The sequence below is a fragment of the Solanum stenotomum genome, chromosome 5 (assembly GCF_019186545.1).
Source record: "Solanum stenotomum isolate F172 chromosome 5, ASM1918654v1, whole genome shotgun sequence".
NCBI lineage: Eukaryota > Viridiplantae > Streptophyta > Magnoliopsida > Solanales > Solanaceae > Solanum > Solanum stenotomum.
In genome coordinates this window covers 60,835,157-60,907,245 of record NC_064286.1, presented here as the reverse complement: position 1 = coordinate 60,907,245, position 72,089 = coordinate 60,835,157, and the positions used below count along the sequence as shown (strand labels likewise).

The following is a 72,089-nucleotide window of genomic DNA, read 5'->3' as shown; positions in this document are numbered from 1 at the left end:
TAAAAGTATAATAAAAACCAACTCTTGGATGCAATATAATATATCATCAACTTAAAAATAATAATAATTATGTTGCTCATAGTTGTTTTCAGTGTAGTTTTTTCGACGTAATATGTTTTATTTAAGCTAATAGTATATTATAAATAACTTTTCTATATTTACAATAAAGTTGTGTACGCACTATTTCTTTTCAAACCCATCTATGAAATTACATTGTTATTATTGTGTATATCCACGTGAGGCAGATTCAAAAATTAAGTGTAATGAGTTTATATGCTTGATTTTTTTAAAATATAGTTTTAAAACTCATAATATTTATACTACTAAACTTTTTCATATTATCTATGATTGGTGCTGAAAATGAAGGATCAATGACAAATGCTAGTCAAACAAGTATGTATAATCGTTTGAAAAATAGTTGCATTTAGTTTTTTGTAATAAGTGAAATCAGTAACCTAAAAAATAAGACAAGTAATATGCTATAACATGTTAATTATAATTAAATGATATATCGACATTTCAAAGAAAAAAAATAATTCATAGTCATTTTATATAAGTTAGTTAGGTTCAATGATCATAATACTATTATTCAAGATATATAATAATAGCTAAAAAAAGTTAGCTTTTATTTCAAGCCAAAGGTGAATATAAAAGATACTAAAACTTTTTTCCTTATTGATATGTCTAAATCGTCCCCCTTTAAGGATATACAACTTAGAGTTTAACTCCTTTACACTTACAATGTAAACAAACTTTTGCATTATCAGATTACCTAAAAATTAACTATAGATCATCGTTGGTATAATCATAAAATGATCATTAAAAAAGTGTAAGTCATTACGAAAACATTATAAAGTAGATGAGTTTTTTCAAGAATTTGATCGCCCAATCAAGCTAATTCCATACGAATCAATACTGAGAAGCACATCCATTATAAAAATTCTTTATAATATCAGTATGTAATCTAATTGAGTCTTGTTACACAAAGAATTAATAGTCAAATAAAAAATGTATCACGTCAGCCAAAGAATATCTACATGCATGAAGATTTGTAATCTTGAAAATAAGTTTATTTATTACTAGCTATCGACATATATGATCAGAATGTATATAACTTAAACTCGATCGTATAATACTAGCTACCGACAGATATGATCAGAATGTATATAACTTGAACTCGATCGTATAATAATGTATGCATAGTACCTTTGCTCATTAGCATAACCTCTAGCATTGGTTTGATCAGAAGTAGTCCTATAATTAGGCAAAGGGACTTGATCATTTTCAATTTGAGTAATATCTTTTATCAAAAGATCATAATGCCTTCTAACTTCTTCAACAGATTTTCCACCAACATATCTAGCTATATTATGCCATTTTTCACCATTATTGTCTTTGTCATACATAACAATTGCCTCTTCAAACTTCTTGTTTTGTTTTGTTGTCCAATTTGTGGCCATTTTAGTAATGAATTGAACAAGAAGAACAAGAAGGGAGAATATAATATATGGTTTTTGTTTGTGTGTTAAAAAGAGAGTATTTTGAGCTCCTTATATGCTGGAGGATGAAGGTATTATTTTGAGTTGGAGCAAGCTGTCGAATATATCTTTTTATTTTTATTTCTTTTTCATTCTTTTACAAGTAGATGTGATACTCATATACTTAGAAAGAGTCTAAATAGTAAAAAAGAATTAAAAAAAATATGATATGTAATACTTCGGAACCTGTCTTTCTAACTTCACAAGATAGGGATAAGGTTGCGTACAAATCCCCCCTCCTTAAATTTCCCTCAGTCTCAAATCTCAATATGTGATGTTATTTGACTTAACACGAAGTTTAAGAAAGTAAATAAAGTTTTTTAATTTTGTTTTCTTACACTTATAAAGATATCTAGCTAGAATGTATCAAATTGTCTTTTAATCTTGTGGTTTTGAAGCATGTCATATGGGAAGTTAGAATTAAAAAATTGTCAACAAATGAAACAAACATCCTTTTTTAAAACAGACTAAGAAAAAGTATGCTAAATAAATAAATTGAAACGAAGAGAGTAACAACGATGGTAGAGATGCACCAACATAGGAAAATAGTTCATATAGCTATACTTAGCCCTAGCTATGATATTCATCGCTAAATAGCTCTTAACTAATTTGGTTTTTTGATGATTCATCCCCAATTTCTCGTTAAATAGGATTAGTAGGATAAAAGTTGTCCGTCGCTAATTTTTATATTTATTTTTTGGTAGTGACCTTCTTGACCACTGTTCAAACTTAAAATAGTTGAAAAAGAAATATAAATACTGTAGCACTTCAAAAAAAAGAAAAGGAATCTGCCTAAAGAAGAATTTTTTTCTTTTCGCCCATATATAGTTAAAACATTGTTCTGCATATATCTTAATTAAAGATAAATTATTCCACTTGTTTGGAATCTGTCAAATTTATCATACATCCTTTTCTTTGAGTTCTTCATATGCTAATTTGACTATATATTTTGATTCAAATACTCTTTTAATTATATTTTGTTAGGAAGATTTAATTAAGTAAACTCTAGTTTATCCAGTAGGAATTAGATTAATTGTATAGTTTCACAAACTTTTTGTGTTCAGAGGCGGTTTCAGAATTTAAATTTGAGCTAAAATTTGGCGGATTCTACAAAAACTCATTTAATATGGTCAAAGTCAATTATTTGTACTTGTTTAGTAAATTTTTCCATACAAAAGAAATGGATCGCTAGACCTAACTCAACCATAAAAGCTAGTTTTTAAAGTTAAAATAATCCAAAATCATATACAGAGATTATCTCATTTTAGATGATCCGATATGGAACTCAAACACGCTCCAAATATTGGACCGACTAATTGAAGCACGAACAATATACTTTCTTCGTTTAAAAAAAAAAAAGACATTTTTTTTTAGTTTGTTTAAAAAAGAATGACCTCTTTCTTTTTTTGATAACATTTTACTTTCAATTTTCCACGTGGCATGTTTAAGGCCACAAGATTAAAGGGCAATTTTATACATTTGCATAACTTTAATTTAGGACCACACAATTCAAAAATCTTCTTTATTTTCTTAAACTTCGTGTCAAGTCAAACTAGGTCACGCTTTTTAAAACGAAAGGAGTAATATATATGATATGAGACCCCAACATATATCATATGGTGTAAACTAAGAATAATGATGGATCTCACATTGATATCATGGTAAAACTGAACCTCTGGTCGAACTCAATCTCAAAAGTTAGGTTATGAAGTGATAAATACATGTCTAAAATCATATAAACTTATAAAGAGACCATCTCATCCTTAAAAAGCCGATGTGCTAGGAGGTAAATGAAAATCATTGCATAACAATACAATGATTATATATATATTGTGATCAAATCCTTATCTGCATCTGTGAATAACGAAAACTTAATACACCAGACTAATATCTCGACTTTTTTTCTTTTCTTCTTTTAAGTGTAACTTAGCAACGAAGTTAGAAGTTTTCCTAAAAGATACAACTTTTAAAAGGAAAGTTACTTTTAAGACATTAGATATCCTCAAAGTAATCAAAAGCTAAAAATCTTGTCTTGAGTCTTGACCTAGCTACTTTGTTTTTTCTTGATGATGAAATAATTAATCCAATTTATTGAATATATTTACTAATTTGTAAATTTGACCCTTAGATTATATTTTTTTTATCTCAATTTATATGTTTTACGAAATAATTAATCTCTTAACTATGTAAAAAAATAGAGAATTATTAATTTCCCCTTTAAATTTAGACAAGTTGCTTAGGGTTTTTGATATTCGAGGTGCTGCCTTTCATATTCTGATATATTCATGGAATATTTTAGTTGGAACCAATAATATATGTTGATGATATACAGCAAAGCTTTGTGATAAATGGAATCTGTGCTATGTCTGAAATTCCTTCATCAACATGACAGAATATATATCAAATCTTGTATATTAATTACTTTCCCACTTGTAATTGTAATGTTTGTTAATTATGGTTAGAAGTTAGGTTTCCATGCATGTACATGAATATAATATCTGATTTTAATTGTATGTTCATGCACATGGAATGTATGTGCATGTGAAAACATTATTCGTATCAAAGGCGTAGCGAGGGTTCCGGAATGATGGATCTAATCGGTTTGACATTTAGGTTAGTATCATTAAAAACGGTTAAAATTTTAAATCTATAGGTCCAAAATTGAAATGATTAATTAATTAAAACGCCAAAAGTGCTACCAATAACCACTTAGAGAGGTGTTACTTAATTAGTTTCAGAAAGAAAAATAATACAAGATAGATATAAAATTCGAATTTCTAATCTCAGTGAGAAGTGAACCCAATCATCATTGCATTATATGATAATTTGATTGTGGGTTCACACATTTATATTTAACAAAAAATTTAAAAATATAATACTACTATATATGATTTCAGGAGGGAAGCATGGATTCACGTGAACCCGGTGACCCCCTCCTGCATATGCCTCTGCTTGTATGTATGACCAACTAGATCTAATGTATGTGTTTCAAATTTTATGTGCATGTGATCGAGACGTATGTGAAGGGTATGTAAGTGAAACATTCCAAGGGAACCAACACCCAAAAATATATATCGTGTCTGTATGTCAGATATTTATTTATCATCTCTTTTAAGGAAGTGCTCACTACTAGTGTTTTCAGAGATGTGTATCTTATATATCTACTATAAAGATACATAATGTCGTAATATATGTTTTATTTTTTAGCTATAAAAATAAAAAGGGGACTAAAGCCACTAAATCTGGTAATTTTCTCAATAAATAAGGCAAGTGATCTTCTATACTTTGATTTGTATTAAGTGTAAAAACATATTTATATCATAAGTAAATATACAATAAATTTTATCGATAAAAAAATAGTCGATTAATTCTGATATCATATTTGTCACATACTTTTAAGTCTGTATACACAATTGCATATACTATTTCAAATCAAACGTGACCAATCCATCTAACTGGTAAAAGCTAGTACTAATTAATTAAGTTGCAACTAGGGTGTAGAATTTGTGAATAGTAACTATATATTATAAAGTAAAGGGAGATACATTTTCGAAAAGATCAATATTCTAGTGGTGGAGGATCTTTTATTGGTCATGATATGTTCCAAAAGATAAGGAGATAGATAGATTCATAAGGTCTATCGATACATTTGACATATGCTTTACTAGATACCATTTCAATGAAATTAATTTCTATATAGACAGACAATAGTCTGTATGGTGGACAAAATTCGGTTGACGAGTTTGACAATATAGTTTGGACATGTAAAAAGGAGATGCATATATGTTTCAATGAAGAAGTGTGAGAGGTTTACTATGGTGGTTGTATGAGTAGAGGTAGATGTAGGCCGAACAATTATCGAAGAGAGGTGATTAGACAGGATAAGAAACACATGCAGCTTACTGAAGACATGACCCTAGATAGAAAGATATATAAAAGACGAGGATTAGAATAGAAAGTAGATAAGCGAGCATTGTCTAGTATACTATATTTACTATCTTATTCTTCGATTTAGTTAGTATACTACCTATTGTTTTCTTTGCTTCAGTTATCATATTATTTGTTATTAAAACTGTTCTCTTCTTCCTTGTTTTCGACATTGACTTCACCTCTTTTGTTTTTGCCTCACCTGATTTTTGTTGTGCTTTAGTATTAAAGTCGAGAGTCTATCAAAAACAGTCTAGCTACCTTCACAAGGTAGGGTTAAAGATACATACGGACCATCCTCTTCAAATTTCACTTTTAAAATTACACTGAATATATTATTATTGTTGTTATAACATAGTGCACACGAGTGGTTGCATAGGTTTTTAATATATATATATATATATATATATATATAACAATGTTCTCAAATTCTTCACTTAAGCATTATATTTTTTTATTAGAATGAGTGAAATTATTTTCTTTTTCTAATTAAGGAAATGGCCGGCAAAAAGGCAAATGGTTAATGGAGAGGGAAAAAAAAAGATATATAGAGATAATGTTGTCAAGTGGTCAATGATACTTGAAGGTAAAATGATTCCTTTATGACGTACAAAGACAGTTCTTTAGAACATAATCTTGGATAAGATATAACTACTTTTTTATTCTAATATAATTTCTATGTATAAAGTAGATTTTTGTGTGTAAAGAAATGGTCATGAACCAAATACTAAAAGTCACATGCTTGAAGATTCTAATTAAACTATTTTACAAAGTGAAATGTGATGCTTATTGAATTTTGATTTATTGTCATTAATTAGTGGTATGTTTGGTAATCCGATGTTCGATATTAGCATTGGAGTCCGACTATTATGACTTTGCACTGCTTAGGGCCCATTGGGAAGGAAACACTCTCTACCAAAGATTTTTTCATATCAGAGCTCGTACCTGAGACCTCTGATTAAGTAAGGAGCAACTACATCCGTTGCATCATATCCTTTTATAGTAGTAAATATCAAATATTGTTCCAAGAGAATTTATAAATTCAGGCAAATATTACGAGGGTGGTCGATGATGAAGGGAATGGGAGTGGTGTGGGAGGGGGGATGAGATAGTCGGTATGAATGCGACTTATATGGAACTTGTTTTCGATCACATCAAGTAATTAGTTATTTTCTTAATTTTTAAGAAACTTGTCTTTGAGAGAAAATGTTCTCCAAAATATTTTGATCAACCAAAATATGAAAAAATTGAAAACGTTTTCCTCCATTTACCAAGCACACCTTTTAAGTCTTTCAATTTTCAAATCTTTTCACAGTTAAAGTCATATACTTATATATAGCTTTCAATGGCCTAACTAACCAAGAAATTAAAGCAATATTTTGACTCATGGTTGCAATTTCATAAAAGTATTTTGGATAATGTACTTCCACCAACCCAAAAAAAAAGTTAAAGAAACAATACCTAAGTGCAATCCGTCTCCTCTTCAACATTATGTTTATAATGTGACTTAGACATTTGACTTTTATGGCCAATTTATCCATGATTAATAACTACATGGAATAGAATTCATGGATACTTAAAAAGTTAGACCATCTATTGTCAACTTAAAGAACCACATACTTTACTACTTTGCCCTTTTTCGAAACGTTACGATTCATGCATAGAAAAATTTAAAACAAAGTTGGTGTGTGCGATCCATATCGATGGAATAAACTTTATTTAATCTTGAAACCATAATCTGCTACGAAAAAAATAAAGATAGCATGATAGTGTAAATATTATACCGTATATATCTGGCATTTATTCTAATTGAATTTCAGATATTAAACTCGAAATCCAAATTTTAGATGAAAAATCTATTCTTTAAATGTCTGAAATTTGAACCAAGGTTTCCTTCTTGTCCTTTCTTTACATAGTTATAAGGGAAAATTACGCGTATAAGCAAACATATACTAGTTATTTAATTAATATAGCTATAGTTTGCCTTAATTACAATTCGCGACCTAGTTTAAGCTATAATTATGTGGCTTACCTTTTTAGTTTTGTATAATTTACACGTTTGTATAATTCGGAATTTGTATAACTTTTGTATAATCCGGAATTTGTATAATATAATTTGTATAATTGTTTACAATTATGATGTTTATAACAATTCGTTATTTTGAGTTTATACAAAAATAACTCAATTATACAAATGTACCCGCAAATTATACTAACAAGTCAGTTTAAACTGTAGCTACAACCCGTAAATATGCAAACTATAGCTATGGAGCATAATTAAGTTTATTATAGTTGCGAAAGTTCCCCTAGTTATAAATACTTTCCAATACTGGTTATGACTTAAATACTTAAAATTGGAGTTGAAAATTGGCTAGTTGATTAAATCTTTATGATGAAAATGCATTATAGCCCATCAAAGTTTCGAAGTTTGAGCTTCTGGTAGGAAGCCCATCTTTATATACTGGGCTCATCTTAAGGCCCAACAAATCAATTTTATACAAAATTGCACGTGTGCTAAAGTGCTAGTGTTTGATATTTAGCAATTTAACTTTTATTTAGTCGATATAATCTCTTAAGAAATTAAAGTCATGTCCAAACATAACTTGTCAGATACTACGATATAAAAATATAAAATTTATGTCTCGCAAAAAAATTATTCGTTATATAAGGTAAAAAATAAATTTCAACACAAAATAGGGACAAATGCGCAAATGATAAATTTTTGAAGTACCTTCTAAAATGTAATGCGAAATTTTCACTATCAAAAAGTGATGAAATAATTTGGATTTTTCCATCCTTAATTAGAATCATGTACTTGGTGCGGATTCTGATATTGAATTATTATTTAATTAATTTAAATTCATATTGAATAGAACCCGAATTAATAAGAATTCTATCTACCTAAATTTGTGTCCACTTATTATAGTTTGAATTAGAGATCTTTGATACATGGTAAAGGATACTATTATTCCATTATTATAACATATTAAAAAATTATAAGTTTAGTCGTTTTAAAACCAACTTCATGAATAATAGAATATTTGTGAATATTCGAAAAGGGAGTCGCTAATAATGTTGTACTCTAAATTATTGAGAAATTTATGGAGAAACTTCTTTTTTGTTTCTTTTAGGAGGACAGTTCGTTTTCTTAGCTGGTTCTTGTTATTATGGAGATAAGTTGATAAAGACATTTTGGATTGTGATGACCTGGAAGGTCATTTTTTGGAAATTTTGAACTATTCGTTTAACTTGAGTTAATTAATCGATAATTAGTGGGCTAAAGTGATAATTTATTTAAGACCCCATACCATTAGGACCATGTGTTAAAAATAAGTTAGTGGATTTTATCAGTTTTAATAAATAATTAATTTAGAAATAAAGAAGATTCAGAAAACACAGAAGAAAAGGGAAGAGGAATAACCTAACCTAGCCGCAACATCGATCAGAGAGGAAAAAGAGTTGCAGATACACGTTTTGGCCATCTTCAATTCTTGGTAGGCATACATTAATTACTTTATATATAAAAATAAGGATAGTTGCTGGCATATTACATTATAATAATGTTGGTTTGGTACAGTGCTAGCCGTGTTATTATTATTAATTGTTATCAAATTGTTGGTTATTAAGAGGTGATGATTGGCAATGATTGCCATTGAAATTATTATAGATCATTTTAGAGGGTTACTGAGTTTAAGACGTTAGGGATTTTTATATGTATATATATATGCGTATTCAATACATACATGTGAAGATAAATTTCTTTCTATTCTGGTACAGAGATAGGCATAATATATTTACGTATGTTTATGGACTAGAGGGTATTAATTAAATTATTATGGTTGACGGATGAACAGTACTAGGATGTAAGATATGTTTATATGTGGGTTAATATTATATGTATAGTACTAAGTGAATATCATTTGAATTATGATATTGGAAAGGAAATAATTGGAATTTAATCCTAGACTTGAAACTTGGAAAACTATGATAGTGAAATGTTAATTGGCATCAAGAGTTACGAACTTAATTATAAAGTCTAGCGAGTTTTTAGGTCAAGGCTAACCACATAATAATGTGAGTGTTGTTAGTTTCGAAATCTTATTGTGAATATGTACTTGAATAGATTGCATTGATTTGGAAGCTCACCGAAAAGGGAAGGCTCAAGTCTTGGAGTGATTGTTCGGTTATTTGAGGCAAGTGGATTTCTAAACCCTTGTTAAGCGTATGAAATTTGTGTATTTCCTTGTGGTATATGTTTGGGAGTAATGTGATCAATTGTGTTGTTGTGAATTGTGCAATGTTATGAAAATGGTCATCTCCTAATTATTTGTGTGAACATGTCATTTGCATTGTTCTGAGATATGGTTGTGGCAAGTGTTATGTGCATTGAGAAAGAATAAGAAATTAAAGAGGATGTACCATTTCGAGGGACGTATCGCGCGCTGCGATGGATACTATATTTCGAGGGACGTGTCGCGCTCCGCGACGGATATTATATTTCGAGGGACGTATCGCGCGCCGCGATGGATGCATGGACAGATATGTCCCCCATGGGTCCCGGACTGAGAGACAGCGGGTGTGTATCATTAGGTCAGACATGCGTCACAATACTTGACATTGCATTTATTGCATTGCATTATTTTTATTATTGATGAACTTGATCTTGTGTGTTGCTGATCTTGTGAGTGTCTTTTTGTGAAACTTGTTATCAATGAATATTGAGTTGTTATTGAGAATATATAATCTGTTAGAGTGTTGTTGTTGAGCTGTATGATTTGTAAACTGTGAATTGTTAGGTTGGGCTGGTTTTATGCAGGTTGTAGCTATGGAGGTTAGGATGGGGTGTAAGGAGTACCCGTATTCTATACCCTTAGCTTGTGTTTAGAGGTTTGCTTGTTGAGTACCGTGTGGTTTGGTACTCACCCCTTGCTTCTACAATCTTTTGTAGGTTACGAGCCCGGATCTTCGTGATACCTTCCATTCTCTTCGTTTCCGAGGTTTTCTGTGGAAATCTGAGAGGTAGCTGTTTGTCATCTCAGCGAACCTTCTTACTCCTGTTTATGATTTTGTTTTTACTTGAAAGACAACGTCATTTGAGACTTGCGTATTTCATTTCAATTCTAGTATTTACATTAGAGGCTTATGCACGTGACAACCAGGTTTTGGGGATTGAATTAAGTTGACTTGTTTTCGTAATAGTAATTGTTATTGAACTTTGTTTTATTTTCGCACTTTATAGAAATGATTGGGTTTTAGGCTGACTTGTCTTGGTGGGATACGACGAGTGCCATCACATCCATTTTTGGGTCGTGACATGGATAGTTCTTGGTTATTTCTATTATATTATTAATATTAATATATATCTTTTAAAAATAAAAAATTAAAAAGATGGAGGTGGCTAATATTTTATTTAGATATTTTTTCTTTTGATACAGGGGAGGACTTGTAGGAAGTCTCCTTAAGTTATTTGATACTAATAACAAACAAAAATGTTTGATTGAACACTCTTTTCTTCTTATTAAAATCTATTCTTTTATCAATAAGTATTCTTCGTTTTAATTTGTTTGTCTTACTTTTATTATTAGTCTATATAAAAAAGAATGTGTCTAGACAAATCTTTAATTCTGATCCAATACATGTTTAAGACCACATGATTAAAGAACATTTTTATAACGTTTGATATATCTTTAATTCGAAAACTACAAAATTCAAAAGTTCTTTACTTTTATAAACTTTGTGCCAAGTTAAAATTGGGGAAATAAATTTATACAAAGAGAGTATAATTTTAGTTTATCTCTATAGCTTTTTTTTTTAGAACATCAGAGTGCATGGAGTGTTTTTCACAAAACATCAAGATACCGGCTACCTCCCACCAGCATAGACATTGACTAACTCTGCTTAACTAATTTAATAACCATGTTTGAATACCGTAAAAAAGGTGTATGAGCTATGATAGTAAATAAAACATTTGCTGCTCAAACTCTTCAAATATATAGATGAGTGTGTATCAGATACTCCAAATACATTTTTAAAAAGTCCGAGCATCATAGGATAAAACCATTGGCTATCTTTATCTAAGCAAGTAAAAGGGGTGAAAATATTGGTTACCTTGTTTCCATCCTCCAATTTTTTGGTACTTTTCTTGATTACTTTTCATTTCTTAATATATTAGGGATACTAGGATAAAGCGATTTCTTCTTAAGTCTTTGTTCTCCCATTGGCCACCCAATGTTTGGTACTTGTTAGAGGAACTGTCATGGTAAAGCCAGGATTTTCATTAAGAGGATTTAAAATATGAAAAAAAAAAAATAAGCACGCAAAGAAGCTATAGAGGATTCAACATCATAACCATGTACAAACATTATAGTTGTCACAGCTTGAGAAACTCAGAATCTCCAATTGCCAAATGATGGAAGAAGTATTCTCAGAGGATGAAATCGCGAATGACAAGGCTGAGTTCTTCAGATTAAAGATCTTAAGGTACTATATCTTCTTGTCCTCCACGTTAAATTTTATTAGTTGAGTGTTGTCTGGCTTATCGTTCAGTACTATTAGTTGCTTCTTGTCCTTTGAGTTTGGTTACTATACGTTGTTTCTTGTACTTCAATTATCGTTTCAAGTGACTCTACTATGGTGTAAATTACTTCACATATACTCAACCATGAATGATGTTGAATTTATTACTTTGTAACACTTGTTATGTAATAATAGTACATTAGTATATATGACTATACAACTTATTATCATCATAGAGGTGTTACTGAATCACTCAATGGTTTTATTCTTCTTGCTCTCCCTAACAGGTAAAAGCGATGTCACTAGTCAAAGTTATAAGGGAGTAAGTCCACCGTAATACAAGCATTATTACCTGATTGCATGACTCGAACCTATGACATATAAGACAATATTCTACTGTTGCTCCAACGCTCTCCTTCTTAGGCTGTTTGTTTGAAATGCCAAATATAGAGGTGTAAAGATCAATGTGATAATGTGTAGCAATGAGTACTTGTGCTTTGTAATTATATCTACAAATATTGGAAATTGTTATTGTAGTTAATGATTACTGTGTTAAGAAAGTTCTTATTTCAATATTGTTTTGTGTTGGTAGAGAGTAATAGACTTTTGTGGTCCGGCCCTTAGCGTATGAAGTTTGCCAAAACTAGCTAAACTTTAAACAGATTCTAATTGGTGGTTATATTTTAAATAACATCTCCCACAAGTGACTATTGATGATGGTCACTTTATCTGGCCCAGTCCGGCCCATAGTTAAAACCTACTAAGGCCATATTTACATTAGCATATTTATAGGTATTATAGCATATGAATTTCATCTATTTGTAAGAAAAATAAGGATCCATATATCGTCTGATCGTCAAGTTATACTTTACTCGATTGCATTTTATTGAAATTGAGATAATATCCCAGAGAAAATTCACTTTACTTTTTTGTTTCCAAAGTAACTCTCATCAACTAGCACTAGTTTGAGGTGAACTAGCACTAGTTTGATGTCAGCTTCCAGGAGTAATTCATCAAATTGATTAAATCTAAAATAATAACATATTCTTTATTTAATACAATCTCACTATACATATTGATAGACCTATAGATTCACCGACTATATTTCAGCCATTCAGAGATCCTGATCTATTTGAAAATTGCTAGAATTGATATATCCATATATCATGTTTCTGCGGGCATAAGAATTTTTTAATTCCTTTATGTTCGGCCGAATTACATGTTATACTATACCGTTCGCTGGTCATTTTTTGATAATGTCTTAGACATTTGCAGTAATATTATCACGAAGATTAATCTTTGACATTTGAAACTTTATACATATACTATTTTTTAACTATACGAACTGAAAAATAATTATTTGTGAATTTCACATGATATATTTGTCGCACCTGAATTGGACATTATACACGAGGTATTTGATGATCGTGGTGTTCAGGCAAACTTTTGCTCACCTCAACTTATTCCACGGAATATCTGTCACCTATTATTAGTAATATGTATCAGGTAACTCTGTCTAACAATGTACTATGACCTCTAACCTTTTGTACCACGCACGCTCCTCTAACATCTATATGATGTTTGCATTTCAAAAATATCAAAATTAAAAGTGAAGAGTAGAACATACAATAAATTAAAGGGAAAAGAGTTTGAGAAATATTCCAATTTTTGCCGAAATTGTTGTTACGATACCAAATTTTATGGAGGACCTTTTATCCCATGCACTATTTTAAAGGTATATATGCGCCCACGTGGACACGTTACTATTTATAATGATGAAATATTTATGATGTCCACGTAGACACATATATACCTTTAAAATACATTATTAAATAGTGCATGTGGTAAAAAGTCCTTTCCAAAGTTCGGTATTGTTACAGCAATTTCGGTCAAAGTTCAAAATATTTCAGATCTTTTTCCCTAAATTAAATGAAGTCAAATGAGTGACATGTGGCATGTACTACGAAGTGAATTATGGTCTCAATGATAATAATTTATTTGGGTCAGAAAAAACGCCATATAGCAAACTAGTCACAATTCCTAACATAATTAGTAAAAACATCTACACTTTAAAATAATTATTAAAAATGTCAAAGTATCAATATTTAGAAAATGATTTGTATCCTAATATAACTATTTTCCTTTCCTTTTATTTCTCAAAATAATCCCACATTGAATCAATTTCTACACCACTAACCAGTAAAAAAGAAAAAAAATACTTTTATTATCCATTACCCTTCTTTCTAGGTTTTAACTCATGTTAATATATTCTCTCTCTCTCTTCACGTTTTTCCATTTTTTCTCTCATTCATTGTTCAAGAAAAATTAACTCTTCCATTTTCTCCTAATTTATTCAAGAAATCTATCAATTAATTCAAGAAATCTCTCAATTGATAAAGGTAATTTCGAAGTCACCAAATATTTTGTGAGTTTTCTTCTGATTTTGTTTTCGTATTCACCAAATATTTTTGTATTTCGGATTTTATGTATTTCTGATTTTCTATCCTCTTTTCGATTTTTTTGTAAGTTTGTTTACATATTTGAGATTCAGTAGATTGTAGTAATCTACATTAGAATTCATACATCATATATTGTTTGATTTTTTATACATTCATATTTAATAATTTCAATTTTTTCTTTTAGGGTTACTAATGCACAAGTGAATACGAATTCAAATTTGGATTCAGTGAAAATAAGATCGAAAAAAAAATAATAACATAGCAGAAGAAGAAGAAGAACAAAGAGAGAGTCAAGGTTGCAAAATTGTATTCACAACAAAATTGTATTTATATTAATTTTTGTTTGTTAATTATTATTTTTTACTCAGTATTTGTAAGAAATACATTTTTTTGTCATGAAATACAATATTTTTTGAAATACAAATTTTGATTGTTATTAGGATTGTAAATTTATATGTTTTGATGATTGGAATACAAATTTGTTAGAATTTTAAAAAAGAATATACGTTTTTGAAAAATATACAAAGCCAATGTTATATCCTTTCTGAACGAACACAGATTACATAAGTATATATGGATACAAATATTTTATTTATATTTTTATTTGTGGATACAAATATCATTCTAAATAACTACAAATCCATTTGGTATACCTATTAGAATGAATACAAACTAATAAAGAAATACAAATGTCATTATACAAACTCAAACATGAAAACCATAATGAATACAAATACACATATCATCATATTGGAATGAATACAATCAATTACTTTTGAAATTGTAACTGATGAAAATTTTAAGTGATATGTTCCTTTTTAAATAATATTTTCTCCCATGATTTCTCCTTTCTGTTATTAAATAATTGTATTCTTTCAACTCAAACAAATAAAAAAAATATACATAAATCAGAAGAATAACAAACTAAAATATTAACATTTTTAATAAATATTGAAAATATTGATAAGAGGTTCCATTAAGTGCTAAAATATTGACATTTTAAAAAAAATTCCGTTAAGGAAATGGGCTCCAGATCACTCTTAAGGCCCACATCCAACCTACATCTCTACTTTTGTTTTGGGGAATGTTTTGTGAGAGTTGGCAAGCACATCCTTTTCCATGTTATTTCTTCATTATCATTTTAAAGATCATCGGAATTTGGATCGTGATGATATGAATGAGATTCTTTCATTTTTTTATTATGAGTCTCGGGTTAATTAGGACGTTGAGAAAGGAGAAATTCTTTGTTTTAAAAGTGCTTTCCTCTTAAGATGATCTTACAAGTTTGAAATTATAGAGCATAAATTTAAATTAATCGATCAGTAAATTTTGAATATCTAATGATTAAACGGTAAAAGACACAAAAGAGAGTTGGAAAGCAACATTGAATGGCGATCACAACCTTTCAAATAGTACTCCTTCCCTCTCTCACTTTTTAAGATCATCGAGGAATGTGGTAGGATAAGTCAGATTTTTTAATTTTTTATCAAGAGTTTCGGGTTAGAACCCTTAAAGTAAATAAATTTATAGTATGAGTATTTCTCTCTTAAATGGACCCTGCGTTATACGAATTTTGATTAATCGATGAGTGAATTTCGGACGAGTACAAACAACATTCAATAGTATCACAATTCACATGCATCTTTATATGAAAATTTGAACAGTAAAATAAATTTGAATTATCGAGAAATATGAAAACTTAATTATATCATATATATAGGGATAAATCAAAATGAAAAGATTGTTTAGATAAATTGGGACGTATAGAGTTCATTATTTAAAGTTAATTTGTTCAATTATAGTGATATTTTTTTTTAATCTCCCATTCTTCGGTCCAAATAATATGTTTTAAGGAAATTAGGAAGGTAACCAAAATTGAATACAATGCACATAACAAAAACTAGTCAAATAAGCTATATAGAAAATTAATTAGAAATGATTGGTCATTAATAAGGGTGTGCAACTAATATATAATAACATATTCAATGTATAGTCTAATAAGTGGAGCGAAAGGGTGGATATATGCAAATCTTATCCCTATCGATCTTTGTGGAGGTAAAGATACTAATTTTAATAAATACTCGCTTCAAGAAAGTTATTTTGACCGAATAATTTAGAAAGAAATACTAGAATAGAAATCCATGATAAAACATTGAAGAAAGAAAAGTATTGACAATAAAATTAGTCGAAAAATAAAAGTTAAAAAAATAACAGTAGTAATACATAGAAGAATAAGAAAATGCTAGCAGGGAGCGCCACCCCCGAATAGACCTTATAGTGTGCGGTTTGAATTTAATGAAAGCTTTAATATGGACTTCAAATATTGGATGAAAAAAAGGGAAGCTAGGACGATGATGATGATGATGATAATAATAATAATAATAATAATAATAATAATAATAATAATAATAATAATAAATGTAATAAAACAAAAAAAAGTTTGTTCTTGAAAAGAATCATGCATGTGCTCTACCACTAGTAAGGGAGAAAGCGACTGTCTACCCTAATCTTCGATTTCTATGCTCTCTCATTTAGGATGGTATTTTCACTGAGCTGAAGATGTGTAATGTCCTATCTAATCATCTTTCACCAGTATCTTCTTACACCTATTCACAAGGTTATCTGCGTTTCTCTTTTTCACATGTCTGAATCATCTCACCCTTGATTCTCACAACTTGTCCACCATAGAGTCGAGTCTCACCTTATCCCTCATATCTTTGTTCCTTATCTTAATATCTCGCCAAGTATGCCCACACATATACCTAAACATTCTTATATTTGCTACTTTCATCCTCTAAACATGCAAGGAATGATATGTGCAATCAATATATATGATTCTTAAAGATCATATATATATATATATATATATATGAGAGAGAGCTTTTATTAATGGTTATGGTGTTCAGACAGCTTCCACACACCTCGACTAATTTCACGGATACCGACATGTACTAGCACTAGTGTCCATCAAGGCTAGCTAGGACAAATGAAAAGAATCACTTGATATTTTTTTTGTCTTTGTTGAAATATATATATATATATATATATTAGTTGTTGATGTTCCAATGATGTTTATCCCCATAATTTGACCAAATCAATGTGAAGAAGAAAACAATGGAAAAAGTGAAAGGTAAAATAAAAGTGGGACTTAATAAAGACAACACAAAAAAAAGAGTTAATGAAAATCCTAGTTATAAGGTTTTGCTTGTTGAACAATATTTGTATTCTTTGTGATCATCATGAAGTCTGTACTCATAAAGACAATCTTCTTCCCCACTGAATTCCATCTTTTTTGCTAAGATTCACAATTAAAGCTGTTACCACTCACACTACATATCATGTATTATTATTATAGACATAAAAAAAGAATTCCTTTTTAGTACTTTTTAGGAAAGAAACAAATTAAATACCAAGAGATCTTGTATTAGTACTTTTATATAATTGACAAGGCCTTAAAAAGTAAGGATTACTTAATTTAAGTTATATACGTTAATACTGTGATAATTCTTTATTTAGACTCAAAGTTATCGTCTATAGTGCACAAAGCGTCTTGCATTCAAACAAGGTTCATGAAAGGATTGTACCCTAAAATGATATAATATAGACAGTCTAGCCTGATGCGAATACCAATAACTGATTTTATAAATAATTTGTATTTACAATCCATATAGATCAGGTAATAATAATTTTATCGTTACTCCAACTTGTCACTAAACTTATTAAATGACAAACGTTTTTTTTATGGAGAGTAAAGAACAAAGTAAAAATGATTTAAAGTTTTTCTCTCTCACACGCATACATTTGTTTTCTTTATTGGAAAAATCATTAATATATTGAATTTTTTTTCTCTGTCAGACTTAGGGTTAAGAAAAAGCTTGGTGGATGATATGTTTATGTATGTATGCATGTAAATGATGATTCAATAAGTGAACATTTTGGAAATGTGATTGACATTTTAGTCCCACATTATATAATAAAATAATAAAAAATATATTGTGTGGAAGCAAATATTTGGTGTTTAGTTTTTACATCGAAGTCTAATTATTTTGAATTTACATACGTTGTGTAGGGTTCATATGAGGATAATTCTTCATCAGGAATAATTTTTCCATACCCAAAATCCAAAATTGAAACCTCTGATAAAAAAAAAATCAGCCGCATCTGTGACATCGCATTTTTAGATGGTAGAAGTGATTATATATGATATAGTTGTGTTCCTTTACATGCATTTAGATATTTTTACTTTAGATTTATATATATATATATGGTTTTTTTTTGTCTTTTACTTAATAAATAAGGTGTAGTGTGTTTGTACGTATGTGTTATCGTAGTTCTCATTTCTTTCCTCTTACTCTATGCATTAATAGAAGTTCCTAAGGTTGATACATAGTTGTTTTTATTAGAGCGTATTTTATTTATAATTTGAAATTTTTTGATGTAAATTTGAGATTTGATTATTCTACTTCTCTCAATTAACATCCTCATTATGCAGCATCTGAAAGGGCTGTTGCCTAACGAAATGCGCGCTGAATTGACAAGATTTTAGATTTGATAATTTAGGTGAATCTCACATATTGCAAGGGAAAAGAAAAAAGTGAAGAACTTTAAGATACAATACAAATTTATATGATAAGCGTGTTTTTAGACTCGATAATTGCATAGCTCATAGGAAATATGTGGGGTCTGTATGATAACGAAATGAACAATATGTGTCATGAGATTGGACCGCGACTAAGTTCATACATTAAGTACATAATGAAGATGAATATATCAGTATCACACCATATACAATTATTAACTTAAAAAAATACGTACATGATTGCATATTAAATTATTATTCACATCACATGAATACATTAGTACTTAATTAATGAACTTATCGAATATTACTAAAATCATCAATTGTCTATGTACTTATGATTTTGCATGGATTATATATTCATGATCTTCTTTTACGCTTTCTATTTTATCATAAACGTAGAGTCTGAATCAGTTGACAGATTGAACCATTTCACACAATATCTATTGTCTTCTTTTAAGTATCAAATTACTTTATCCACTGAGAATTAGATAAATCATCAGCTCCATGTAAATCAATTAACTTCTTCTACTTCATATTTGTAGAAATTCGATTCAAATCTCACATGCGAATCAACCTAGATAAATATAAATAAAAAATGGACATTATAGCTATTACTTTTCCTCATTCTTTAATTGTAGTAAAAATTAAAAGCTAGTGGTTGATTAAATCAAGCTGTCAATCAAAATGAAAGAAAAAGGATAAAAACAAAGATTTTTTCAAAAAAATATTTTGTTTCTTATAGAGTACTACTAATTTGGTCTTGGAAATTTATTGCCACTTTTTTGGACATCAAGTAATACAAAAATAATACTACAAAATTATTTTTTTTTTTAAAAAAAAGGTATCGACGTACTGTTATTTCTTATCACAAAACATAATTTTTTTGTTAAAAAATAAATAAATAAGAGACAACATCATTTCTACTAAGAAAGTAATCACGACATACATTCTGGTTTTTACATCTTATCTTATTGGCCCACCCACAAAAAAACAACAAGAAACTTAATTGCCTTAGTCTTCTAGCAAATGATGAACCATATTAACACATCAAAATTTTATTATTTTTCCAAGAAAACACACACACTTTATTTTCTAAAAAATATAAGCTATGATCAATCATATCTAATTTTATCATTTTAAAATAGAGGGTTCTTGGAATGAATACGATTTATCTGCTCTTAATCATAATTTTTTTGGAGATTAGGGAGTATTGCTTTCCCTTTTTATAGACCTTACACGATAAATTTAAATTAGTCGAGGACAATAAATATTAAACATCAGATAAAAAATAGAAACTTTATAATTTAAATCACTTTGGAGGAAAAATATATATTCTACAACCCTAGGCATATCTTCTCCTTTTTAAATTTGAAATACTTAAAGATGCGATCTTTCGTTTTTTTCATGGTATTTATCAAAATTGACTTGTCAGAAACGTTTTATCGCAAATCTCATATTTCCGATGATATTCCAATGGGAATGCAAAAATTCACTCTTTTTATACTGTTACGTAATGAAAATTTTGATATATATACCATTAAAATGATGTTCATTCGAAATCAATAATGCTACTTAACTTATTTTCTTGGAACTAATTACTATATAGTATATATTATTAATAAAAGAATCTATGTATAAGAAATTATGGTTATTATCCTAATAAATTAGACTTGCAACACAATAATATCATGAAGTCCAATCAACTCATACTTTATAAGCCATGCTCAACACCTAAAAGGAAAAAAGAAAAATAAAGAAAAAAAATCAATTGTATATTGTATTTATTTATTTATTATGGCTATGTTGTAGCATTTGCAATAATAATTAACTTTGTCTAGTAAAAGTAAATAATAATGATAATAAGATTACAGGGTCAGTCTAATTAGATGAGTAGCACTTAATTAAACTAGGAGAGATGGTGGTTAATTCTTAATTAATGCTCTTCAGCTGGCAAATAATTAAGTGGAAAGGTCAAAATTTAGACAGTTTAAATGTGTAATCTTCTATAATGATGAGAATATTTAATTTTTGATATACATGCATCTAAATAAATATAGGTCGTATTTCATTCGTTCATATCACTTTTATTTATTTTTATTTGAAAATAAGATAATTTATTATTTATATTAATTTTACCTTTATTATTTTAGTTTTTAATATTTAAATAACTTATAATTATAATTAAAAATAATATAATAAATTATTATTTATTTATTTTTCTAAAACGTTTCAGGTCAAATATGAACAAGTAAACACAGACGAATAGAATACTAATAAGGAGGCAGGCCAATGTCAAATTGATTAGAAATATGGACAACTAATGTAATTATTACAATTACTTTGTGTTTTTTTCACTATTTCCATCATCATTTTTGACTAATTGATTACCCTTTAAGCTTTCTTTTTTATTTAGAGAAATGATTTAGGGCAAGAAATTAAAGTCAATATTATGCTTACTATTAATTAACTACTATATTATTATGCACACTAAACTATACTATATAGTTTAGCACCCACTTTGGTTCAATATGAAGAAACAACAAACTCTTAAAAAGCATAGAGATAGATTCTTTCTTAGAGTTAAAAATCAATTAATTAGAAGGTGGTTAACTATCTAAATCATTACTAATTATATTTTAGTGTGGGGATTAGCTAGCTTTAGGGGGATAAAACTTTTAAAAAGACAAATAACCCTTATTTCTCATCTTTCTATTTTTTGAATACTTTATAATAAACTTTAATTTTTTGAAATACATAAGAGGTACTACATAGTACATAGTTACATCCTTAATTGTACAAAAAAAAGTATGCAATAATAGATATGAGGAATGGAGGTAGCCTAAGGTTCAACCGAATTCGATAGATTTGACCTAAAATGTATGTCTTTTACAAATATTAAATATGTATAAAGATTAAATCAGAATTCATGAGTAATTAATACTTGAGGTCGCTGTTCTAAAATTCAAAACACATAAAATTTAAATCTTGAATCTATCCTGAATTTCAAATCTCTATCTTGTCCAAGTCAAGGCAATTTGTAGTCCCCAATTGTATGTCAATTTACAACATGAAAACTCAAATGAGAAAGTACCAATCTTTGTTTAAGATGTAAACATCCAAGCTTAAATGCCAAGTTACTTCTAAAATTGTCTTTATGCAACTTTGTTGAATTTGAGCAAAAAGTAAAAGCCATTCTAGACTAACTTTCTCTGAAATATATATTAATGGAATTGTATAGACTTTTGAAGCATGAAAGACATTCTACTTACCATTATACAATAGCCTTTCCTTTTCAACTCTTCTGCATTAAAATCTGACTAATTCAAATTTACACCATGTAAGACTCTATTTAGGAAAACGCTCGTTATTAAAGAATTTTTTTTATCTAAAAATAGTTTCATCCACTGCACCACACCACCACTTTCCCAACCAAAAGAAAAAGAATTTGAACACAAAAAGAAAGAACAAAACAAAAACATAAAAACCCAAGAAAATGATTGTTCTCACATGACCCAAGATTGATAAAAGATTTTTTAAAGAATAGAAGTGAGTACCATAGTGACCCCCTTCTTCTTTTTTTCCCTAATAAGTCAGCTCAATTTTTTTTTATTAGTAGCTTTCACCTATTCTTCTGTCCCCTCTTCCCCCCACCCCCACTCCCACCCCACCTATCAAACACCTAAAAGGGGTTCTTCTTTTCTTTTCCTTTCCTTTGTGTTGGACATGTTTAGTGAGAGCAAAATTTGGCTCAAGTGAAAAAAAATTCATACCACTTCTCCATCTCTCCTTCTTAAAAAAAAAACTTCACAAAAACCAAGATTTTGCATATTACAAATATTATTACAAAAGGCAGCAAAATTTATGCATTTGACTTAATACACCACTACTCCAAACTCCTAGGCATCCAAAAAACAAAAACAAAAAAAAAACTTTTTTATTTTTTTTTCTTTCTTTCTTCTTATTACTGTATTATATTTAGTTCAACCCTTAAACTTCATTTTTTTTCATATTATCTTGAAAACCCCATGAGCCATGACTAGCAAGAAAATGTTAACTATTTTGTCATTTTTATGTCTACTTCTTATGGGAGTTTTGCATTACAAAGTTCCATTTTGTGGTGCAAATATTGGAAAATTTTATAGATTCAAAGGTGATTATTCTATAAATAAGAGAGGTTATGTTAAATCTCACAACAAAGGAAGCTTCTTCTCAAGAGGAATTAATAATATTCCAAATATGGATGAGATTTTTGGTGATGATAAGAGAAAAGTTCGAACTGGTCCAAATCCTCTACACAACAAATAAGTAAGTAATTGTAGGGAAAAAAATATGAGTTTTATTTGATCTTCAACTTTTTTTTATATTTTATATTATGTTTTATTTTTATTATATGGTCTTTGAAGGAGGGAATGTTTTCAAGAAATCTTGAATTTTTGTATATGAATATTGTTGAAAAATCTTGATAGTATTGTGTATATGAGATGAGAATTGTTGCACCCTCTCATGATAATGAGATTTTGTTTTGAGCAAATTATTTATTTATTTTGTTTGTTTGATAATAATAAATTGATGTAATGAAATTTATGATTAAAATTGTTGGTAGAGTAACTAAATTATATATGGAGACTGGAGTAGTTTTCTTCTACCTCTTTTTCATGTGTTATTTAGTGTTTTCTATCTCTTTTTTATATTTTTATTAAGTGTAATCCTACGAGTCATGAGGTTTGAAAAAATAGTGCTTACAAAAATTCTAATCTTATTTGAAGAGATAAATATATTATATTCGATAGATTCTCAGCTCATTGACAAAATATTTAAGGGCCAAAGATATTTTTTTTTCAAACTAGCAATGAAATTTTTGTAAGTTTATTATATATAATTTATTCATTTTTCTAAATTTAGTACTAAAAACAAAAATATGTAGATCCATATACTTCCAAAAGATATCTATCTCGTTGGTGAACAATTATTCTATAATGTGGGGTATAATTTTAAACAAGAATAATCAACTTACTAGTACTATTCTATAGTTTTTTTTATGTACATGATCATTATACTTGAAAAAGTACTTAAATTACATCAATTAGTATAATAATTATCATATTAAAACATTGATAATACAAACGTGAATACGTGTGCATGTCAATATACGATCCCATCAACTATACTATTTTTTGTTTTTATTATTATTATTTTTTTCTTTTGTTGGAAAGGTCATTTACAATCATCTGATCTAACCGTTGTTTAAGCTTTAGAATAATAATCTTATAAATTTTACTTTGGGTTAATAGCATTTTATGATATTTGACATTTGACGAGATAGGAATATTGATCTTGAATTAATTGAAATGTACACTCTTAATTCAAATTACAATCTTCATTTATTATTATGGATAATATGAATTTTCTTTTAAACTATTTTATATAAATTAAACTACGATCTCATCTGCACATCAATTTCAGAATTATAAACTATTTACTAACGCTTGAAGTTATTCTCCTAAAATTCAGAATCATAAAGTTTTAAATTTTGAACCTTCGTTTCTCTTTCGAATTTAGCCCTAAAAAATATTATAAAAAATAAAAACTAAAAGTTATGTTTATTTTTTTAATTATAAAATATAATTGGTAAGATGAAAACAAGGGCTTTTATGCAGAAACATGAATTTCTGTAACAATTTCAATTGTTATTTGACCCCACCACCCAATAAAATTGGTGGGGTTCACTTTCGGCTAAAAATCAGTGAAGCTAATAAATTTTCTGCAATTTTTTAATTATTATTTTTTGCCTTTTTTGTAGAAAAAAAATCATTTTAAAGGGAAATTATATATTTGGCATTTACATAATAATAAATGAAAGAGACAGGCACTATTTTACCGTTTGGCTCTAACTACTATGCTATTTATTATCCCTTTTTCGTTGTTAAAATAAATAAATTTTAAGTAGTATGGAGTATTTTTTTTATGAGTTTCATATATATATTTGGATTTTTTAAAATCCAAACTATCACTCTCTTGTATGAAGTCGAGTTGATTAAATATTTATTTCTGATCAATAACAAGTATGTGTAAGTCAACTCAGCATGAAGTGTGTTTTCATATCAAGAGAGTGATAGTTAAGAGATAAATCTCGCAAAAAAATAATAATTTAAATAAGTAAATAGAATAATGAATTACGGTATGTTGTAATAGTTTAATTATATTACTGTTAACTCTTATTATTATTATTATACATTTTGTGCTCCATTTTACGATAGCTTTAAATATTTTTTGTATTTCTTAAAAGGAGTTAATCTTAATCATGAGTACGGACGGAGCTAAAGCTTCAAAGTTATTTGTCTTAAGAATCTATTTAACAGTTAATATGTATAAATAATTTATCAAGAACTTAAGTATGTTATTGTATTTTTTAAAATTCAGAACTCATGAACGTAAAATTCCAAATCATACCCTAATTAACATACTATTATTTGGAGCTATGGATAGGTTTAAAAATGAAATTACCCAAAAGTTAAAATATTTTTTGTACTGCAAACATGTGAATGGTTGTAGTATTTAATTTTTTCTGCAAAGTGTAAGACAAATATGAACATTTATTGCTCTTGTAACATATTATTAGAAATTTAAGTCCTTTCACCAAATTGAGTGGTTCAAATTTAAATAGGTACAAAGGCCATACTATTTATAATTCTGTTCATAATTTAGATTGATTTCTTTTTGAAAAATAGTGTGATTTGTATTCATAATTTGTTTTTTTCATGATGACTTTATATATATTTTTTCCCTCTAGCTTTAGGAATAGCTAAGCTGTCATTTCATTTATTGCTCTTTTACACACTCTTTTTCTATAAGTTAAAAAATTGAAATTAAACCATAAATTTATGAGGGAAAGTATTGTAAAGTTGCTAACTTGCTATACATGAACTTCTAAAGAAGAGATATTGCATAATGCTAAATCATCAAAGTCTTAACATAATTAGGAGGTGTGACATGCACTTGTAATGAGGTGCGAGAGGTCGATTATAACATATTTTGATAATAATAGAATTGGGTTGAAATAAAATTGGACGGAGGTGATTGAACATTATATGACATATTTTTAGCTTATTGAGGACATGATATAGGAAGGTATGAAGGTCAAAAATTTGCGTAGAAAGATAGTAGGTAGTCGAGTGTTATCGTATTTTTATGTGGGAAAATCAGAGGTCCTCTCAGTACAACAAAATATATATGCACATTAACAAAGAGTGTTAAAGTCTTACCAACAACATTAGTTAATTGTCATTAGATTCAATGATGTTGTAGGCTTCAATTAGCAACATGTATAAAGAGTGCTGCTAAAATGTAATTGTCACCGGTAATTGCCGCTAAAAAAATATATTTAATGACAATTAAACTATCATCATTAATTATTGCTAAAGATCATTTTTAGTATAGTGTTTTCTCATCATTTGCGTAGTTACTAGTATTAGTTAGTTTCACAGTCTTTTTACCTATTACGTTAGTTTCTTTGTTTATTATATTATTGTAATTTTTGTTTCAATCTTACTTTAATTACCTTTTTTTCAACTTGAGAATTTATCGAAAATAACTCTCTTATCCTAATTTTACCATGCGAAAAAAAAGTAAGTTGGAAATACAAGTACTATTGAAGATGATTTGTGTGGTGGTCTATCAATTGATATTGATGTGTGTACTACAAAGAAACATATGCATGTTTGTTGCTACTAAAAAGAAAGGAGTAAAGAAAACTAATTAGGTGGAGGAGGATGATATCATTATTAAACATTTTTTGCTGTTATATGTCAAAATACAAGATGTGGAGGTGTGTCCCAAATATAATGATTATTCAACAATATTTGACCGACTTATAATATCATGCTGATCTCACCATGAAGTTATACTTGTCAACCCAAAAAATGTAAAAAGTAAAAAAAAGAAGAGTAAATTGCCACCCAAAATATGTGACAACACATATATATTCCAACTCAACATTCATCTTTTAAGTAAAATTCATGAAGAATAAAATATATGCAAACCTTAATCTTATTTCCTCATCACCAAAACTAATATGTATCTATATAGGGAAATAGTAATAACTAAAACCCAAACCATTTTTTAAGAGAGACTGAATTAAGCGAGATTCAAAAAGATCACATGAACAGCTTCGACTAAATCTTAATTTACGTCAGTTCAATGCCTCATATTGGAAGGTAAAGAACATTCTCCTTTAAAGATGATTCCATATTAAGAGCTCGAACTTAAACTCTTTGGCTTTGTATATAGAGTTATTATATATATATAAAGCAAATCAAAGATTAATCTGCCAAAACATTTCAAGAAATTTCACAAACATATCTTGGGGACAAATACCAAAAGAATAAGAAAAATAAAAAAGAGTGTCAATGATATGACATAAAATGTTAACAATCGAGTGTTTATATATAGAAAGTTGGACAAGGTATATTAATTTTGACATTTTTTTCTTATAGGTTAGGGTTTAGTAATAAAAACAAAACACAATCAGTGGATTAGACGCATATCACAAATTCAAAATTCTTTATTAAAAATGGTTTTTTCCTCATTTGATGTCGATATACATGCATTGTGATCTCGATTAATTTAAGTTCCCTACATAAGAATCTATTGAAGATGGGAAAACACTTTTACTAGAACTTTTCTTCATATTCGTGACTCATACTATTCTAATCATTGCACCACAATGCTTGGAATATACAAATGATTTAATTTACTTCCCCATTTAGTAAAGCATCACATACAACCTAGCTATAAGGTTGTACATAGGTCTACAACAAATGAGATAAAAAAAAATCATTTTCAAAAAAAAAAAAAAAGATCAAGAGGAAACAAACAGTTTAGAAAAGTAATATATTGTCATGACCCGTAAAGTCGTTTTTGGTAATTATCATATAAATTATCATTTTTANATATATATTTCCCAAAATAAAATGAAAATATTGATATCATTATACTTTATAGCACTCCTCTTAAGAGTAGTTGTTTTCTACTCAATTTGCTTTTGGTTTTATGCATTTGTCACATCCTTTTCTTCTACTACTATATTATATACCCTTGCCTTCATGGCTCTGATTCCCACCACTTTAATTTGACATGTTGTGGGAGCAAGACAAATCTTAAACTCCATACAAAACACTAGGGGTGGATCTAGGGGTCGAGAGGGTGTTCATCCAATCCTCTCATTAAAAAAAGTTACATTTTAGATATAAGGTACGTAACTTTTATACTTTTTACTTATATATATAGATTTTGAATTTCCTCGCACAAGATTAGATGTTGACTCACTGGTTTAGGAGGGTTTGAAATTCAATTTGAAGTAATTCCAAATTCAAATCTCAAACACTTTGCCATTGGCATACATATTGTATTGTTGATTTGACGTGAAATTTAAGAAAATAAATAAGATCTTTATAGTCTGAAACTAAAAATACATCAAATGTATTAAAATGTTCTTTAAGTTTGTGGGCTTAACCGTGTCATGTAAAAGATTGTATAATTGAATAATTGTCAAAAACAAAAAGAAATATCTTTTGTAGATGGATTGAAGGGAATATAAATTGAGTTGAGCCTTTTACCTTCAATATGGATTATCTAGCGGATTTAGTCGAACTTTAATGAGAATATCGAATATTTAACAAAAAAAAGTAAAATATATAAGACAATCAAATTGAAACGAGTGAATGCTCTTGGATTACCTTTCACAAAATTGTATCTGAAAATAGTTTCAGTACTAAAATTTGAGCAACTTCAAATTCTATTATAATATAAAAATTTCCCAAGAACTGACATTTCCCCTGGCTACTCTGAGAAGGCAATAAATGGCCAGTCATTAATGTCCTGAAGAAACTGTGAACAATCAGCAGAAGACTCTTCTGTACTTTTCTTTTTACAAAAATAAAATAAAAAAAATCTCAAATATATCATCGACCTTTGAAAAAAAAGTATTAAAAGTTTGGCTCATTCAGGTTATTTCCCTTTGAGAAAAGGCACATCAATGTCATTATTTATTAAAGTTCGATAACATATTTTCCTTCATAATAAATATTTGTAGCAGTTGTGATATATGTTTGAGGAACATGTAAATGCCTTGTGAAATTTATAACCCCAAAGAGCTGACAAAAATACTATGTTGCAATGTATTGTCTTGAGGTCATACAACATGTTGCAGTGGATAAAAAGCAAGATTTAATTTATTAGTGTCCTTCATCTTTACATTATACTATTGCTATAATTCTATAATATTCTAAAATTTTATTATGTATGATTAACATTGTATGCCAACTCGAAGAGAAGTTGATATTATATTAGAATATATTCTCTTTTGGTTCTTCGATCATTTAGCGGTGTATAATTTTATTTTGAATGTGCTAAAAAACCGAGAAGATTGACTCAAGAATCAATTTTATTTTGAGTTCTATTGTAGAATTTGGATCTAATCATTAAGTCAGAAGTGATGGGAATGACGGAACTTGCTCCCTATAATAACTGAATTCATCGAATACTATTGTCTCTAAATATTGCATATTTGATTTCATATCTATAAATCAATTTTATTCCCTCTGAGTTGTAGTCAAGACTTAAAATGTATAAAAAGGTGGAGAAAATCCATTGCACAAAAAGTGGTTAATACAAGTAGGTTTAAGATAGTAGAATGTATCTAAATACAAGCAATTACACAATAGTTTGAGTATATTCTATCTTCCGTGGATTTCACTTGTGAGATTACACTAGAATTATAGAAATAGTGAAATACAAGTATCAACAAAAAACGCATTATAGTCCCATAAGCGGGTTTGGAGAGGGTAATTAGATCGGACCATCACTGTCGGTGGAGAAAGGGCAAAAAAAATTTGGACCATTTCTCGATTTGTGCGTGTCATCCTTGCGCAGGGGCCATGCTAATCTTCTCTGTACAACAACAACAACAACAACATACCCAGTGAAATCCCACTAAGTGGGGTTTGGGGAGGGTAGAGTGTACGCAGACCTTACCACTACCTCATGGAGGTAGAGAGGCTGTTTCCGGAGGACCCTCAGCTCAAGTACAACAACCCAAGAAAAATAAGAGGAAACATTATATATGACATAGTATCCAATAAGAGAAAAGTGCATAGTCAACAACGGAGACAATAACATCAAGACAATAAAGAGAGAGGTGAAACTCAGTAAACGACACAAGACTATATGATCACAGACAAGAACTACAAGATCAAGGCTAGGACTACTACAAACGCTACCCACCAAAACCCTCGCACGGGAAGACAACACGCTAGCCCTACTAACCTTCAACCTTAATACGCGACCTCCACTCCTTCCTATCTAGAGTCATGTCCTCGGTAATGCGAAGCTGAGCTAAGTCCTGTCTAATCACCTCTCCCCAATACTTCTTAGGCCTACCTCTACCCCTCCGCGTACCCTCTACAACCAGCCCCTCGCACCTCCTCACTGGGGCGTCTGTGCACCGTCTCTTCACATGCCCAAACCATCTCAGTCTCACTTCCCTCAGCTTGTCCACCACAGAGGCCACTCCCACCTTCTCTCGGATAACCTCATTCCTAATCTTATCGCTCCTAGTGTGCCCACACATCCATCTCAGCATCCTCATCTCCGCAACATGCAGTTTTTGAACATGTGAGTTCCTGACTGGCCAACACTCCGCTCCATACAACAAGGCCGGTCTAACTACCACTCTGTAGAACTTACCTTTAAGTTTCGGTGGAACTTTCTTATCACACAAAACTCCAGAGGCAAGCCTCCATTTCAACCAAGCCGCCCCAATGCGATGTGTGACATCACCGTCTATGTCACCACTTCTTTGGATTACAGCCCCAAGATACTTAAAACTTTCTTTCTTGGGAATAACCTGTGTGTCCAGTCTCACTTCCCCATCTGCCTCATCCACCGCATCACTGAATTTGCATCCCAAATATTCAGTTTTGGTCCTACTCAACCTGAACCCTTTGGACTCCAGCGTTTGTCTCCACACCTCCAGCCTCGCATTAACTCTGTCCCGTGTCTCATCAATCAGTACTATGTCATCCGCAAATAACATACACCATGGTACCTTCTCCTGAATAGACCGCGTCATAGAAAAGGGCTAAGGACTGATCCCTGATGCAACCCTATCTCAACTGGAAAGTGTTCCGAGTCTCCTCCAACCGTCCTAACCCGAGTCTTGGCTCCACTATACATGTCCTTCATCGCCCTAATATAAATCATCGGGACACCTTTAGCCTCCAAGCACCTCCAGAGGACCTTCCTCGGTACTTTGTCATAGGCCTTTTCGAGGTCAATGAATACCATGTGTAGGTCTCTCTTCCTTTCTCTATATTTTTCTACCAGTCTTCGCATAAGATGAATGGCTTCGGTAGTCGATCGTCCCGGCATGAATCCAAACTGATTTTCAAAGATGGACACCCCTCTTCTCACCCTCATCTCCACCACTCTTTCCCAAATCTTCATAGAATGGCTTAGCAGTTTGATACCCCTGTAGTTGTTACAGTTTTGGATATCACCCTTGTTTTTATACAACGGAACCATTGTACTCCACCTCCATTCATCAGGCATCTTTGCTGTCTTAAAAATAACATTAATCTTCTCTGTATCGTTCCAATTTTATCGGATGTCCCCAAAGGGACGATTTTCATTGCTTCACTAGAGTCCTTGTACTGCTATAAAGTTCTGTATGTGTTCGATGTGGGAGAAACATAAAAGAAGATAAATTAAACAAAAATGTTGTTTTAGTCCTTCTAGTTTGGAAACTGAATATTTCTTCCAATTCTAAGAACGTTTATTTCGAAATCATCCCCTTATTTCTTCGTTTATAACTTATATCAGTAGGGCTGTTTATGGTTATGGTTAAAAAATCAAATCAAATCGCAATCCGAATCAAACCGATTTAAGAAACCGATAATTGATTTGATTTGGTTAGATTTTGTTTTAAATTTTGAAAAATCGATACTATTTGATTTGGTTTTGGTTTTACTAAAAAATAACCAAATCGAACCGATAAATTATATATATAAATTTTATAATTATTTATCTATTATTCATAAATAAAATATAAATATTTTGTTAAATTTTAAGTAACTTAAGTCTTTAACTTTACCATTTTTTCCAAGCCCAACACTAAAATTTTAGCTCATCTATTACAATCATAAGTCCAAGTCTATCAAAATTGATTACTTTAGTCTTTACCTAACATACCTTTCATAAGATAGTTACACCTTCTCTTAATTGAATAATTTTGTTCGTGTAATGATAACTTTAGTATTGTTTAATTGCTTAATCGAATCAACAATAGCTTTTCGGTGGATTGCTCATGTAGTAGGTGTTTGTGTCTATTAAGATACGTATGTCCTCAAAAATTTATTACTTTCAAATTGAAAAAACCAAAAAAATAGAACCAAACCGTCAATAACTAAACCGGCAGTTATTTTTTCCGTTTGGTTTGATTTGGTTTTAGATATTTAAAAAATCGATTAGATTGGTTTGGTTTTGGTTTTAACCAATAACCGATTCAAACCAAACCACAAACACCCTACAGTTATATGGTTTACAAAGTTCCCTCCGAACTTTTGAATGTATAAAAAAATTACCCTCTTTCTTGTATTAATACTAGTAAAAATGGCCCGTGTCAGCACGAGCCCAACATTATATTTATATACAAAATATTAGGATAAAATTATGCATAATTTATTTTTATAAATTCTATATACTATTGATATTTTTTTTAATTAATACATCTAAACTTATAATATAGTAGAGGAGGATGTTTTTCAATCACAATAAATTATTTCCGAAGCGTAAGGAGTCTAGCGACTTTTTCATTTTATTTTATATGATATATTTTTTAATTTTTCTAAACTATATTATTTATATTTAATCATAATTGATTTTAAAGATCATATTTATCAATTATGAATATCTTGGAAACAAAAAACTTATAACTATCTCCGATCCACCTTAATTTTACTCTATATTTTCTATATTTAGAGAGTAAAATAAATAATGCTTTCTTCAATCATTCTCTATTTCACTCTCTATTCATCATTTGTAGAGATGATTGAAGAATTACTATTCGTACTCTCTATTTTACTTTTTAATTATTTTTTTTATTATTTTTATTATATAATATTTATAATTAACATATCATAAATCATATAAGATCATTTATTAAATTTTTAATATTCGTAACTTTTTAATGTAATATAACACTTCAGAAAATATTATTTAATATATACATTTTCAATCTGAATTAATAATACTTCATTTTTTAAAAAAAAATTATTTAGAACCAATTCCAAACTCATCAATGGACATTTCATAAATAAAATGGTTAAAGTGTTTTATTAAAAAAATAAATAAGGCAAAAGTTGAGGGAACAAATCACTGTGTAGTTCAATGGGTCCCAATCACAATTAATGATATTTCAGTGGATGGCATCAATTGTAATTTAACAGAAAATTATGGATCTTTTATGGACTTGTTGATGTGGTCTAAAGAATAAAGCAGAAAACACAATTCCTTTGAAACAAATTGATCTAGAAAAATACTATTATACCCTTAAACTTTCATCTAATGTCACCAAGCTGACATGTTGAAACTCTCTCTTCTAATATATAAAAAAATATATAATTGTTATATGGTTTATTTATTTATTTTATTTCTCCGAGAAGTATTTTTTAGAAATATCGGAATCGAATACATCATAAGTTATCTCTTTATCTATAGATAACAACAAATCAAATCGACTCGACTGATATGCTAAATGGAATGTTGATTTTTGTCATATTAGATTATATCTGTCTTTCGTTATCTTCCACTCTTCTTGTATAGGTTGGGAAAGGCCAGATGAACTACCTTTGGGAGCTAAGTCGAAGATTAGGGTGGTATTGTTACAATTCACAATAAAAACAAATAAAGGTGTTACATTAAAAATTATTCATCTCGATGTTTATATTAAACTATAATTGGGTTATCCTAATTAAGCGATAAAATCAAAGTAAGAACATGTATTAAACATAATTATGTAAATAAAAGTACATGAATTTTTGAACAAAGTAAACCATTATTAAAATCAATTCACCAAAATAATACGTTTTTTTGAAATTTTACAAAACTAGTATAAATGTAGTTCGCAGTAACGTTTTAGGTTATATTTTATAAAAAAAAAAATCAATAACAAAAAGACAAAAATCTGACAGAGTAAAAAACATAAAACGTTATTGTCAATAACGTTTTATAATTCATTACTGTTAAGCACGCTTTACAGCTAAACCGTGACTCACAGTAACGTTTCTCTGGAATGGCTGAAAATTGAAATTCAGTCTTGTACATGCCTTATTCATTATTCAATTTTCCACTATTAAATAGATAGATATATTTTGTACATACCTTCACTTGAAATATATATGGTTTTCTCTTTTTTTACTCTTTTCTACATAGACAATTTTTTTTTAAACAAAAGAAAAAAAAAGTGAGGAAAACTTTGCACAAATTGAAGCTTATCTTGTATCATTTCAATTTCAAAATTTGTAAATAAATTATATGAGAGATCTTCTTTTAGCCTAAGATAGCATCCTTCCAAATATTAGATCATTCGATTTCTTATAATTATTAATTATTAGACTATTAATAAAGAAACCATTAAATTAAATTGATGTAATAAGTAAGCTACATCCAAACTTATAGTCTATCAGTAGGGGTGTTCAAGGGTTGGTTTGGATCAGTTATTGGTCAAAATCAAAACCAAACCAACTTAATCGGTTTTAAAATTATCAAAACCAAACCAAACCAAATATAATATACATTTATCGGTTTGGTGATTATCGGTTTCGATTTGGTTTGGTTCGGTTATTCGGTTATTAACCATACACAAAAATAAAAGAAACAATTCATTTAAAATGTGAAAAAAGTGACAACAATCCATTCAAAACGAAAAATAGTTAGAATGACTTAAATTACTAAACTTTCAATCACTAAATTTACTATCAATAAAGCTTTAAAATTCACTATATTGGCCTAGAAGGAAGAGACAATAACATTTTCAGTCCCACAAAGAATTGACATGGACACTCATATACATGAAATCAATAAGATAAATGTTTCATCTTGGGCATTTTTGCTGTCAATAAGTAAATTATAAAGAAATTTTAATGAAAATATGTATAAGATCTTTAAAATTGTTTATAAAAACAATATATTAAGTATGTATATTAATAAAATATATGTATATAATTCATCGGTTCGGTTTGGTTATTTCTTCGATTTTTTTCGAATAAAACCATAACCAAACCAAATACTATCGGTTTTCAAAAATCTAAAACCAAACCAAACCAAACCCAAATAAAATCGGTTTTATTTTATCGGTTTGGTTTGGTTTTTCAATTTGGATCGGTTTTTATCCAAACCGTGAACACTCCTAAGTCTATGTATAGGGCACTTTTTGTACAAGGATGAAATTTTCATCCTTATTAACCCCCATAGAGGAAGGACTATCTTCCATTCCTTGCAACTCTCTTTTGCTGATGGAATGGTAAGGACTAGTTAAGTAAGCAAAATAACTATTAAAAAAAGGAATTAATTTATAGAAAAGCCCTCCTCACTCTTCCTTTTCTTGCAAAAGTATTAATATCTGTGAATGAAAAGAGAAGAAAAGAGAAAATTATATATTCCATAAACGTTATCGTGAGTTGCGTTTTAGCTGTAAAACATGCCTCAGAGTAACGAATTATAAAACGTTACTGACAATAACGTTTTATGTCTGTTTACTATGTCAAATTTTTGTCTTTTTGTTATTGAATTTTTTTGAATAAAATATAACCTAAAACGTTACCGAGAACTACGTTTATACTAGTTTTGTAAAATTTCAAAAAAATGTATTATTTTGGTGAATTATTTTTAATAATGACTTACTTTGGTCAAAAATCCAAAAGTATGTCATCTCTAACACCACCATCCACTATTAAAGCCGTTAAGCAGAAGAAATAAGTCTCAGTAACACATACTCCCTATAAAAACAATAAACTTCACTTCATAGGAGTTTAATTAATTTCAATCAATGATGGAGCTATACAAATAAAAAAACAATTCCATGCACACAAAAAAACCATTCTTTACCATAAATATGTCAAACGAAAACATAAAATTTCTTTAGGCAACCAAAGTCAAGCCTCTGTTGTTTCCCTAACATTTCCATTTTCCATCCTTTTTTTTCCTATTTTGTTTTCCTCTATAACTAGAGGGATGAGAAAATCGGGACACCGGGTAAAGTAGCTCCTGCATCTACTATGAACATGTTACCTGAAACATATTCCGAGGAATCGTGGATCAGATAACGTACTACTGAAGTTAAAGCCGGATTTGATGTTCCATGTGTTCTCAACGGAATAGTTCTCAGTTCAATGTTTTGAAGCCAGTCTTTTTGTATGAGACCCTCTGTTATCTCAGACTTGAAAAGTCCTGGTGATATTGAGTTCACTCTGATCTTGTATGGTCCCAATTCGAGGGCCAACACCTGTTACGTTTGAAGAATAGAACGATTGATCAGGTTGTAAATCAAAACGAGAAGAAAACAATACAGAGGTGCATTACGACACAGTTCAGAGTACATTCCGAAGGTAGAACATCTTGGACAATGCCACAAGTAATATCTATGAAGCATAAGCTATAAACAACTATAAAAGAATCACAGCCAAATGACTGAAATGCGCGAGGCATCACATATATAAAGTTTAACAAGGTAGTAAGACAACTAGAAATGTTATCTGCTTAGATTTCTCATTGACGCCTCCACATTTACCATAACTAGATCCACATTTCTGGCTCGATCATAGTTCACAAGCGTTGTGTGGCAACTATGTTAGAGTACTCACTCTTCGTTTGTGCTACACTACTATATGTATTCTCAAACCATTTTGCACAACAAATATGTGAATCTATATACGTATGTTTCCAGAGCATTTAAATGTATGTACAAACCACATTGTATAAGAAAAACAAGACACTACCTTTGTAATGCTGTTGAGAGCTTCCTTTGAAGACGCATAAGCAAGACCGCCTGGTAATTGTCCACGATTAAGACCAGCGATAGAAGAGATATTGATAACAGATCCTCCTTGATTAGCAGCACGCATATGTTTACAAACAAATTTGGTCACCAACCATGCCCCTCTTAAGTTCGTTTTGTAGGTCTTCTCCCATTCCTCCTCCAACAAATCCAGTGGAGAATGCACACTGCCTATAAGATAAAACAGATAGATTAGACATTACACAAAGACAAATACTAAAACGTAACAAATCTCTTTCACATATTCTGGAATCATTTCCCAATCAAACTAGTACCACTTTGAAAAAATCGACATGATCTATAATGAATAGCTAATATCTGCATAACTCTAACCAGCTAACAAACAACCGCTTATTAATTAAGGCTGATAGCAACTCGAAATACTAATCATGGACAAAGTTCACATACACATTGGAATATTAGGTACAAAACTTTTTACCTAAGCAACAAATAGTAATATCCACCAAAAGATACAAATTGGCTTATTTTTTATATATTATCTTTTGCTCGATAGTGTCTAATCTCTGACCCATTTTTAAATAATTTGTGGAAATATTTTAGTAATATTTTGCAAATCGTTTTCTTGTTCAAAAAGTTTATGTACACAATTTTTTGAAAAAAATGGACCTACTTTTTTTTTGAAGAAATGATTTCAAATGGAAATTATTCTTCCACAAACTATTCTTTCAGAAAAAAAAAATATCCAAAATTTGTACATATAACTCCTTGATAATGACCTTTCAAAATTCAACTAAAATTTATGAAAATAGTTGAAATTATATTATACTGGTCAAAGATACGACTTTTTTGCGAGTTTCATATTCACTATTAGTCATTTCAAGTTCAAACTATCAGTTGTTTTTGGTTCCTAAACTATCCCTAATACTTGGATACGCTAAAATACTGAATTCAATTCAATAATTTGACAATTTATCAACCAATCTCACCTCGAATACCGGCGTTATTAACCAAACCGTCGATACGTCCAAATGCATCCCAAGCTTTCTGTACGGCGGCTTCAATGGCAGAACCATTAGCGCTAACGTCAAGCTCAATCGCTACGGCACGTAAATCCTGACTCGAATTCGAGTTGATTTCATCACATAGAGATTGCAATCGATCGATTCGACGAGCGGCAGCGATGATTCTACAACCAGCTTTTGATAAATCGGAGCAGAAATCTCGACCGATTCCCGATGAAGCTCCGGTAACCATCACCACTTTTCCAGCGAGTTCTACCCATGGCTCCAGCTGGCGCACGGATTTAGCATGCTTCTCCATTTCCCTTTTTGTGTTTGTTTTTTGCTATATTAGTATTAGTAATGAGTAGTGGAGTTACTACTAAATATATAGAGAGAATGAATGGTACATTGAATTTGGTTGTTAGATGAATTAAATGACAATATTACCCTTGACGATGTTCGGTACGAGAAATAAAAAATAAAAACTCAAAATAATGATGAAGAACTATTTTACGGAAACTAATTAATCCCCAAATATATTTTGTACGTGAAATATTCTTGTCCATCCATCCTAACAAGAAAACCAAACAACGAACATTCAACTCCGTTACTTGTCATTGTTAACATATTCAAATAAATAAAAATGAAGGGAGAGAGTATCTAATTAGACAAATAGTTAATATTAAGAATTGATAAATTAACTTTAAAATACTATTATATATTATTACTTAATTATAGTTTAATATTAAAAATTATATATACAAAAGATGCATTTTATATTTATTTATTTTTATCAATTGACATATATTCGAATATTTGAAGTTGCCTCTTCATTTCCGGTTTTCTCATTTAACGACCTAGACTTGACTAAATAATTATTTATGTTGACCATGCTTTGACTAATAATAAAACTAATGTGGTCAACCGTCAAACATGTGTTAAATATATTTCATATGTTTATTTTAATCGTCATGTTGTGTTTTTTTAGAGTCAATTTGACTAATTTTTAAAGCTAAATCAAATAACATTAATTAAATATTTTAAAATAATAATTTAGATATTTAAAAACTACACAAAAAGTTTGCAATTTTTTTTATAATCAATATGATGAAAAATTACATTTTAAAACGTTAGTCAAAATTTATATTGTTTGACTCTTAAGAAAGAAACTATGATAACTAAAAAGGAACAAAGAGAGCAATTATTTTTAATAAAAATATTTTCTTCGTTTTAGTTTATATACCTGATTTTAATTGTGAATAAAATTTAAGTAAATAAAGAAAATTTATGAATTTTGCAATTTTAAATTACAAAAAATATTTTTAAATTTTATAATATTTGTAAAATGGGGAAGTACTAAATTTTAAAATAATATACTAATGTTACGGTATGATTTTAAAAAATAATAATCAATTTCCATCTAGCTTCTTCTCCTTTTCTCTGTTCTTTACATTTACTTCTTTTCTTCCACTTTACAATGTCTCCGATTTTTCCTCTTATTTTCCCTTCAACTTTCATTTCCATAACAACCACCCACCACACTCCAAACTTTGATATAAAATAATCAGTTACTATTATATACGTAAAATTTAATTAAATAAATCTGAACAACGACAAGAAATATAATAAAGCATAACATAAAAAATTAACGTTACTTTATTAACGAGTGAATGTAACTTAGGAAATCTTAATAGCATAGTTGATTGACTAGATTTTCATCTTGTTGTTAGTGACACTTCGAATATGAACTCAAAGAATCTTAATAACGAGTGAATGTAACTTCAAATATATTCTGCACAAGTTTGAGTTATAGGGAATGAAAGGAAAAAAATATGAACTCAATCTGCAGCCTATCAACAAGAATATGTCTCTTGCTCCGGATCATGTCTATAAATTACGATTTATCTATGAAGCCTCTAACATGACTGAGTAACGTCTAGCGGAACAAGGCAACAACATATCTTAAGCAAACTAACATGAAATATGAAAATCGTATACACAAACTGAACAAATTTAGTTTCCTCTATGACTAGAGGGATGAGAAAATTGGGACACCTGGTAAAGTAGCTCCAGCATCTACGATGAAAATGTTGCCTGAAACATATTCTGAGGAATCGTGGATTAAATAACGTACTACTGAAGTCAAAGCAGGATTTGACGTTCCATGTGTTCTCAAGGGAATGGTTTTCAATGCAACATTTTTAAACCAGTCCTTTTGTATGAGGCGCTCTGTTATCTCAGATTTGAAAACTCCTGGTGATACTGAGTTCACTCTGATCTTGTATGGTCCCAATTCGATGGCCATCACCTGTTACATTTGAAGAACAATGATTTATGAGGCTGTAAATCAGAACGAGAAGAAACACATACAAAAGTATTATAGTGTGCATTACTATACACTTGACGTTGCATCAGACTGCTGCCAAAGTTGAATGGATGAGACCTAATGAGAAGGATCATTTATAGTACATTTCGGAAAGTTAAACCATCTTGCTTATGTTGTCTACCACTAACAACCATTAAGTATTAGCGACAACGCCAAGAGTAATATCTTAAAAGCGAAAGCTACAAAGAATCACAGCCAACAGACTGAAGTGTGTGTAAGGCATCCCATCACATATGTAAAGTGTGTGGCAACTATCCTAGAGCACTCTTCCTTATATATATATATTCTCAATATGTTGGACCATATTTTTATATGTTTCCAGCACATTTAGATGCATTCTCTAAGGTTGTTTATGAATTTATCTTCCTTTTCTCCATCGTTGTTCAAGGAGCTACCGAAGTCAGAAACATAACATATCATGTATGAAATTTGTGTGCTTCGAGCTGACAAAAGGGACTGATTAACTTAGAAAAGTCATGTATGCCTGTCTTCATATAATTTCATGCAATTTCGATGAAGCAAGCTTAAATTTTTAAATCTCAAAGGATCACATAGTATAGAAAAACCAAGACACTACCTTTGTTATGCTGTTAAGAGCATCCTTTGAAGAAGCATAAGCAAGACTGCCTGGTAATTTTCCACGATTAAGACCAGCGGTAGAAGAGATATTAATAACAGATCCTCCTTGGTTAGCAGCGCGCATATGTATACAAACATATTTGGTCACCAACCATGCCCCTCTTAGGTTCGTATTGTAGATCTTCTCCCATTCCTCCTCTGACAAATTCAGCGGAGAGTGCACACTGCCTATAAGAAACAAATGACAGATTAGTCATCACACAACCAATTACTAAAAGGTAAGAAAGGAGATAGGCTCCAGCCTCCATGGGCAAAGATGATGCTATAGAAGTCCTAAACAACTTAATTTTCTGCCGATTCGCCCTACCTGTCCCCACCCTTGCTATGAACAGGGGCGGAGGCAGCATATAATGAGGGGGTTCATCCGAATCCCCTCGGCGAAAAATATTACTATTTATACATGGTTAAAATTATTTTTTAGGTATGTATAATAGATGTTGAACCCCCTTCCACTAGTTCGTGTGTTTACTTCTTAGATTTTGAACCCCCTTATTAAAATTTCTGGCTCCGTCACTGGCTATGAACCATCACAAACCGCCCCCCAACCCACAACAACCCACAAAAAACCTCTCTTCTGGAAGTCAGCTGGACATTTTCAAAACTTAAAACATGCACCAAAAGCAGCATTCGAAAGTCATCAAAAACAGAAACACCTTCCATTGACAAGCTTGGAGAAAGAATTTCTTACATTAATAGTTGTATTCAATTGGATTTCTGATATCTGCCCAAAATAGCTATTCATTAACTCATTAATTAAGGTTGATAGCAACTAAAAATATAAATCATGGACAAAGTTCATATACACATTAGAATGTTAGCTACATCAACTTTCACATAAGTACCTAGCTATATCACTTTTCTTTTTCCACATAGGTTCGACTACCTAACTTTTTACCCTAATTCACAACCTCCATGTTCTCCTATCCAATATCATGTCCTCATTAAGCTAAAACACACCATATCCTGTCAAATCAACTCTCCTCAATACTTCTTCCACCTAACTCCAGCTCTCCTTCAGGCTTCAACCCGCGCATCGCCAACCTCTCACACTACGGTACTGGAACATCGACACATCTCCTCTTTTACACAAACTATTCCTTCAACAAATGGCCTTTTAATTTAACTAAAATTTGTGCAAATAATTAAACTTTTACAGTATAAATAATCTTTCTAATGTTGATCAACAGTACAACTTCAAAATAAAACTTTTGAACGATTAACTACTCAATTGCCATATTCATTGTTAAACATTTATGCATCAGAAATTCAAAACAACACAATCAAATTCTCAAATCACCTCGAATATCGTGCAATCAAAAATTCAGAAGAAAAATTCGTCAATTTATCAATCTCACCTCGAATTCCAGCGTTATTTACCAAAACATCGATACGTCCAAAGGCGTTCCAAGCTTTCTGTACGGCGGCTTTAATGGCAGCACCATTCGCGCTAACGTCGAGCTCAATCGCTACGGCTCGAAGCTCCTGACTTGAAACTGTCGATTCGTTCGAGGAATTCGAGCTGATTCCGTTGATCTCATCGCATAGAGATTTCAATCGATCGGTACGGCGAGCGGCGGCGATGATTCTACAACCAGCTTTTGATAAATCGAGGCAAAATTCTCGACCGATTCCCGACGAAGCTCCGGTGACCATCACCACTTTTCCGGCGATTTCTCCCCATGGCTCCAGCTGGCGTCCTACTTCAGCATGGTTCTCCATTAAATTTTTTATTTTATTTTTTCTGTTTGTCGCTATAGAAATAGCATGAAAAAATTTAAATGACAATATTGTCCTTTCATTTTGAGTGTTGTATAGCATTTGGACGAATGACTTGAGAGAGTCTTGTACTTATTTCGATTTATGCTCTTTGGTTTTTGTTAGACGTATAAATCTATTTAAAGCGTCTATTTTAAATCTCACCAATTGTATATGTGTATAATTACAAACTATTTATTTGGACATACATTTATATATGTGATTTGTCAAATTATTCGAGTTCATTGATGTTCTATAAATTGAAATATCGTTGCTCTTATAAAAATAAGTTATTATTTCGTTTTATTTATTTGTATCTTGTACTCTACCTCTGCCTCTACCAAGATACTTTGTGATGAGGAAAACAAAAGGTTTGATTTATGCAAATATTTCTTCTTGTGGAATTACACATGTTGACGTTATTATGATTCTACAAATATAGCTCTTGAAAATTATCCTTTTAACTATATTAAACTCGGGAATTATATTCACTCATATATGGAGCATAAAAAAATTGATTTTTTTCATCATCTAATATTTGTAAGACTACGATCTAATGATCTCTCTTAAATTTTCAATATGCTCAAAAATAAGCTTTAAATCGTGGTCATTTAACTAATAACTAAAAGGGAGATGAATGTGTTATTCCCTCATTTCAGCAATAGTTATCCACTATATTAGAATTAATTGTTCAACAATACTTGTTCAATTTAGAAAATCAAGAGATAATTTATCTTTTGTGTCTATTTTACTCTTGCTATTAAATATTATTTATCATCTCACACATTTCTTAAAGTATTAAATTAAATAAAGTTAAATGATAATATAGTAGTATCATCCTTTTATTACTCTGTTCATCCACTTTTACTTGTCACGTTTTAACTTGACATATTTATTAAAAAATAATTATTAATATAAATATTTTACCAAACTAACTCTGTTAAATGATGTTTAGTATCAAGTCTCGAAAAATAATTTGAAAAAAAAAGTTTAATACTGAGGGTAAACCAAACAACACAAAATCACCAACACACTAATCTAATTCCATCCATTTCCAGCAACCTTTAAGCAGTAGCCTGACAAAAGTAACTTTGTGGAAAACAGCTTTTTAGCTGCCTTTAAAGTATATTTTAAGTTAATTATTGTACTTACAATTTTTACACAAATCAATTATCAAGTAATTATAAGTGTATTTTCATGATAATCATTAATAAATAATACTTAAACATATTACTATCACATATTAAAATTTACTGAGTTTATCAAAGATAAAAACTTATTCATATTTACACATATTTTCAGCATTTAATTATAACTCATTTACATGCATTCTTACTTTAATAAATTACTTAATTATAATAATTTAATATAATTTGATGTAAATATCGAACGGGTTGAAAAATGAGTTTCATTTTTGACAGTGAGAAAGGTAGTAGACACTGACTATATTTGTAAAGAATGAGTCGTGTAGAATATTTTAAAATAATTTATGAGAAAAAGTAGTTTGTTCGAATCTTTTAAAAGGTTAATAATAATATTTTATCACAAAGTTCTCTGAATTGCAGTTTCTCTTCTTTCCTTTTCTCTGAGATGCTGTTTGGTCTTTTCCCTCTCATGGAGAATCAAAATTGATGCTGCTTTGATATTTTTTGCTTACCTTTATAACTACTATTATTCCCACTTTCTATTCATGTTTTCTATTTTTTAATACATATATATATAATAATAACAATAATAATATATTAATTCGACTTAGTCTTATAAGTGAAGTCTGAGAATAATATAATATATACAGACTTTGCATCCTTCTTTTAGAGTTAGAAGAGATTGTTTTCAATAGTTTAATTCCTTTTAGATATATAAACCAATATATATGCTCTTTATTGTAGTGAGAATGTTTAGATTAGGTTGCATGCATTTTCACTAATTCAATGCAGAAGAGACAGATTTGAAATTTAAAATTTATGAATTTTTATAAAAGAAAACTATCACACATAAAGAATGAATTTTGGTGAATTTATTGATTATATTCATGGCGAAATCAAAAAGTTCGTTAAGAATGTTTAGCCATTGAAAAAAGAATTTCTTTTAGTGAAAAAATAACATAATGTTGAACGCAAGGATTAAACTTAAGACTTATATGTTAGGATTTTCAAAATTTAATATATTTTTTGTAAAAATTATGATTTATATTCTATATATATATGAGTATTATTTTTTAATAAAAAATGTTCAACCGATCATCCTCACGGAGTCCGAATAGTTACTCAACTTATCTTACTGTAAATATGCCCCAAATTGGATTTAAACATGATCGTATCTTCTATCAACAGTACATAATAAAAAATTATGCCTACTAAATCTTAGTTTGTCAAGAAAAATCACTTTAATTGGTTTCTTTATTGAGATTTGAATCCTAATATGTCATATCCATTTTGACTATTGTGCCAAACTCCTTGCAATACTACTGCTACTTTGTTTGGGGTAAAATTATATAAGAAATATAGAATATTTTAATGATGTGAGACGTTTTATAAAAAAAATCATAATGAAACCAAAAATTCAGTATGATCATCGAATATCGAATCAAAACAAAAATATAAATGTTTTTTTTTAGTTTTTTATCTAGTATTCGACAATTATAATAGAGCCTAACTAAATTTGAATTTTACACTAGAAAATCATACGTGAGTAAAAAATGCTCTTTTAACAAAGACAATTTCTTATTCATGAGACTCAAATCTAAAACTTTCGTAATTAACCATGAAGAAGTACTTACCATTTCAGTACGTTTATAAATGTGTCTCATAAAAAGACTAAAAAGAAAGCTTCCCAAAAGCCCTCAGCTTTTATATTTTTGTCTGCCATTTAATTCCCATAAACAAACAAATCACTATCACATAAATTCCCACAAAAACCTCGTCCTTCTTCTCTCCCTTTTTTCTATACAAATTTTTCCTCTTAAATAACACTTCTTTAATAACTACTATATACTATTTCATTCTTTAGCTGAAAAAAAAAATGAACTATTTTTAGCTCATTGAGTTATTACTTTGTCTCAGTTGCCTATAGCTGAGAGTTCAAGCAGGAGAGAAAAAACACAAGTTGTTTCTGTTTTTGGGGTTCATTAATAAGTTCTTGAATGAAAAAAATGAGTTTCATGAAGGAAAGTTTGAATCTTTTTTGTGTTTTTTCCATTTTTTTGGTACTCAAAGCCATATTCTGATTTGGGGTTTGTTCTGTTTTTAAGCTAATCTTGAGAAAAAAAAGTGTTTCATGAGGGAAAGTTTGGATTTTTATTGTGTTTTTGTGAAGCCCATTTGATTTTTGTGCCCCCCAAAAGCCATATTCTGATATTTTAGGGGGAAAAAATGATAACAGTTTCAGACCTTTACCATGTTCTAACTGCTGTAGTTCCACTTTATGTAGCTATGATATTGGCATATGGCTCAGTGAAATGGTGGAAGATTTTTAGTCCAGATCAATGTTCAGGAATCAACAGATTTGTAGCTCTTTTTGCAGTTCCATTGCTATCTTTTCACTTCATTGCTTCTAACAATCCTTATGCTATGAACTACAGGTTCATAGCTGCTGACACTTTACAAAAAGTCATTGTTCTTGTTGTTTTAGCTATTTGGTCAAGAATTAGCTCAAGGGGGTCTCTTGAATGGTCCATTACTTTGTTTTCCCTTTCAACTTTGCCTAATACTTTAGTTATGGGAATCCCTTTGCTAAAAGGGATGTATGGTGATGCCTCAGGGAGTTTAATGGTTCAAATTGTTGTTCTTCAATGTATCATTTGGTACACTTTGATGCTTTTCTTGTTTGAGTATAGAGGTGCTAGAATGCTTATTGCTGAACAGTTTCCTGATACTGGAGGATCAATTGTTTCATTTAAAATTGATTCTGATGTTATTTCATTAGATGGAAAAGAACCATTAGAAACTCAAGCTGAAGTTGGTGATGATGGGAAACTTCATGTAGTTGTTAGGAAATCAACTAGTTCAAGGTCTGAAATATTTTCAAGAATGTCACATGGTAATAACACTGGTGGTCTGTCCATGACACCAAGACCATCTAATTTGTCTAATGCTGAGATTTACTCTTTGCAATCTTCAAGAAATATGACCCCTAGAGATTCAAATTTTAACCATAATGATATATACTCAATGGTGAATGGGAAAAATAATGCAAATATGAGTCCTAGGACATCAAATTTTGGTAACTTGGGATTTGATGAGGAGAGTGGATTTGGGAAGACTAATGTAGGGTACCCTGCACCTACTAATGCTGGGATTTTTTCTCCGGTGACCGGAGGACCGGGGACGAAAAAGAAGGCTAATGGGACAGAAAGTGGAAAAGATCTTCATATGTTTGTTTGGAGTTCAAGTGCTTCACCAGTATCTGAAGGAGGGATTCATGTGTTCAGGGGAGGTGACTTTGGTAATGAGCTTGGAATTGGACATCACTCAAAAGGTTGGGCACACACTTCCATTATTTACTATGCCATATTATCAACATGTCTAAAAACTCATGTCTTTTAAGTACTATTTTGTATTTTAGTTGGTTTTGGTTATGTTGTCTTGGTTGAGTACACTATTTTAATGAGATAGCATGTGGTCATATGTCCTTTTCTGTTTAATAATTTAGTTGGTTTTGGTTGTATTGTCTTGGGATGAGTACACTTTTGTTTTTGTGATTCTATGCTTGGTCTAGAGATTTTTTAATTTGTGATTCACTAGAGAGAAATATGTGGGGTCTGAGGAGGATAGAGTGCACGCACACCTTACCCCTACTTGACGGAGGTAGAGAGGCTGTTTACGAAAGACTAGTTCTTTCGCATATCAGAGCAGAGAGAAATATGTGAATGAACTGTTTTTGTTTTGTTGAGCCTGCTGCATTATTGGTGGCATTCTACTATGGTTTTCTTGTTTGAGGTCTAGCTTTGTCCTTTCTCAAGGGAATTCCTGAAATTATGATCCACTTTTGTCTCCTCGCGAGAATGCTTGCATTACTTAAAATTATCGTTTGCATGGGTATACAATCCAGAATTTTAAGTTATCGAGTGCAAGAATCACCACAATTACTAATTTTTTGAGATAACATGTGTGCTTTTTAAATAATTATATGTACTTTTAACATTGTGAACTATATGTGTATAGTTTGTGTTGAGGACAACACATGTTATCAAAAGGTCGCGTTCATATTATGCTCCTCATTTTCCTTCAGCAAGTTAGGTACTTTTCTTTTATAATTAATGATTGATTTCGTAATCTTTTGTGCATTAGATTATGATGATTTTGGTCGAGAAGAGTTTTCTCTCGGGGATAAAAATAACTCCAATGGATGTCATCGAGAAGAGCCGGTGCTAAAGAAGCTTGGATCAAGTTCTACAGCCGAGCTGTTTCCTAAGACTGCTAATGAAACTAAGGCTACTGCTATGCCTGCTGCTAGTGTGATGACCAGACTTATTCTGATTATGGTGTGGCGAAAACTCATTAGGAACCCGAATACTTATTCTAGTCTCCTTGGTCTCGCTTGGTCCTTGATCTCATTCCGGTATGCACACTGAAGTTTCCTTGACTTGAACGTATTCCGATACATGTATCAATGTACTATGTTTGAATCTCAAACTAGTTCTAGTCGGCTATATAAGTCATCCGCATTCCATTCTGGTTTATTTAACTCAATTACTAAATAATTGATATGGTTTCAGGTGGAACATTCAGATGCCTTTGATTTTTGCTAAGTCGATATCAATTCTCTCCGATGCTGGTCTTGGAATGGCAATGTTTAGTCTTGGTATGACGTTTATTCTTACTAACATTCACAATAGTACTAACCATTGGCCTATGCTTATGGTAAAATTAATGGTCGTTGGAACTCATTTGTTTCCGTAAACTTCAGGTTTGTTCATGGCGTTGCAGCCTAAAATGATCTCCTGTGGAAAAACAATTGCTGCCTTCTCTATGGCAGTTAGATTCATCAGCGGTCCAGCAGTCATGGCCGCTGCCTCCTTAGCTATTGGACTTCGAGGTGTTCTTTTGCATATTGCAATAGTTCAGGTAAAGGACCTAAAAGGTTATCCTTTGCATATTCATTGTCATTTTTCTTTTCATAACTACTTTGATTTGTTGCACTTGAGCCGAGTTTCCTTCAAAAACAACTTCTCTACCTCCACGAGGTAGGGATAAGGTCTGACAATACTCTACTCTCCCCAGATCCCACTTTTGTTATTTCACTTGGTTTGTTGTTGTTGTAATCGTTTCGTATATTTAATTTTTCAGGCAGCTCTACCTCAAGGAATTGTTCCTTTTGTCTTTGCCAAAGAATACAATCTTCATCCTGATATTCTTAGCACAGGGTAAGGACTCCACAAACTTATATATCACTATCAACATTTCTTACTCGTTACGTGCATTTCGACTCGTTCCAATGAATTATTCACCTACCATTTATCCGATTTTGATTTGGTTTAGCACTTGTCGTTGCATAGAACTTAAAACTCTTCATTTCGTTTTGTTCCTAAAAGACAACCACAATGCCCTATATTGTTGCTCGGACTCTCTGAAAATGAACTACTATTGGACAATCCAACACAACTAACAACATTTTTGAAGAGTTCGAGCAACATATATAGACGTTGCATGAAGTATATACACTTTAGTAATAACTTGGTATTTTTCGGGTTTCGATCGGTTGCCTTGTAATATTGGTATTGGTGATTTTGCAGGGTTATATTTGGTATGTTAATAGCCCTTCCAATCACTTTAGTGTACTACATTTTGCTGGGGCTTTGATACTGAAGAGAGCAAAGCTGCAGAGAAGCTGTTAATCTAAAAAGGAAATGACTTTTTTGCCACTGCTTTTTTATGGCTTCCAACAAAATTAAATTTATTTTGTTGTCTCTTTATTATCCCTTCTAGTTTTGAACCTTTTGTATTGTGCAATGCTATTTACTAACTTAATTAGTTGTTTTTCATGAAGAAAGTGAAAACTCATTTCCCCAGTTTAGGACCTTATCGGAATAAGTTATATCATAATTAATAATTAATCGTGATAAGTTATCCCGATCAGAATGTGGAACAATAGTATTAAAATTGATTATTTTAGGATAAAGTAATAAAAATGAAAAAATGTAATAAATATCAATATCATAACTAATTTCAACATAATTGATGCATCACCATGAACAAGTGTTGTACAGTGGTGTATAGAGTTATTTGTATAACCTTGGTTGAAAAATTATACTAAGTATATAAAGTTGTACAAAATATATAGCTTAAAAATTATTTTCATATATATAGTTTTGAAATTAGTAGAAAATATTTTTTTAATTTTGGCGCAAGTTATTAGTTTCGTCTCCTTAACTATTGATAGCCTTAAAAACATTTAACTATTTGACTAACTAAATTTAGATACATCCCAATTTGCTACATGACACAGTAAGTAATCTCAAACTCCTATGGAATCATGAAACTCTTATTAAAAAGTCGAGAGAAGTGTTAAAAACACTCTATACTTGACGAGAAATTTAAGTGTGTATTTCATTCAGGTTGCAAAATTGAAAGTGTATTTTAAATTCAATTAATTAAATAAAATGATACTTTTAAGTTTGTTAATAATTTAAAAATAAACTAATAATTTACGTAAAATTCGGGATTTTCTTTCCCTCTGTGTGACACATTCTAATGGCGTGCTTCATGTGTGTTTTGTTTTGGAACACTGAACACTTGCCATTGTTGTTTCTCTTTGCGCGGTCCACTGTTTTTTAACTTTATGTCATAAAAAAGTGGAAGAATATTCCCTTAATTGGATTATCAAATTGAAAAAATGACAAAAATTGATTATTTTTTTCTGTTCTGAAATAAATTAATACATGATATGGTATAATATAATATTATAAAAAATTAATATTATTTGATTTATACATGGAGTACGTAAGTATTTACTTACAAAAGGAAATACTTTTGAAATAGGAATTATAATATTAGTCTTTCAGTTTCGGTAGGTAAGAGAATGTTTCCACAACTCGAACTTGTGAGCTCATACTGGCATAACTAATTACATCAAGGCCCTTGAGTGCAAATTTTTGATGATATATAGCTGTGTAGGGCGGTGGTGGTACATACTACATACTACATTGTTCGTTTCAATTTATTTTTGTTAGGCCTTATTTATATTCGTTAAGATCAAGAATGTATTTGATAAAAAGAAAAACTTTTTTCTGCAAAATATTTTTTTTTTAATTTTTGGTTGGTCAATATATTTTGAAAAATATCATTTTTATGAAAATAAATTTCTTAAAAAATAATAATGAGAAAATTGACTTTTCTAATGAAAATAGGGGGGGAAAGAGTTTCATAAGTAATATTTCAAATTTATTGTCTTTTCTCTATCGTGAGACCCCCCACTTCTATCTCATCCCGCCCATATATTCTGGCTCCAATAATAATTTCGGACAACAGATGAAAAACCAAAAAAGTGTGTAAATATACTTTAATTTTAAAGAATAGTGGTGTCTAGTGTAAGTGTGTAACTAACATTTTAATTTATTATGCCTCATTTTTAATTTATGTAGAGTGATTGATTTGATATATCGATTTTCATTGCTCCAATCAATTCAGATTCATCCCATTTAAAACTCATTTAAGGGTGCAACACTACTAAAAATTTCTCGATTTTCATAACTTAAACAAAATCTCTAATTTAAAGCTTAAAAATTCTATTCATATTCATCTCATCATATTTCTTCAGGAATGTTACGAGTTTAAGAAAGGAAAGACAAATTTTATTCAAAACTTGAAGTCTAAACATACAATTTATTTATAGGAAATGAAACACACTTCTCACTAGCATTCAATTGAACTAAATAGCAACCCTTTTAACTACTTTAGCCATCAAACCATTTGTCATTCTAATCACAACAGTAGCTGTTGGTGAAATTGTTTGTGCTTCCAATAATTGAATATTGTAATTGTATATCATGGTAGCTGCCACCATTTTCATCTGAATGAATGCCATTTCCTTCCCAACACAAGTCCTTGGCCCCGCGAGAAACGCTGGAAATTTGTAAGATGGCTCATGTTTAAGCCCTCCACGTTCAGTAATCCATCTCTCTGGCCTAAACTCTAAACAATCTTTTCCCCATAAACTCTCCATTCTCCCCATTGTATAAAACGATATCAATATTTTCATGTTTGGACTCACACAATGACCACTTGGTAGGACGTCAAGTTTAAGTGGAGATTTATGCTCAATTGAAACGGGTGGGAATAGTCGAAGAGCTTCACACAATGCACCATGTAGATAGACCAATTTTCGCGACTCTTCTATGTTGAAAAACTTGAGACTTTCGTCTTCTTTTAGATGCAATTGTTGTTGAATCTCTTCTCGAATCTTTTTCACAACTAAGGGATTTTTACCCAAGTGCCAAAAACACCAAGTAAGAGTTGTACTTGTAGTGTCTCTACCAGCAAACATCAAATTCAAGAAAGTATCTCTTAGAAATTTTTCTACACTTCCCAAATTCTTATCATCTTCATTTGTCCATTGATTATATGCTTTGACATAGTCACTGAATAGGTCAAAATCATCGTCTTTAATTTTATTACTCATCAACTTCTCTTGCCTTTTCGATATAGCAGGATATATGAATTGATCAAGAGCCTCCCATGCGTTCATTAGATTCTTCTCTTTACCAATTCGAAGCCATTTTTGCAACTTCCAACAGCTTTCAGGCAAGACATGTCGATATAAAAGTGCATCAACCATGTCGTTGAACGCCTTTTCACATGGTACATAAGGTAGATTTACAGACAAACTTTTGGGATTGTGATCAAGTAATAATTTACTAATAGTATCGAAACTAAATCTCTGAAAAATGTCTTGCAAATCAACAGGGGTGTCCTGTTTTGCAAAAATATCAAGAGTTGGAACAATACCTTTAACGATCGTGTCCCATACGTTACGTTGTAACAATGTTTGGAACTTGGCATGGTTCATTAAGGACATGGTTGTTTTCCTATGAATCTCCCATAATTCAGAATCAACATTGAAGATACCATTTCCTAATACATCAAATATTTCACGAAACTCAGGTCCCTTTGGATAGTTTGAGAAATTTCGACTCAGGATATGATGGATATTTGCAGGATCGCTAGTGAATAACATGTCCATGTTGGCGAAAATAGGGCCACGGAACTCGAAATTGCTACTAGTTTCTAAGAGAAGATCAGTGAAAAATGAATGGATTCTATGAGCATTATGAACAAATCCAGGCAACATTCCAATAATGGGCCAATATGTTGGTTTTGAAGTTTTGGTCCATTTATTTTTCAAGTACCAATAAGTGAAGCATAGGATTATCAAGGGAATAACATAGTAACCAAGAACATCCATTAGTGTCTGCACAAAATTAAGACAAATATTAGTCAAAATTAATGCTTTTTTTAATTTTACGTGATATGGTTAAGACCATAAGATTAAATGACATTATAGTATATTCCACATGTTGAGAGTAGTTAGACAGTTAATTAAATTACTGTTAGTTAACAGGTCATTAGTCAATAAGCTTTCTTCATAACTGATATGGCAAGATCTGCTTAATCTTACCCATGTATCTTTAGTTTAACATCACAACTGTAGAGGCGTATTTAGGATTTTGAGATAATGGGTGTATTATTACAAAAATGTGGATCTAAGATGTAAAATTTGATCAATTTGACATTTAGATTCTTATCACTAAAAATTGTTAAAATTATAGATCCAAAATTAACTTTGATCTATTTCGCACTGAAGGTATTGAGATCGACTGAACTCATTGATGGTATGTTATATCAATCACAAGATTCAAAAAGTTCTATATCAAATCAAAACCAAACAAACAAATTGAAACGTAAGGAACGAACAATCACAACATGAAGACAGAAGGTAAATCCACCATTCATACACAATACATATTTCTATCAAACATCAACAACCTCCAATTCAAAATACTACTCCCTCGGTTCCTTTTTACTTGTCCAATTTTAATTTTTTATTTGTCTTCTTTTACCTGTCATTTTTGACAAATTAAGAAAAAATAATATTTTTTACCTATTATACCCTCAATTTATTTAGAGAGTTAATGTTTTCGAGAAAAAAAAAGTAGAATCTTTTTAATGAGTAAATTGATTTTGAAATTCTATCAATTAATAGGAATAAAATGGTAAATTCACTATGTCAATTATTATTTTCATAACAGGTGTGTTAAGTAAAAAATGAACAAATAAATAGAGACAGAGAGACTAATAATTTAACTTTCCTGGTAATACATAATAAACCAAAAGAAGCACAACTAATTAACATATGAAATAGTGGAAAATGAGATGTTTTTATATAACATAAAAGTTTAGAAAAAATACCATGAGTAAATATGAAGCTTGTATGTTGTATATGTTCTTGATTCTTGATTATAAATCTTGGCTAAAATTTTGAGAGGTTTTATAAGTAGAGAATGATATAACTTTCATAATGAAAAGGGCTATTATATAGTTGTGTAGAGCGCGGCGATGGTACCACCACACAATTTGTTGGGTGCATAGATATGGGGACAAAACTCTCTTTATAGCACACGCACATCTTATTTCTGCGTACGGTAAAACCTCACTGAATTAATACTCGGTAAATTAATAATCACTTTAATATTTTGATCCCGACTTGCATCAATGGAAAAAATTACTCAATTTGATAAGATAATAAGATAATATATTTTCAGAAGATTCCTATATAAATATATGGTCTCATTACTATTATAAATTAATAATTCTTTAAAAGTACAGATATATGTAAGACAATTTAGTGAAATATGATTCTATTATTTTTTATTAAATTTCAAATCTAGTTGAAGCTCATCTCTAACTTTTTTTTATTGCATCCAAAAATTTCGGTGTTGTCATGACTATAAATCTGTTTGAGTGCATGTGGAATGATCTCTTTTGTATTCACATAATGTTTTACGTATTTGATATATCATAGTTGATTTTGTGATACCTTTTTAATGAGAAGTCATTTATGGATATGGTTTCAAAAAAAAATTTATGTTGTTTATATAGTTTATTCTCTCACAGTCATATATACATCGAATGTTTCTAGTAAAGAATACAATGAATAATATTTGATTATTAATAAACAATGACTATTATGTATAGTGCATTTATTTTCGCAATGAATCATTGAGTTGTTGAATTTATTTTACAATAAATTATTTAATAAAAAATAATATTATAATGAATCATACATATACATTGTACTTTGTGAATTTATTTTTTTTAAATATAAATTCAACAAATATGACACAAAATTTAGTAAGATCCGATGATTTTGATGTTCACTGTACTTTATATATAATAATTTTTTTTTATGTGAATTCAATAAATATGATACATACATAGTAAGAGATAATGATTTTGATGTAATCAAAATTAACCTTCATTGAATTTTAAAACACACTTTAAATTAATAAATATTTATTTATTGATTAAATAATATCTCTATAAAATATTAATATTTCATGAGTCCACCTATATTAATTTAGTGAGATTTTATTATATTTATTTTGGATTGTATATCTAAGTAAAAAATAGTGTAACTACTTATAATATTATAATAATAAAACCAACGAGAAGTAAATCAATCAAAATTATATAATGAGTAACAGGGAAGGTGGCGTTTGAGCATGAAAACTAAATTTAATTAAATTTCTTTGAAATTTTTAAGATGGGAGTTGGAGTTGGAGTTGGAGTTGTGTTTAATCATACTTTGATAAACAATATTTAGAATTTAAATGCATTTTTTTAAAGTATGAAATATGATTTATATCTGAAAATTTTAAAACCTAACAAACTTATTCAACCAGAGCCTTGCTGCTAAAAGCTGCTCATTTTTTGAAGAACTTTTTAAAAATAGGTTTTCAAAAAGTGTTTTTGAAAATAATAATAATTGTGTTTGGTTAATTCATTTGAGAAACGTTTTTGATAAGCGAATTGTGTTTGACTAATATTTTAAAAAGAGTACTTTTGAGAGTCAAATTATGAAAAAGGACAAGTATCAATACACTTTTAATATTAAGATCATTTTAAATATCTATTATAAAATTTAATTTAATTTTTATTTTTATTAAATTAAAATTTACATAATTAAATTTTCAGTCAATATTCTACATATATGAATAAAAAATTACATGATGATTTAAATATATTTAAAAATATCAAAATAAATGTAAAAACCATTTCACAAATTAAATCACAACATAATAAAAACTTATCACTAAAATAAATAAATATAGATGTATATATGACGGAGATATTTTGGGCTTGCAATAAATAATTTCCTGCTTCTACTACTTCTGTTTTTTTTAATAAACAAAATTTTTAGCTTCTTCACAACAACACAAAAACTACTTATGCTTCTACTTAAAAATAGTTTTACTGATTAGTCAAACACCTTATTTTAAAAAAAAATAAGTGTATTTTATTCAAAATAAATATTTTTAGCCTTTCAACAACAATAACAAACATGCTCTTAATTAATATATCTAAAAATATAAAATCAAAATTGTTCTAAAAAAGTAATGTCACATTTATTTGCATTGCAGAATTTAAAAAGTCTGAATCAGATCAAAGTTGGACATAACTAACAAAAACATAAAAAAAAGTTATCCAATTTGATTGAAAAGAGAATAAATTTTGCAGCTACGGTAGTTGGGTATTTACTATATGTTTTTTTTTTTTAAATAAATAAATCAATCAAATTTGGACCAGTGGTCAGTTTTTTTATTAATAAGGTATGTACTATATGGTTGGTGTCTGAAATAAATGGTTATTTTAATAACAGCAAAAATTGGGACAAACTCTCAAAATAAAGGTGATATGGAAAACGTGTAAACAGAATTTTCTGATTAATAATAATTTTAAATAAAATGAAAAAAAAATGAATAATTTCCATGATCAAATGTGATCTAAATTATCAAAAATAAAACTCCTTTAACTAATAAACTCTTCACTTTAGTCTGGTTTTTCCCTCTTTGGGCTTGGGTTGATAGTACCCATGATGGTGATGCCTCAAAATTAACTATCCATGTGAGGTCATTGATCAGCGAAGTCATAAAGAAATATACGTATTTTTAAAAGGATTTTTTCACGAAAAGATAATAATCAAGTCTTGACAATTCAAGTGAAAAGTTTTTAAACTAGTCCCACTAATTAAGATGATAGGGACATGAACTATCGAAAGTTTTCGTCTCGATAATTACTTAGCAAGAGAAAGGCAATGCCAAAGTATTCCTCTTATGTGAGAAAACATAAGATGCTAAAGGAATTGTTTCGACCATTGCATTCCTAAATTATGTGATTTGTTTTAGAGTATTATAAATAATTAAATGAAATAAATTTGTGCAAGAGAATACTGATAATTAATAATCCACAATAGAAAATATATCTTAAAATAGTAAATTAAAATTTATATAGTTTGTCTCTTAAAAAATATTGTGACAAAAATTTTAAAACGAAAGGACTAAATTTTCAAGTGTCCATAAATATTAAACTCACTTTTGCTAATTGGTAATTAGTTGACGTGGTAAACAATGGGCCGGATAAGTATTTTTCCTCTTTCAAAAAGACTGATTTAGTGCGACTTGACATGTAGTTTTAAAAAATAAAAATAAAAATTTCAATTTTGTAATCTTAAATATTGTGGTCTTTAATATTGTAGCCTCAAATATGCCACGTCAAAATCTGAAACTATTTTTACAAAATACGAAAACCAAGAATATCAACACGAGCAATCGATACGAATATAAAATGGACAGAGATTGCAACTCTAAATAATTCATTAATACTTCATGCAATAAACCAATATATAAACAGAGACGGATCTAGGTTTTAAAAAGCGTATGATTTCTACAATAATTTCAATCTAACATAAAATTATATCTGGATTCACCATCAATTATTTATAAATATTTTTTTGATTCTTTTAAATACAAATAGATGATATGAACAAAAGTTGTTGAATTCCCGTAAACCCACACCTTAACCCTTGTTTGGATGGTTGTTACCCATTGTATCATATTATATTGTTAATCTAAATATGATGTTTGTTTTGATTGATACTTAAATTCTATTGTATCGCATTGTTTCAATCCACGGCTAGCGACTATTTGGTGTGATCGCGTCGTTACCTTAATATTTTCTTCTCATTTTATCTTTACTTATTATTTAATAATTCTATTTGATCAGTTACCCTACCTTTTCATAGCAACTCTACCCCATATACTACAATTTCTTGTAGATTATCATTCAAATTATGGATATGTGACATTATGCAATGACTGAGAATAATACAATCTATCCAAACGTTGTATTCATTAAAACAAGTCAATATGATACGATACGATACGATACAATACGATACGATACATTATGAAACAATACATAACAAGTTCGCCCCTAACACAATTTATTTATAGGATTAATTAAACAAAAAATTATAGAACCCTTTTACTCAGCTTAAACTTCAAACCATTTGTCATTCGAATAACAACAACAGTTGTTGGAGAAATTGTTTGTGCTTCCATTAACTGAATATTGTAATTGTATATCATGATAACTGCCACCATTTTTGCCTGAATGAATGTCATGTCCTTCCCTAAACAAGTCCTTGGCCCTGAATGAAACACCGGAAATTTGTGTGATGGCTCATGTTTGACTCCTCCTCGTTCAATAATCCATCTCTCTGGCTTGAACTCTAAGCAATCGTTTTCCCATATATATACTCTCCATTCTCCCCATTGTATAAATTGATATCAATATTTTCATGTTTGGTGTAACACGATGACCACTTGGTAGGACATCGAGCTCAACTTGAGCTCGATGTCCCACTCCAATGGGACATGGTTGTTTTCCTATGAATCTCCCATAATTCAGAATCAACATTGAAGATACCATTTCCTAATATATCGAATATTTCACGAAATTCAAGTCCCTTTGGATAGTTTGAGAAATTTCGACTCAGGATATATGAATATTTGCAGGATCGCTAGTGAATAACATGTCCATGTTGGCGAAAATAGGGCCAGGGAACTCGAAATTGCTATTAGTTTCTGAGAGAATGTCAGTGAAAAATGAATGGACTCTATGCATATTGTGAACAAATCCAAGCAACATTCCAACAAGGGGCCAATTTGTTGGGACTGAAGTTTTGGTCCATTTATTTTTCAAGTACCAATAAGTGAAACATAAAATTATCAAGGTAATAATAGAGTACCCAACAACATCCATTAGTGTCTGCACAAAATTAAGAAAAATAAATTCTTGAGTTAGATGATAGGTAAGTTGTAAATATTATCGTAAAAATATTTGTATATAATTTAAATAAATATTATTTGAGGTGGGGGTGGTGATGGAGCTACGACTCTTAAGATGAGTTGTGTTACTGTACTAGAGAATATCATTAACTAATAAAAATGTGCTCTCTCTAACAACTTAAAGTTTTAGATAAAATGCTCACACACTTCAACATGGTATCAGAGCAGGCAAATGTCCTGGATCGAATCTCACCGCTACCCAAATCAAAAAGAATTTTCACATGCTTGGACCATGAAAAAGAATCAAGCCCACACGTGAGGGGCGTGTAGAGAGTATCATTAACTAATTAAAGTGTGCTCTTCTCTAACAGTTAAACACACCCTAAATGGAAAGACCGGGATGGGGGGGGGGGGGGGGGGGNNNNGGGGGGGGGGGGGGGGGGGGGGGGGTTAAGAAAATCTAGTTAGACATAACTTCTTTAGGTTAAGGACTAACTTCTTTTTCTTTTCGATAAAAGAAATATTCTTTCTGTTTCAATATATTTGCTTTTTTTTAGCCAGTTTCAAAAGGATTTTTTTTTAACTCTTTAAATCCACTATCCGTACACAATATATGCATATAGCCTCAAATACCAATAACCTCCAATTCAAAATAATGAATAATTTATCTTTCCTAGTAAACCAAAAGTAAAATTAGAAGAAAGTCAAAAGAAGCACAATGAATTAATATATGAATATATAGTTGAAAATGAGAGTTAATATCACATAAAAGTTTAAGAAAAATAACATGAACAATTATGAAGCTTGTATATGTTATAATTCTTGATTGTAAATTTTGGCTAAAATTAAGAAGGTTATATAAGTAGTGTGATATTAATATTCATTAAGAAAAGGCTATTATATAGTTTGTACTTTGTATAGGGCGTGCGGCGATGGCACCGCACTATATGTTGGGTGATAGATATAGGGGCGGAATTTCTAATAATGTACGCAGACTTTATTAATATATATTTATTTCGCATTGCATTTTTAAGTAAAAAATAGTGTAACTATTAATATAATGATAAAAACTAGTAAGAAGTAAATCAAGCAAAATTATCGAAATGGACGGACACTGAGTTTTGAAAGAGTTGCTTTTGCCTCGATAATTACCTAGTGAGAGGAAGACGAAGCAAAAATAGTCTTTTACCTAAGAAAACATCATATGGTACGGCTCAAGTGATTCATTCAAACTATAAGACTTTAAAAATTATTTTTTCAAATTTCAATAGTAAAACGTTTAGCCCAAATCAAAAGATGATGCAAAATTAGCCTGTCACCAAAGGAAACATCATACATCTGGGCCAAGTGATTCACTCAAACTATGAGACTTTAAAAGCTAATTATTTTTTTTTCAAATGTCAATAGCCGAACGTTTAGTCCAAATCAAAAGGCAATGCAAAAATAGTCTTCTACTCAAGAAAACATCATACATCAGGGCTCAAGTGATTCACTGAAACTACGAAACTTAAAAATTGTTTTTTTTTTCTTCTTCAAATGTCAGTAGCGGAACGTTTAGTCGAAATCAAAAGGCGATGCAATAATAGTTGTTTACCTAAGATTACATCATTTCATCGGGACTCAAGTAATTCACTGAAACTATAAGAATCTTGATTTTTTTTTTTCAAATGACAGTAGCGGAATGTGTAGTCCAAATCAAAAGGGGATACCACTCTTACCCCTAAAGCAATTGTTTCAACTCCTGCTTCCAGAAGAGTTGGCACAAATATTATTATAGTCCAAATAGCTTTCGTAAATTATGTGATTGTTTTGTAAACATATAGAAATAATTCAATGATATAAAATTATGCAAAATAATATTAATAATTAATATCCACAATAAATAAATCAATTAAAGTGAAAATTCAGAAAGAAAATATTGATCTTTGAAATCTCTTTTATCATCTTCCTATCCGTAATTCATTTTATATTACTTGACCCTCATACTAAACATAGTTATTTCAATTTACTTATTCAATTTATAAAATAAAAAATAATCTATTGTACTTTTATCTTTTCTACCCTTAATATTAAATAACTACAAAAATAATAGTTAAGCTTAGAATTTTAAAATATCATTGATACAATTAATTTAATAAAATATATTTTAAATTAAAATTTTCTTAAAAAATATGTCAGATCAATAAGTACTATAATATGAAAATGAGAAAGTAATGATTTTCAAAAGTGTAAATAAATGAGGATTGAAAAGAGAAAAAATTTCAGAAAAATATAATAGACATAATAAGACTCCATAACTATAGTTTTGATAATTGCGCCCCATAGCTATAGTTCTGTTTGCTATGGAGGCTGCGGTTTGTATATTTCTGTCCGTTTGTATATATCGCTTGCGAATATATACAAATAGGGTAAATATATTCAAATTTTGTATATATACATTTAGGAATTTTTCAAAACTCCGTTTGTAAATTTCGCTTGTCAATATACAAACAGAATAATTTATCATGATTTTTTCATAAATCATATACAAATTGGTAGGGTAAGCATATACAAAAATTCTGGATTTATACAATCAGGAATCGAATTATACAAATTTTAGATTTATACAAATCAAGTGAATTATACAATTCAGACAAATAACAAAAATTAGAAAACTATAACCGCGAATTTATAATTATTTTAAACTGTAACTTTATATAGTACTTAATATAGATTAAATATTTGCTTTTCTGTATAATTTTCCCCTAAAAAAATGACAGAAAATTTGGTCCAAAGGAATAGAGACTTCGGCCAAACAAAATTAATTGCATCGTTGTCTTTAGTTTATGACATTACGTGTTGAGGAACACAACTCATATAAATGTTAAAATGGCCATAAATATTAAAACTCACTTTTTGTAAGTTGACGTGAGTACTTTATTCGTCTCAAATTATCTATCGTTATTTTTTTTTATTGTTGTTGAAGTAGTTGTTTTATTATCGAAATGTCGTCTCTAGTCTATCCACATTTTCATTTTGTAATTAGTCGTAACTGTTATTTTAATTTCATAATTTTCTTCTTTTTTGTTTTCATTGTTGTTATTTTTATTAATATTATCATTGCTATTTAATTGCATGGGAAAAAACTTAAATATGTCATCAAACTTTGAGAATAAGTTCATCTATGTTATCCGTTAAAAGTTTGACTCATCTATGTCATTTTCGTTTGTGAAAATGCTCATTTATGCAATTATTTGTTAATTGAAAACACTTTCGGGTTTGTAAAATCATTTTTTACATGTGGTTAATTATGATTTGGCCACGTTACTAATTAAATAATTTTTTTAAAAGGATAAAGGCTCAAATATGCCATCGATTTTTTAGCAAAGACTCATCTAGGTCATCCGTTAAAATTTTGGCTCATCTATGTCATTTTCATTTGAGAAAAGACTCATCTATGCTACTACTTGTTAACTGAAAGCAGTTCCAATTTTGCAAAAGCACTTTTTTGCACGTGGTCAATTATGATTCGGCCACGTCATTAACCAAATCAGTTTTAAAACAAAAAAAGGCTCAAATATGTCATCGAACTTTGAGAAATGTTCATATGTGTCATCTTTTAAAAGTTTGACTCATCTATACCATTTCAGTCAACAAATAATGACATGAACAGACCTTTCCTCAAACAAAAACGGAATAGACGAGTCAAACATTTAATGTATAGCATAAATAACTCAAAGTTCGATGACATATTTGAGCATTTTCCCTTATTTAATTAACTATTATCACTGAGGAAACAAAAGAGAAACCATAGAAGAGATAAAAAGGACCAGATTTTAAGCCCAACACAGACTAAAAGCCTAGACCCACTAGAAACTCCTAAGCCCATCTGCCACTAAATCCAATCAAATAAGCCCATCAGAAGCCCAAAGATGTCTGAGATTTTATTTTTACTTGCACTTCACATGTGAATTTTCAACCTCAATCACGTATGTCTGAATTATTTTCAAATGAAAATATGGAGCTTATAGTTTAGAACTTAGCTTGGTCACAAATCATATCGAATCGTCAAGAAGCTTAGAGGGACGATCGAAGCCTTATCTTGGCTCAAGTCTTCTTTTTTACACCTTTTACTGAGAGTTTGATTTTTTTGTTCGCTTGTTGATTCAAACTCATAATTTTAGGATTGGAGGTGGAGGATGCGTACTATCTAAGCAATTTCCTTTTGTCCTGTCGCAAACCTCGACGATCACCAGGACTTTAATTAATACAAAATTGTGTTTGTAACTTTAAAATAAATTATTCACAAATTACGCGATTATTAATATTTTAGAATAATTTAGGTTGTAACTTTGAAACAGATTGTTCACAAATTGGCAGTTGATTCTTTTTAATAGTGAAAATAAGTTATTTATAAAAGTTTCAAAATAGTTTCTTAACTGATAAATTAGTAAAACTATCTTTCCCATTTATAAATTCTAAAAATTATATAGAGAATAAAATGATATGACGGAGAGCGTGGTAGTTTAGCATTTGTGCAATAATAAATAAAGGATATTACTAACATGTGTTGTGGTGCTGTGGTGGAGCTTTATCATTAATCAGAGTGTTCGGATTTGAGCCTTAGGTATGGAAGTGTCACATCAAAATAAATTCTGCAGTGCGCGATCCAAATTTAATCGAGACTTCAATATTAAAAAATATTGATGTTGATTGATGGCCTCATCAGGAAAATTCCAGTAATGGCATATGATATTGATGTTGAGTGAGAGTCTAACATGATTGAGATAGATAAGAAATAATTACTTGGGAGTCTTCCATGATGTTACTAATTCCGTTTTATTTTATTTGATATGTTTTTTCTAATATTTTATTTTTAAAAAAAAATAATCAAAAACAATTTGATTAAATGATTTTTGTTCTCAATTTAATACTATTTCTAAAAATAATTATATTTTATTTTTTAATAAGCACAATAATTAAAATGAATTGACGGAAGTAGTTGCTAGTCACTCATATCTATTTACACCCATCGCTACTGAAGTTGTTGGTAAGTGAAGTCTTTACTTGAAACAGACATAAACAGTGGACCATAATTATGTAGTCCAAATATGGCCATAAATATATAAGAAAATAATTATAATAATTTTTTCCTAAAAAAATTAATGTAAGTCTTTGTTTTTTTCTAAACTCTAAAAGTCAAGATTATTTTTAATTCTTTTTATTACAAAGTGTATAATATTACATTGTACTAATGACAAGAGTATTCTAAAGGCTTCTCTTAATCTTCCCTCATTGTATTATATCGTATAAGACAAGTAGACATATGACCAGCTTGATCAAGAAATTCATGTAAGTGGTATCGAAATCAGAACTCTTTATTTGAGAGATCTCCTACTCAACTAATTCGGTCATCATCAAAGTGATAAATAAAAATTATTATATCTCAACGAATATTAATACAAGAATTTCAAATCTTATTTAAAGGAAAAAAGATATTACTATTGCTTGAAAATGACGAATCTGTTCAATTAATAAATATCTACTCTATATATTTTCTCATTTATATATCTATTCTAGACTGTCTTTTTGATAAACATAATTAAATACCTAATAAGATAGTTAAGCTAGCCTATTTTTATTTAATTTTGGGCACAACAACAATAATATTTTGGTAAAGAGCTTTCAAATACCTTTAATATTACTACTCCTTTTGTCCCTAATTACTTGTCCACTTTTGAATTGACATACCTATTAAGAAAACAATAATTGATACAGTGAGTTTGCCATTTTACCCCTATTAATTATGAAGTGGATGAATTAAAAACTAGTTCTACCATTTTCAAAGTAATTAATTGAGGGTATAATGGGTAATTTTTTTTTGTCCTTCCTTGATTTTTCAAAATGAACAAATAATTAGGGACAACTAAAAAAGAAAATGTGGACAAGTAATTAGGAACAAAGGGAGTAATAATTACTATAAGAATGACGTGGCTAAATATAGCACTAGTAACTAAACCTAGTTCATTAATGTTAATCAATATTTTACATCTAAATTGGTCCCAATGTTCTTGATATGTACTCTCTTCATCTCATTTTAATTGTCGATTTTTCTCTTTTTACGCTCATTAAGAAAAAATAATATACAATGTATACTTTATTAGAATAATAATTCTTATTTAGTGAATGTTTTGTTGAGAATTCACCAATATTTTAAAGAACTAGTACTTTTTAAATGTTAAGAATACTGGATATATATAACTGAAAACAATACAATATATAGATTTTATTGTATTGTATATTAAATTTGCTGTTATGTATGATAAAAAAATGTCATTTTATGTAATGATCAATTTAGTGTAATCGTGCTATTGTTATTTTTCTTTTCTTTTCTTACCCTTATTATTTAAAGATCTTAGTTTGCATTTTATCCTACGTTTTTCTTATACTAATTTTATCTCTTCTTGGCTTACTTCTTTTTCCTTTTTTTGTTTTTTTTGTTTTTGTTTTGTAATACCATAAGCTTATTTTCAGATTAATGGTGTGCCACATTATAAAATGATGAAAAATAATATAATTTTATATAAATATTATCACCATTTAAAAAATATAATATAATATAATACAATACAATATACGTTAATAAATGTTACAGCAACCATCTAAACAAGTTGAGAAGTGGTTAGTTGGGAATTGAAGGGGTACGTTTTGGGCAGGTGCTTCATAAATGGAACGTTTGGTTACAACAACCATCTAAACAAGTTGAGAAGTGGTTAATTGGGAATTGAAGGGGTGCGTTTTGGGCAGGTGCTTCCTAAATGGAGTCTATACGACGTTTGGTTGACAGTTTAGAAACCCACATAATTAATACATGTATAAGTTATGAGGTAATCTATGTATTATTTTATGTAAGATGAAAGGTGAAATAATTAATACATGTATTACTAAACCCTGCATAACTAATACATGCATAAAAAATGCATAGATTTAGTGATAACTAATTCCTACATTATAATTCTAACGAGCTATAAAACAATCCGATATTAGTTATTCCACCTTATATTACATAAAATTACTTATATAAAATATAACAAGTATATAACTTGTAAAAATATGGTACCTGAGTCTAACTCAACCTCGAAAGCTAGCTCATGAGAGAAGGTTTATCCGAGTCTATATAAGGAGACCAAATTCCATCCCTCTACTAATGTAGAACTTCTTAACATAACTCACGTCTAAACCAACTACCAAAGTCGTTAAAATCAATTGAACAACTCAACACAACTATACATGATCATATAAGACATCAAATGAGAGAGCAACTTGCCTTAGTGAGATGTAAAATTCTCAAAAATAAAAATTCAATCCTTTTTGTGAACTTACAAGACCAACTTACATTAACTCGCATGTTAGATATCAACCAGAGTTGTGGTGGAGTGGTAAGTATTTCTTTCTTTTTAATCAGAGATTTTAAATTTGAGTACGGAGTCGTGATCGCCTTTATTAGGAAGCGTTTTACCTCCCAATATAAAAAATTTCAGCGTAAATTCAAATTTAATCGAGCTTCATCGAATTCCGAATAAAAAACAAAAAAACACACACATGGAATGACAGATGTGAAACTTCACTTCGCTATGCTGTTGGTACAATTTGAGGCTTTAATTTTCATCGTTCAAGTTAAATGAATTTTATCCATTACAAAAATAACTTCATTAATTATATTTCGTATTTTTTTTAAAGAAAAATACATTCAAATAATCAAATATTATTTATAAAAATTATAATCAAACACATCTTGAAATTTTTTCAAATTAAGTGATTTTTTTTTGTAATTGTCCTTAGTGTTCGTATATGAAATCTAATCTATGATACTATGTGACTATCTATTTTGAGATATTACTCTTTAAAATAAATTTAATTGTGTGTTTCAAGTATATTAATCAAATTGGCTGATTGTTCTATTTTTATTTTATTTTTAGAAATTTAGAGACGGAGGAGAATGTTACATCTATACTCCGCATTAAAAGTACTGAATTAAGATGAATCGACCGACACTATAACTCTACATCCTCCCCTAGCTTTGCTTTCTCCTTTCATTTATAGGAAAATGCAAAATCCTCTTTCTTTTTTTTCTTTTTTTTTTTTTAATTTGGAATGAAATGGGAAAAAGATTAAAATTCAATTATTGGGTTTAAGTTTTTTCATTAGACGTGTGATAATTTAATACCACCAATAGCTATCAGGATTTAATTATATTAATTAAAGGTAATGGACCTTCATTTTCTAATAGTACTTTCCACCAAAAAAAAACACAAAACATATAAATAAATAGGCATTAATGCTCTATTTCTGATTTTGATTATATAATAATATATGTGACTACTCATGTAGGGTTTCAATTAGTTAAGGGCTGTTTAAAGCCAATACTATATTTATTACTAGATATGCTTTACCACTTGTGTATAATTTTGTCACCAAGGATCCAATTTGGACTACGAGAAAGAGGAGAACTTTTTTGTCATACTTTTTAAAATCATTAGTATCTCATACTCTTGTTTCGATTATCATATTATTAGTTACGATGAAAGTTATCAAGATGTTACGCGAAAGCTAATACTAGTTGCAGATCATGGCGGCATGCAATAAATCAGACGACAATGAAAAAATTATATAAAAAAAACTTTATGACATGATATGATCAATAGTTAGTTAATATTGACCTACACATGGTAATATTAATATAAAAAATAATTCTAAAACTAATGAGAGAATAAATATTAGAGTGTCAATGAGACAGTTTAGTCGGTTATTTTTTAAGAAATTATATCATCTCAATTTTTTTGGGTATTTTAAATATTTAAAATTAGATTTTTTTTTAAAACCATCTCAATCATATCGGTTTCTCTTCGGTATCGGTACGATTCAATAATTTTTAGGTTTTTTTTACTTTTAAAGTATCACCTAATCAAAACGCAAGTATATGTTCTTGAAAAAAACACTTCAGTTCTTCACTAAGAGGTCAAGAATGTAAAATCTTGTTGCCGTTTTGTTTGATGTTAAACATTTAATAGGGGTGCTTGCATATATTTTGTCGTATTGTTTGATGGAGTATATCTATTTTAATATCTTTTAATTTTAAACCTAATTAATTAAAGGCTAATTAAAGAGCAAAACTCCAAAGTCGTCGAGGCCTAGATCTAGTATATTTGAAAAATATTATAAAATCTATTTATATATTAAATTTAACACATTATCAATATATAAAATATATTTACATACATGTAAGGTTATTCAGTTTTGTTCGGAATTTTTTTGAGTTTTCTTATAAATTAAAAAAAAGCATCCCAATTGTTCGGGACTGTTATACCTTTAAATAAAAGTCCACAATTTTATTGAAAAATGTTATAAATCGATTTGGTACGGTTAGGTTCGATCGGTTCAATCAGTTTTCATATTCTTTTGACACCCCTAATAAATATCATCCTTAACAAAATTCTCTAAACGACTAGATTGTTACTGTTATTGTGTTTCTTTTAGAACAAAATATCTTCTATTTATAGAGTTCCAAAACTTCTCTTCCGAAAAAAAGAATGGATATTGTAGAATTCTTTTCCACAAGAAAATCTTTTCTACCAAGAAATTCTTTTTTGATTAAAAAACAATTATGTAGAATCCAAAGAAGAAATTCACGGTAAATTCTAACAAAATTCTTCTTGACCTGAACTTTTTGCCAAAATAATCTTGATCCTCATTTATAAGATTTACATTATTATGAATCAGATAAAATCTATGTATACATTCTTCTTTCTTCAAATTCCACTAATTATATAATTATACCAAATATATTATTATCGTTAATATTGGATAGTCACTAGTTCAACAAGTGGTGGACTCATATACTTTAATTCTAGGACTGTACTATGCAATATGCACAGAAGGGGACTCATATTGGTTTGTCTTTGCTCTCCTTCTTATAATTCATTTATCTTTCTTGAACAACAAAAAAACACGATATTTATTTAAATTTTTTTTTTTTGGATCAATTAATGAGCAACCAAAAGGCAATTGGATGAAATAGTTTATAGTCACAAATGTCAATTCTAAATATAGTTACCAATATTATTTTCAATAAATGTCAAACTCCTCAAGTAGCTATCCTAGGTTCTTTAAAATTGGGGGCCAATTAAGCTAGTGTTTGGCCATATATTTTCAAATATTTTTGATAAATATTATTTGGGTGAAAATTTGGGTGAAATTTCACCACGTGTTTTCCATAGTATTTAGGAAACATATTTCACCTTTTTAGAGAAAATATTATTTATACCCATAAATTTTAAAAACTATCAAAATTAACCATAAGTTTGTATTACAAGTCAATTGGATCTTCGTTACAACAAATAACAAGTAGTGTCCATGACGCTGGAGCAATGTGGTAGTTTGGAGTGAGTGCAACAAAACATTATTCCATACATCATGAGGTAGACAAAGTACATGGCTTTGTTATCCCGAGTCGATTGTTCATCATTTTCATCAACAACCATATCATCACTTTCATATTTACTCAATATTTCATCACTACTTTGGTGTTCACATAAAAAATTATGTAATACAACGCAAACAATACTATAGAGTATAGGGGGTGTTTTTGTAAAAGATAAAAATTTGATGTAGAATTTAAATTTTTAAAAGTTTACAAATAATAAGATTTGACCCAAATACTAATTTTTTCTAGTATTTGGGTTATTTGCCAAATAATGACAAATTGTATGAACAAACGCTATTTGCCAAATTTTCCCCCAAATTTTACTTGAAAAATCTATGGCCAAAACGGGTCCTAAAAATTTTGGACAAATGTCACCAACACTTGTATAAAACTATACAATATTTTAGTGAATTAGTATACACTACAAAAATACTATAAAAAAATTCAACCTTCAATGGATTACCTTGAATATTCGCTTCTTTTCATGTTAATGTATTGTTTAGCTTATTCTATATGGTTCATCATATATATGATACTTGATGAAAATGATAAATTAATGTGTACACGGGCTTTATTAGGACACCAATCTTATAAAAAAAAAAGTCTTTCCTCGAGACCTTGATATAATATTCGTATTTATTATTTAGTTCGTTTTATTTTTATAATATAGTTGAATGGTCACTTCTAAATAAAGTTGCCAATAATTTTCAACAACGTGTACACATTAAATGTCTCCAATTAAAATTGTGCAAAATTAACCAACACACGTATAAAACTCTACAAGATTTTAGTGAATTAGTATACAATTTTTTTTAAAAAAATTAGCATACACTACCAAAATTAGTATCAATATGGATTTCCTTGAATATTCTCTTCTTTTCTTGTTGATTTTTTGTTTTACTTATTCTATATGGTTCATCATATATAGAAGGACAAAAACATCAGCACCAACAAATTGGCCAATCCTTAGGGCGTTGCCTGCGGTTATTTGGAATATTCATCGTGGTCATGCATATATGACTGAAGTTCTTATAGAATATGGCGGTACTTATGAGTTGAAAGGTCCTATTTTTACAAATATGGACATGTTTTTTACTTGTGATCCTGCAGATATACATTATATCTTTAGTAAAAACTTCTCAAACTATCCAAAAGGACCTGAATTTTGTAAGATTTTTGATATTTTGGGAAATGGGATATTCATTAATGTTGATCATGAATTATGGGAGCTTCATAGGAAGACCACAATGTCTATAATGAGTCATGCAAATTTCCAAACATTGTTAGAAAGGAACTTGTGGGACATAATTGAAAAAGGGCTTAAACCAATTCTTGATGTTTTTGCAAAACAATGCAAAACATTGGATTTGCAAGATGTTTTGCAAAGATTTACATTTGATGCCATCACTAAATTGTTACTTGATCATGATCCAAGAAGCTTGTCAATTGACTTACCTTATTTACCATATGAAAAGGCATTTGGTGATGCCCTTGATGCACTTTTACATAGACACATAACACCAAAATGTCTATGGAAATTGCAACAATGGCTTAGAATTGGTAAAGAGAAGAAGCTCATGCAAGCATGTGAGGCTTTTGATCAATTCATATATCCTTGCATAGCGCGAAAACAAGGAGAGTTGATGCATAAAACTACAATCAAAGATGAGGAATTTGCATTTTTAAACGCATACATCAAAATGTACAATCAATGGAATGATGGTGATTTGGGTACTTTGCAAACATTTCTAAGGGACACTTTCATTAATTTGATGTTTGCTGGTAGAGACACTACAAGTGCAGCTCTCACTTGGTTTTTCGTCCTCTTGGCTAAAAATCCCTTAGTTGAGAAAAAGATTAGAGAAGAGATTCAACAACAATTGCATGTAAAAGAAGACGAAAGCCTCAAGTTTTTCACCAAAGAAGAATCAAGAAAATTGATTTATCTACATGGTGCTTTATGTGACACTCTTAGGTTGTTTCCATCAGTCTCTTTAGAGCACAAAGTTCCACTTGATCATGACATCCTTCCAAGCGGTCATCGTGTTAGTCCAAAAACAAGAATGATTCTACCATTCTATGTCATGGGGAGAATGGAGACTCTGTGGGGGAAAGATTGTCTAGAGTTCAAGCCAGAGAGATGGATTTCTGAACGTGGAGGGATCAAACATGAGCCATCTTTTAAATTTCCAGCGTTTAACGCTGGTCCAAGGACTTGTTTAGGGAAAGAAATGGCATTTGTTCAGATGAAAATTGTGGCAGCTGCCATCATACACAATTACAATATCCAAGTAGTGGAACCAGAAAATGTTTATCCCACTACTTCTATTGTCATGCAAGTGAAAAATGGTTTGATGGTTAAGGTTGTTAAAAAAGTATAACACATGTATTCATTTATATTTTATGTCT

General features: G+C 29.7%; 6 protein-coding genes and 2 pseudogenes across 6 annotated transcripts in view; 2 read left to right on the top strand and 6 right to left on the bottom strand.

Moving 5' to 3' along the window:
* LOC125865175 (protein RADIALIS-like 1) overlaps positions 1–1,494 on the bottom strand; it is a 1,769-nt gene extending 275 nt beyond the window's left edge. Inside the window, exon 1 of the mRNA XM_049545365.1 lies at positions 1,207–1,494. Coding sequence (XP_049401322.1) covers positions 1,207–1,460 — 254 coding nt within the window. The 5' untranslated portion in view covers positions 1,461–1,494. The remainder of the gene's footprint in view (positions 1–1,206) is intronic.
* A 28,411-nt stretch (positions 1,495–29,905) lies between these two features.
* Positions 29,906–30,017, bottom strand: LOC125866463 (U6 spliceosomal RNA; annotated as a pseudogene).
* A 6,021-nt stretch (positions 30,018–36,038) lies between these two features.
* LOC125866047 (uncharacterized) lies at positions 36,039–38,440 on the bottom strand. Its single transcript, XM_049546332.1, has 3 exons — positions 38,079–38,440; positions 37,073–37,302; positions 36,039–36,579 (listed from the first exon to the last, which is right to left on the bottom strand). The coding sequence occupies exons 1-3, from the start codon at positions 38,410–38,412 to the stop codon at positions 36,301–36,303; spliced, it is 843 nt and encodes a 280-aa protein (XP_049402289.1). The 5' UTR covers positions 38,413–38,440; the 3' UTR covers positions 36,039–36,300.
* Positions 38,441–39,850: 1,410 nt separating this feature from the next.
* On the bottom strand, positions 39,851–42,852 carry LOC125866149 (uncharacterized). The gene is made up of 3 exons (XM_049546454.1): positions 42,474–42,852; positions 41,057–41,286; positions 39,851–40,401 (listed from the first exon to the last, which is right to left on the bottom strand). Exons 1-3 carry the CDS (start codon positions 42,835–42,837, stop codon positions 40,123–40,125), a joined length of 873 nt encoding a protein of 290 aa, XP_049402411.1. The 5' UTR covers positions 42,838–42,852; the 3' UTR covers positions 39,851–40,122.
* A 2,918-nt stretch (positions 42,853–45,770) lies between these two features.
* LOC125866127 (probable auxin efflux carrier component 1b) lies at positions 45,771–49,830 on the top strand. Its single transcript, XM_049546425.1, has 6 exons — positions 45,771–47,349; positions 48,162–48,432; positions 48,590–48,675; positions 48,781–48,938; positions 49,161–49,237; positions 49,607–49,830. The coding sequence occupies exons 1-6, from the start codon at positions 46,245–46,247 to the stop codon at positions 49,671–49,673; spliced, it is 1,764 nt and encodes a 587-aa protein (XP_049402382.1). The 5' UTR covers positions 45,771–46,244; the 3' UTR covers positions 49,674–49,830.
* Positions 49,831–51,648: 1,818 nt separating this feature from the next.
* Positions 51,649–54,426, bottom strand: LOC125866128 (alkane hydroxylase MAH1-like). The gene is made up of 2 exons (XM_049546426.1): positions 54,279–54,426; positions 51,649–53,280 (listed from the first exon to the last, which is right to left on the bottom strand). Exons 1-2 carry the CDS (start codon positions 54,279–54,281, stop codon positions 51,742–51,744), a joined length of 1,542 nt encoding a protein of 513 aa, XP_049402383.1. The 5' UTR covers positions 54,282–54,426; the 3' UTR covers positions 51,649–51,741.
* Positions 54,427–58,376: 3,950 nt separating this feature from the next.
* Positions 58,377–59,192, bottom strand: LOC125864220 (alkane hydroxylase MAH1-like; annotated as a pseudogene).
* An 11,263-nt stretch (positions 59,193–70,455) lies between these two features.
* Positions 70,456–72,089, top strand: part of LOC125866129 (alkane hydroxylase MAH1-like) — a 1,672-nt gene continuing 38 nt past the window's right edge. Inside the window, exon 1 of the mRNA XM_049546427.1 lies at positions 70,456–72,089. This exon is cut by the window's right edge and continues 38 nt beyond it. Within this exon, the coding sequence (XP_049402384.1) occupies positions 70,532–72,061 (1,530 nt within the window). The 5' untranslated portion in view covers positions 70,456–70,531 and the 3' untranslated portion in view covers positions 72,062–72,089.

What these genes read in the sequence shown, in the direction of transcription:
- LOC125866047 (XM_049546332.1), bottom strand. Translation starts at nt 38,412, where the DNA reads ATGGAGAAGCATGCTAAATCCGTGCGCCAGCTGGAGCCATGGGTAGAA. An exon ending in TAATAACGCCGGTATTCGAG is followed by an intron (nt 37,303 to 38,078) that starts GTGAGATTGGTT and finishes TTTATCTTATAG; the next exon opens with GCAGTGTGCATTCTCCACTG. An exon ending in CTCTCAACAGCATTACAAAG is followed by an intron (nt 36,580 to 37,072) that starts GTAGTGTCTTGT and finishes CAAACGTAACAG; the next exon opens with GTGTTGGCCCTCGAATTGGG.
- LOC125866149 (XM_049546454.1), bottom strand. Translation starts at nt 42,837, where the DNA reads ATGGAGAACCATGCTGAAGTAGGACGCCAGCTGGAGCCATGGGGAGAA. An exon ending in AAATAACGCTGGAATTCGAG is followed by an intron (nt 41,287 to 42,473) that starts GTGAGATTGATA and finishes TGTTTCTTATAG; the next exon opens with GCAGTGTGCACTCTCCGCTG. An exon ending in CTCTTAACAGCATAACAAAG is followed by an intron (nt 40,402 to 41,056) that starts GTAGTGTCTTGG and finishes CAAATGTAACAG; the next exon opens with GTGATGGCCATCGAATTGGG.
- LOC125866127 (XM_049546425.1), top strand. Translation starts at nt 46,245, where the DNA reads ATGATAACAGTTTCAGACCTTTACCATGTTCTAACTGCTGTAGTTCCA. An exon ending in AATGGCAATGTTTAGTCTTG is followed by an intron (nt 48,676 to 48,780) that starts GTATGACGTTTA and finishes CGTAAACTTCAG; the next exon opens with GTTTGTTCATGGCGTTGCAG. An exon ending in TGCATATTGCAATAGTTCAG is followed by an intron (nt 48,939 to 49,160) that starts GTAAAGGACCTA and finishes TTAATTTTTCAG; the next exon opens with GCAGCTCTACCTCAAGGAAT.